This window comes from Rhinoderma darwinii, chromosome 8 (genome assembly GCF_050947455.1).
Source record: "Rhinoderma darwinii isolate aRhiDar2 chromosome 8, aRhiDar2.hap1, whole genome shotgun sequence".
Lineage (NCBI taxonomy): Eukaryota > Metazoa > Chordata > Amphibia > Anura > Rhinodermatidae > Rhinoderma > Rhinoderma darwinii.
The window spans coordinates 114,106,138-114,178,226 of NC_134694.1; the positions used below are offsets into that span (position 1 = coordinate 114,106,138).

General features: G+C 45.3%; 3 protein-coding genes across 7 annotated transcripts in view; 1 reads left to right on the plus strand and 2 right to left on the minus strand.

Moving 5' to 3' along the window:
* Nucleotides 1–705: 705 nt before the first annotated feature.
* On the minus strand, nucleotides 706–23,846 carry AGPAT1 (1-acylglycerol-3-phosphate O-acyltransferase 1). Of its 3 annotated transcripts, XM_075836464.1 has the most exons (10): nucleotides 20,852–20,871; nucleotides 20,432–20,501; nucleotides 19,902–19,957; nucleotides 11,274–11,347; nucleotides 7,880–8,069; nucleotides 5,852–5,985; nucleotides 5,247–5,422; nucleotides 3,583–3,678; nucleotides 3,206–3,278; nucleotides 706–1,097 (listed from the first exon to the last, which is right to left on the minus strand). In XM_075836464.1, the coding sequence occupies exons 4-10, from the start codon at nucleotides 11,323–11,325 to the stop codon at nucleotides 940–942; spliced, it is 879 nt and encodes a 292-aa protein (XP_075692579.1). In that variant the 5' UTR covers nucleotides 11,326–11,347; nucleotides 19,902–19,957; nucleotides 20,432–20,501; nucleotides 20,852–20,871; the 3' UTR covers nucleotides 706–939. The 3 variants fall into 3 exon arrangements, with proteins under 3 accessions (XP_075692579.1, XP_075692580.1, XP_075692581.1); XM_075836465.1 differs by lacking the exons at nucleotides 20,432–20,501; nucleotides 20,852–20,871 and adding an exon at nucleotides 23,773–23,846; XM_075836466.1 differs by lacking the exons at nucleotides 20,432–20,501; nucleotides 20,852–20,871 and adding an exon at nucleotides 20,281–20,305.
* Nucleotides 23,847–26,317: 2,471 nt separating this feature from the next.
* Nucleotides 26,318–37,830, plus strand: RNF5 (ring finger protein 5). The gene is made up of 6 exons (XM_075836469.1): nucleotides 26,318–26,553; nucleotides 28,268–28,286; nucleotides 32,580–32,692; nucleotides 33,401–33,461; nucleotides 34,007–34,124; nucleotides 35,899–37,830. The coding sequence occupies exons 1-6, from the start codon at nucleotides 26,357–26,359 to the stop codon at nucleotides 35,991–35,993; spliced, it is 603 nt and encodes a 200-aa protein (XP_075692584.1). The 5' UTR covers nucleotides 26,318–26,356; the 3' UTR covers nucleotides 35,994–37,830.
* A 14,625-nt stretch (nucleotides 37,831–52,455) lies between these two features.
* The window catches only part of PBX2 (PBX homeobox 2), a 28,380-nt gene continuing 8,746 nt past the window's right edge, over nucleotides 52,456–72,089 (minus strand). The window contains exons 2-9 of one of the 3 annotated variants that reach the window (XM_075836462.1): nucleotides 71,420–71,493; nucleotides 58,117–58,361; nucleotides 57,835–58,025; nucleotides 57,586–57,721; nucleotides 57,214–57,367; nucleotides 56,415–56,474; nucleotides 56,069–56,096; nucleotides 52,456–55,788 (exon numbers count right to left, since the gene is read on the minus strand). In XM_075836462.1, coding sequence (XP_075692577.1) covers nucleotides 55,632–55,788; nucleotides 56,069–56,096; nucleotides 56,415–56,474; nucleotides 57,214–57,367; nucleotides 57,586–57,721; nucleotides 57,835–58,025; nucleotides 58,117–58,361; nucleotides 71,420–71,493 — 1,045 coding nt within the window. In that variant the 3' untranslated portion in view covers nucleotides 52,456–55,631. Of the gene's footprint in view, nucleotides 55,789–56,068; nucleotides 56,153–56,385; nucleotides 56,475–57,213; nucleotides 57,368–57,585; nucleotides 57,722–57,834; nucleotides 58,026–58,116; nucleotides 58,362–71,419; nucleotides 71,494–72,089 lie in introns of all 3 variants that reach the window. The other 2 variants (XM_075836459.1, XM_075836461.1) reach the window with 2 other exon arrangements.

Consider the following 72,089-nt stretch of genomic DNA (forward strand, 5'->3'; position numbering starts at 1 on the left):
AGATGGAAGGCTGAAGAAGGCAGTTGAATAGGGCAATGCTCGACATCCTCTACCCTATAGAACTGGCCTACCCCATTCCTGGAAAATGGTTCCTGAACAGAGAGCCGAGGAGAGAGAAGAGAGGGGAGCCGGTGAGGACAGGAGAGGTGGCGGGCGCAGCACCGGCCTCACAAATAAATATAAATACAGTTAAGGCACCCCCTCATAAATATCACCATCGAGCGGCTCCTCGTACTGACAAACCCATCTCCCCCCCAGTAATGGAAGGTCATACGATCCTCTCTCCTAAGACTACCCAACCGGCCGCGTTCCCTTCATTTAACCCCTTACTGTCTGGATGGCCGCAGACATAGCTGTCATATTTTATATACATTTTCCTACAGTCTAGGGCAAGGCATGAACCCAACGATGGAGCGCTCTACTGGGTCTATTAAGTCAACCACTAATCATCTGCATGAACCCCACCGCTCCATTTCTCGGACAGTCCCTATCCCCCGGGTACTGTCCATACATGCGGCCAAACCCACAATCCACTCTCAGTATCTTTGCGAACCTTCTGCCAATATAACGTCATCCTCTTCCGTCTTGCAGGTAACAACTCGGTTTGAAGGGAATGTTGATCGTTTAAAAAAAAAAAAACATTGGCTACAAAGCTTCTCTCCTTTCCCCAAAAAAAAAACAAAAAACACAAAACAAAAAAAAACACGCAAAAAAAAACAAAACGTAGGTTCCTCCCGGTTTCTCACGTAGATGTTAACCCTATCAGAACTCATCTATGATTGAAGCATCGGTCTTTGTTTTGTGGTTTGATAGGCTCCTTGGATGGTGATCTTGCTCTCTCCTCTCTCTCTAATGGAACTCTTTTGGATTTCTCCTGAATAGGGGGTGGGGAGGTGGTACCCTGGCCAAGGATGACAATGAAGGGTGGTGGAAGAGGGATCAATGTCCACCCCCAGGCTCTTTTCCTGGGCGTTCATTTGAAATTTGAGTGAATGCCTCAATCATCAACCCCCGGACTTTATCAGCAAGATCAGGGACGTCGTCAGCACACAGCCCCCTAGTGGACACGCCTGGGAGAATCTGCACAGCACACTTTCCTGAAAGAGAGAGGGCGGCATGTTAACTGCAGAGAAGGTAAGAATTAGTATAGAAAAGCATATTAGCAGAGCTGCAGCCCAAATATCTTCTCCTGTAAACAGACACGGTCAAGTGTTAAAGTAAATCTGCCAGGTCTCCTATCAGAGCGCAGCATAAGAGAGGGGGAGAGGGAGCGCTCGGGTATATATCATTTTATATGGCTTCATTCACTATTTCCAAGTAAAAAAACTGTATTTATGCAGCCAGGACTCTAACAGAAAGCCTGCGAGTCCCACCCACTCAGAGAAAGCCTGCGAGTCCCACCCACTCAGAGAAAGCCTGCGAGTCCCACCCACTCAGAGAAAGCCTGCGAGTCCCACCCACTCAGAGAAAGCCTGCGAGTCCCACCCACTCAGAGAAAGCCTGCGAGTCCCACCCACTCAGAGAAAGCCTGCGAGTCCCACCCACTCAGAGAAAGCCTGCGAGTCCCACCCACTCAGAGAAAGCCTGCGAGTCCCACCCACTCAGAGAAAGCCTGCGAGTCCCACCCACTCAGAGAAAGCCTGCGAGTCCCACCCACTCAGAGAAAGCCTGCGAGTCCCACCCACTCAGAGAAAGCCTGCGAGTCCCACCCACTCAGAGAAAGCCTGCGAGTCCCACCCACTCAGAGAAAGCCTGCGAGTCCCACCCACTCAGAGAAAGCCTGCGAGTCCCACCCACTCAGAGAAAGCCTGCGAGTCCTGCTTCCCCAACCCACTCAGAGAAAGTCTGTGAGTCCTGCTTCCACAATGATTTAAAGATCTTCCATGAATGGGTGTGTACACAGGGAGAGTAATCAATTAGGCCCCATGCACACGACCGTAAAAACTCCCGTAATTACGGGCCCATAGACTTCTATTGGCCACTGGTACCTCCCCATATGGTTACGGGAAGGTGCCCGGGCTGTTGAAAAAGATAGAACATGTCCTATTTCAGGCCGTAATTACGGCACGGGCAGCACATAGAAGTCTATGGGGCTCCCGCAATTACGGGTGGCTACGTGTGCGCACCCGTAATTACGGGAGCGTTGCTAGGCGACCTCAGTAAATAGTCACTGTCCAGGGTGCTGAAAGTTAAACGATCGGCAGTAACTATTTCAGCATCCTGGACAGCGACTACCGATCATAATATAGGCCATACACTAGAGATAGCGGTCGGCCAAACAATCGTTCAGCCGACAGACATTCCTCCGGAATCCTCCATACACACGCATGTTCGGCATTCATGAACGAACAAAAGTAATGGGCATGCTGAAATTCAACATGCCCGGTCCTTCACTGCCCCGACATCTGCCATACACATTAGATGGTCGGCTGATCCTGCCAAAATCAATGGGTTCAGTGGCATACAGCTACGGGTATGTTCACAGGCAGCGTTTTCAGGCGTATTTCAGGGTGTAAACGACCTCGAAACATGCATGGAAAAACGCTGGTGTAACGCCTACAAATATCTGACCATTGAATTCAATGGGAAAAACGGCGTTATGTGCAGACAGGGCGTATTTGTACGCCAGTGTTAAAAAACAAAAACGCGCATAAAAAAGGAGCCGGTCACTTCTTGAGCCATTTTTTTGGACTGGTTTTTCATAGTATCAAAAGAAAAACAAAACTTCTAGAAAGAAAAAAAGTTTTCAGCTTCAAAAATGGCTGAAAAAGAAGTAAGTTTCAGCTGTTTTTACTTGTGCGTGTGGTCGTACCCCAACGTGTATGGCTAGCTTAGGCTATGTTCACACCGAGTTCTTTGATTAGTTTTTTGACGTGGAAACCGCGCCAAAAAACGGCTTGAAAATGCCTCCCATTGATTTCAATGGGAGGCGGAGGCGTCTTTTTCCCGCACTCACAGCTGGTATCAGATTGTTTTTGGCAACATTACTGGTATTTTTACACCACCCCGGAAAAAATGTTGCCCTCAACTATATTAAAATTTCTCATCTCTCTTGCGCCATTGCTGTCCAGGCCCATTGCCAGCTCTCGGTGTACACACTGCAACGTGCGGTCCTCATCCCTGCGGGCAGCAATTGGTCACAGCTGTCACTATGACGGACACACGACCATGTTCCTGTCAAACGTTTCGATTCACGGTATCTCACCTGTAGTGAACTTTTTGTCTTTCTTGCTGTAGAAATCCTTATAGGAAGACATGACAACTGGAATTACTGGGACCTAAAAAACAAAAAAAAAAAAACAGACAAAAAAGGTAAAAATAGAGTGTGATGCAACGCCACGGTCTGTGCAAGTGCCGGAGGTCACGTGACAGACCACGATTGCCCATAGGGACTAGAGCTGCGGGGTTAGTAGACCAGATCAACTCTATAGTGTGTGGGTAGAGGCTTCAGGCAATGTAAAAAAAAATCATGTAAGGTTAAAAAATCCCCCAAATGTCTCTGATCAGTCCAGACACCCCAATATAAAGGCACATGAACAGCTTCAGCCATCTTTACACTCCTATTGATCAAGTTCTTCTTACCTGTGCCTGCACAGCCAGGTGAAAGGCCCCCCGTTTGAATGGCAGAAGTGACCCGCTGTGATTTCGAGTGCCCTCTGGGAATACCCAAACACGCACCTAGGATCGGGAGGTACAGAGAACGCGGCTTCAGAGAACCTATCAAGTAGCTTCCAGGCATCACACCCTTCCAGACGTCCCATCACTTCCCTCCATGTTCTACTATTACCGGCTCATCAGACTAAACTTTCAGCCTTCCTCATAGTTTACCAGTAAAAAACCCACAACGGTAACGCAAGTGCAAGATCGAGTCTCCATATTAATATGTCATTATACGGCTTCCTGGTCATGGTTTCCATATAGGCTTTTGCTTTATTCACACTATTTAGAATTGGTCCGCTATCTCAACCATAGTCACAGGTTTAACATGAAGCCTCTGGGCCCCAATACAAAATCTGCAACCGTGTCCCCCTACCGTGTGCCAGTTATATACTGACGTCTTATGCGGTAGAGGGGCCTCTAAGCTACTGTGGGCACCAGGTACAACTACTACCACTTCTCTCCTCATTCCTATATCCCTGCCAGGGACTTAACTTGGAGTGCCCGGTCACAGATTTTGCATTTGGGCCGAGAAACTTCAACTCGTGTAATTTAAATGATTGGACTCCTCTTATGCACAGAACAGTGAGTACAGCTCTGGAGTATAATACAGGATGTAACTCTGAAGAATCAGTACAAGATAAGTAATGTTTGAGCTGCACTCACTATTCTGCTGCTGGAGTCACTGTACATACATTGCATTACTTATCCTGCACTGATCCTGAGTTACATCCTGTATTATACTCCAGAGCTGTACTCACTATTCTGCTGGTGGAGTCACTGTGTATATACATTACATTACTTATCCTGTACTGATCCTGAGTTACATCCTGTATTATACTCCAGAGCTGCACTCACTATTCTGCTGGTGGAGTCACTGTGTACATACATTGCATTACTTATCCTGTACTGATCCTGAGTTACAGCCTGTATTATACTCCAGAGCTGCACTCACTATTCTGCTGCTGGAGTCACTGTACATACATTGCATTACTTATCCTGTACTGATCCTGAGTTACATCCTGTATTATACTCCAGAGCTGCACTCACTATTCTGCTGCTGGAGTCACTGTACATACATTACATTACTTATCCTGTACTGATCCTGAGTTACATCCTGTATTATACTCCAGAGCTGCACTCACTATTCTGCTGCTGGAGTCACTGTACATACATTGCATTACTTATCCTGTACTGATCCTGAGTTACAGCGTATATTATACTCCAGAGCTGCACTCACTATTCTGCTGGTGGCGTCACTATGTACATACAGGATATAACTCAGGATCAGTAATGTAATGTATTATACTCCAGAGCTGCACTCACTATTCTGCTGGTGGCGTCACGGTGTACATACATTACTTATCCTGTACTGAATGTAAGTGGTGAGTGAGTTCTATACTAAGGAATGTTAATAATGTGACTCCCTAATTAACGTTGCTGTATGTAGAACTCTAGACCCTTCCATATTGCCCAGTATATATTAATCTGTGGCAATAATCTGGAGACTTCTTGAGCTCCGTCTGAACCACACGCCCGCTGCCGGCATCTGGAATTAAATCCCCAGTCACACTGGTTTCCCTGCTCACGTCTTCCTTCAGCATGGTCTCCGCCGCCTCGGTCATCACGCTGATGGCGTCATCTGTCTTTTTACGGTTGATGAAGATTACACCGGCCAGCCAGCACGCCAGCCCGGCAGTGCCAGCATACATCAGCTCACGCTTGGCAATGGGCACACAGCGACCAGGCAGGATCTCCATCATCCCTGGAGTGTGTGCAGAAAACAAGACAATAACTTAACCATTTCTGGACTCTCCAATATTTACACCCATCACTGGTGATTACAGTAATCCTCATGTACAGTTACCCACAGATATGGGCTTCGGACCCCCAGCTTTTGGCCCAATTGCCCACCCACGCATTAACCCCTGCATTGCACATAGCATAGCCTGAATGTCTTTACCCTATGACAGAGCGTTTGGGGTAAAAAGTGACTCCAGTCAGGAGATGTATTACTATAAGGGCTCCATGTCATGCAGATTGTTGGCCACCTAACACTCATGATTCCGCAGACAAGACCTTGTGATCCCCAGAATGACCAAAAACCATACTATGACCCCACAGTAAATCCTATCTTGTCACCTCTGTCCTCTTTGCGCTGCTTTCAGTTCGCCCTGACCTCTGTACTTCTTACCCAGCAGATCCAATGAACTCTGGTGATTTGACACGACGACATATGGCTCCTTAATGTTGAAGTTTTCCCAGCCACGGACCTCGATCTTAATTCCATAGAGATATTTAATATGCAGGAGCATGAATCGGAGAACTCTGCAACCGAAAGAAAGATGCATATCAGAATGTCACCATATCAGAATTTGGACTTCGATACAGATACTTCGTGTTAGGGATGAATCGAAACTTCGATACGGTTTCAATACCGTGCACCCTCAGACGGTGAGATACCGCTATTTCATGTATTTCAATACTAAGCTGTGTGGTCATACAGCTTAGCATTGTAACACATGAATGTATGAGAGCGGTGCTGCGTCTGTGTGATACAAGTGCGCACGCGGTCAGCATGAGGTGATACGACCAGCGCTGCACTGAGTGGCGGCAATTAAGACAGAACATGGCGGACGCACTGCAAACCACCCCCATGTTCTGTCTTCAGTGCCTGCGCCGCCGCTCAACGCCATTCAGGGGAAAAGCTTCGGAGATGAGGTTTCTCTGATCTCCGCCGTTAGAGCAGGGCTGCGGTTGCGTAATACAGCCATTACCCCGCTCCCGACAAGTGCGCGCGCTACCTGCATGAGGTGATGCGGCAGGCACTGAACGAATGAGCAGCGGAGCCGGTACTGAGGACAGAACATGGGGGTGTTTTGCAGTGCGCCCGCCACGTTCTCGGTCTTCAGTGCTGGCGTTAATTAATGCAGCGCCAGACGCATCATGCTGACCGCGCGCGCGCACACTTGTCTGGAGCCGCAGCACAGCTTATTATCGAAATACATGAATTAACGGTATTAAACTGTTTGAGGGTGCACGCTATCGAAATAGTATAGATATATCATGAAACCCTAATAAGTATAAAGTCAAACTCCATGGGAAGAACAAGCGAATGCATAATCTAGTCAACAGATGGGCTAAAAAATGGTCAGAACCCTGGGAGGAGTTAGAAACACGGTAGCGAGGACTAATGGAATAATGAAAGTTGAGATAACGGTGCGTTCTATAACAAGTGTCATTTATAAAATCTACGAGCGCTCATATGTGCGTGCGTGTGTATATATATATCTGTGCTGAAAACAAGTGCTGGGACCCTCTCAGACAACAATGGTGAAGACCCCGGGATCTGACGATATGACTGATCTAAGAAAACCTTGGAGCAGAATCAGCCAGCCTGCGGCCTGCAGATGGCTCTCCTCGGCCCGTTTCGCTGTGGCCCTCACCTCTCGAGCCGCATATGACGTATCTCCTTTTTTTTCCCCCTCGTGAGCAAGTTTATTAGAAATAACACTCTATAGAGAAACACCGGTACAGCACGCAACGTTCCCCTCAGCCCACTTTAGACAGACTTAGAGCATCTGGAGTTGCTGAGAGGGTCTCAACACGATCCATGACCCTGCATCAGCCACACAATCAGAACTTCAATGGCTTCTATAGCACAAGCTAGACTGGTATTGGGAAATCCACCCGATGCCCTACTCTAAATATTATGTGCCGCCTTTTAAAAGACAAATTTCTGTGTTAAATAAAGATATATTAAGAAATTCTCGCAGAGTTTTTCTGATTCAGAGCTAAGAATCCCCGGCATAGACATAGTGTTATATAAAGTTCTCAATGCCTTGGCTATATACGGTTCTGTTTTTGAGCATGTACTGTAAGGTGGCACGGGCAACACGTTTTGTTCTTATTGTTAATACTGGTTTATAACTGTAAACATCTTTGGAAATGTTGTTATTGCACTTCAAATATTTCTGATGTCTATGCTCTGTTATATCGTCTGGTTTGTGCATTGATAACCTATGTTAATATATCCTGTTTGCAACACTTTAAATAAAATGAAATAAAAAAATAAAAAAAGTTCTCAATGCCTCCAGCCACCACTAGGGGGAGCTCACTGAATACTGTGTTATGAAGTTCAATGTATAAACAGTATACAGTAAGCTCCCCCTACTGGTGGCTGGATGACAGAGCATAGGAGGGCCAGGCTGCCATCACTTACTTCATGTTCTCCACATTGCGCCCCCTCACCGCACATATAGGAATGGCTAGGATGGCCAGCGTCAGGATCCAGCTATTGTAAAACGCCATCTTGCAGAAGTACTTGAAGGAGATGCTCCATTCGTAGAGGAGCGGGAATGCCACCAGACAGACCACGAGAAGCCACTGCGCCACAGACAGCTCCATCGCACCTGCACAAAAAGAGGGAGAGACAGCTGACAGATGGAGGCGCGAAGACAGGAGACCTCTACAAGGAGCCCCCATACGAGTCACCCAGATAATCAGAGGGGCAGAGGTCACGGGACGTCTCAGGGTCTTTGGGCACTCTGCACCGCTCCGCTGTCTCTTACCTTTCTACACATTTTTAATGTTCCGATATTTTTCCCCTTTATACAGAGTTTGGTTCTTCTCTATAAATAAAAATCTTCTCTTCCCTATAAATGACCCTGCAGATCAGTGGCCATCAACCTGCAGCCCTCCAACTGTGAAACTACAACTCCCAGCATGCTGACAGATGCAAGTAACCCGTGCCTCTCTGGCTAGAGTAAAAACCAAACACTCCCTGCATGCACGGACCGCTGCATGCACTGACCGCTGCATGCACCCTGTGCCGCTGCATGCACCCTGTGCCGCTGCATGCACCCTGTGCCGCTCTGGCTATTGCACAACTACAACTCCCAGCATGCCCTGACAACCACGGACAACCTTGATCTACGTCCTCCAGTTTTTTACTTCTCTTATAAGTTCTCTTCAGCTGTTTCCTCTACTACAGGGAGACTGACACATCTTTTCCAGACTGCTGAACTGAAAGTCGACCTACAGATCTATCCCCTGCTTCTGTCTAAATAGCAAGATTTGACATTCAGGAGTCTGGGAAAGTTGGGTGACATCCCCCTTGGGAGCTGGGCAGACCGGCTGTCACACATCTTTCCCAGAAACAGAAAACTTGCAATAGAAGACGACAACTCCAGGACTTCTATGACCTGATCTACTATCCCTAGTCTGCTGCAGTCAGGGCATACTGGGAGTTGTAGTTCTGCGGCTCGCTGCTGTACAAAATATGACTGAATTCAGCAGAAAACCCACCAAGTAGAACATTTTTAGGTGCGTGAGAAGCCTTGACCCAGCACGGAGTACACAGCGGCCATGTTATAGGTCAGCGTGTACTGCAGTATATACATACAGATCATGATGTCATCACCTGTCAGGATATACTGTAATAAGAACTCACCTTGCTGAGACCTTAGGAGCAAATCTAGTTACGCTGCAGCGGAGGGTGAATCCGCGCACACCCCCCGCAGGGTAACCACGCCTGGGCTGCAAATAACTCCCCTTATCTCGCCAAGAAGTAACGAGGCCGTATCTCGTCATCTCACCTGTTCTCCATGTCTCACCCCCCACAGAAGTGACATCACACCTGACCTGGTCCATGGCATTGCTATATTACTGCAGAGAAATCCCCGACACCATTATAACCCCCTCCCCCCAAACTCTGCCACCCGGGGACCTCCGTCAATCCCTCTTTTGTGCTCGTGTGTTAGTCCTTTGTCTGACATTTTCTGCTGCCGCTCCTGGTGCCCGGACTGCACCGGGTCACGTGAATGCCAGCCGGGTCCTAGCCAAATCTCCCCCCTGAAATGCTCACCCCGGGGGTCTCCTGCTGAATATAAAGCTCAAATAAGGTCTCTCCATTTTTTTTTTTTATACCTCCTAACAGAGGAGCCAGAAAGTATCCCAGCTCTCCACTGCTGCAGTTAACCCTTCAGACTCTGGTCAATAGATATTTCAAGGAGTTTTCCAGTTTTGCGTTTATAAAGTTTAGAGGTTTTCCTCCCCGTCGCTAGGATATACCATCACCTCCTGATCAGTGGGGGTGCAACGTCTGGGACCCTTCACGATCCTGAGAATTTAGGGGCTTCAGCACTTATTTAGTGATATGTCCCCTTTAACGCGCCCAGTCACCAGGACTTCAGTATGACCCCATTAACATGAACTGGACCATTCTCTGCACAGCGAGTGCCTGGGGCGCCGCTGTGCAGACAAAACAGTGAAGGGGCTGCAGTATTAAACCAGCGCTGCTGCCCCTTTATCGGCCGGACCCGCACCAATCAGTGATGGCATATCCTAGCGCCAGGATGTCAAAAACCCCTAAATCATTGCATCAAGTTCTGCAACTGTCTAATATACTTTGCATCTCAATTCTTCACCATTTTTCAAGATCCTTGCTTGTTGTCATTGAATGGGAATATCCTTGCTTACATCCAGAGGCTGAAAACCTGTACATATCTAAAGTCTCACAGCTGCGGGTTTGCTACACTTGTATGCGATCTATTACAATGAATCAGTGAAGGTAAAATGTTACAATGCTGATGCATTTATTGGGTACAATGTAATGGGGACAGTCAGGGGGGCAATGACACAAGGTGCCCCCATTGCAATCTGGCAGGTGTCGGACGTTGCCTAGACTATAGGTTTTAATAATCCTATTTAAAGGGGTTGTCCCAAAGACCAGCCCTGTCTATATGTCCTACTAGGCCCTATGGACATCAGAGAGGAGAGGTCTCAGCTACGTGGGAGTGCATAAACGAACCCAGCCTAATCTCCAGGGGCCGACCCCGGGTTCATTTAAAGGGTTAACTTCAAGTTTTTCCAAATCTAGGGCACCCGATGCCACTGACCGGGCACTGCCCTGCTTCTACTCTTGTTAAAATAATCCTTCCTGCCAGATCCCACAGCAGCGATCAGCCTGGTATATCTGAGTGATAACAGCTGCCCGTCTGCCAAGCTATTCTGTAATAAGTGAGTCAGCGGCCGGACGCAGCGAGGGGACGGAGCAAAGCTCCAACAAATCCTTGTAAATTCACTTGATAAGATACGAACCGGAAACAGACGGGGGTATGAACAATAATGGCCGCTACGAATATGGGCCTTGTGGCTGATCTCCGGGGCCGCGGCTGACAGGCATGTAAGAAGCAGCACATAAAAAGGAAGTGTATATAGATCTCTAGAGATTATTCAACACTGCTGACCCCGGAGACACCACACAATTATTTTTGTTGCTGTTTCACGTAAGTTTATTCACAACAGTCAACATGAAGAAGCGAAGCTGCAGTGTAAAGCATGCCTGCACCTCTGATTGGACAGGAGGTGAATTCTAGACTACCGCACGCTCCTACCGACAATGCAGCAGAGCGAGAAAGCAGCCAACACTGAACAGTCAGTACCAGGTTAGAATCTACCCCAGATGTGACAACTTTATCACCGATTCGGTTTGGCATTGGGGACAAGGATTGGACAGGTTGGTTTCTCAACTGTTTAACCCTTTCAGCGATCCGAGCGTTAACGAGTCGAGGTTAAGGGAGACAACACCCTACCACCCCTACTAATATGCTTACCTGTCACAGCGCTAGCCAATGGAGAAGCAGCTTTGACGACATTTGATGACATCACACGGAGCTTGTCAGAATACCTGCAGAGAACATAACGACAGGTCAGCCCAGCACCAGATTCTTCAGGATTCTCTCCAGAAAAAGCGGATTAATATCGCAGCTTTGGATTGGCATTTTATAACTACTGCCAGAGCACCCTCTCCTGCTCCGCACAGCGCCAACCCAGCGGCTGCCGCCAGCGATGGCATTTATATGGGTGGTCAGGAAGCAAAGCACAAGCTTGGAGGCACGCGGGTATCCAGACCAAGGGTTTGTTTCTCCGTGTCATATTAATCAGATCTTTGTGTTAAAAAAAACAAAAAAACAGATATAGGTGGAAAATGCCAATATACTATATATATATGCGCTAAAGTTACTCATAATAAAAAGTAAAGAAATAATTTTCACACTAGTCACACGGAAAGCCCTCGTTCCCCCGTTCACTATATACCACCAATAAAAATCTATGTAAAAAGTACAAAAACTTGAGTCATCTTCTGAGGTTGTTAAACTTCTATCAAACCGTTTAATTAGAGAAATATCGTTTTTGTTTCGCAGACTGATAAACGGCAAGTTGATCTAATTATTCTGATACACCCCCGGTTGTATAATTAGGCAGATTAGTCTTTCAGGAGTCTGGGAAAGCTGAGTGTTGGCTCCTGTCAGGACTGACCATATTGGCTGTAACTATCCAGCTGTGGTGGAAGCACAACTCTCAACATGCTGGGAGCTCATGCTTCGCCACAGGCTGCCGACGCCTGAAGACCAGTAAAGCGCTGGACATGCTGAGACTCTTAGTTCCACAGCTACCGGGGTCTGCGGTGCATTAGGCGAGGGTTGTTATACAGACATGATAGGTCACGGCCTGGCACACAGGCTGTCAGGGTACAGCATGGCGGGTGTCACGGGACAAACAGCTGTAGGACTGTCCATGCTCCTCCGCCGCTGACTGCACAGAACAGGTGCGATCCTCACGGGACCTTCTCGTGGAGAATCTCCTCTAGGATAATATCGGCCCCAGAACGTCTGAACCTCCTCATTTTTCCCCTCATCACTGATCGCTTTGTCGTCCCCCCGCATTCTCCTCCATTGCCATCATTGACAGAGGCCTTTTCTCCTCACACCCCCGTCTCCCTCCTCGCTGTCGCAGCTGCTGACGTCTTTCCCAGCCCAGATCATCGTCCTATTTACTGGATAACTCGCCACAAAATCCCAGGAAGCCTTCATCGCCCGCTCAGCCTCCCCCCGGCGTGCAGCAAATGACTAATACACAGGCCCGGCTTCATCTTCCTCCAGGACACCACATGCGGACGTCAAGCAGCAGCGGGGACAGAGGTTTTTGTATAAATAAAGTTTATAGAGAGGACAGAAATAAACGCTGCAATGGTCCCTCAGATCAGATCTAGGACCGACTATTACGGCCGCAGACCAGATTTCCCAGCCGTTGGTGAAGAGTCTGACAGGCCCGGCGATACCAGTCCTGCCATGCAGCGCGGCACCTCTCAATGCAATGGAACAGAGATGCAATACCAGACAGCCCATGGACAGGACAGCCGCCATTTTTTCCTGGACAACCCCTTTAACAAAAACTGCCCAGGGTCCGTCCGTGTCTTAGTGGGTACAATAAACGGCTGTATTCATTTGTTAACAATCTCATCTTAGACGGAGTCCTCACCTGCGTCATTTCCGTTTCTCTGTTCCGTCATATGAGCAGAAAAAATGACGGAGTGCCACATCCATCGAACGAGAGTCACCAACGGTGCACGAAGGACCCCAATGACTTATAATGGGGTCCAACGTGTTTTATTGTGGTGTCCGCTGTTGGACTATTGTTCTTGTCAATTATGTCAGAAGCTCCAATGCAGAGGTTGACTGTATTATTTTGCATATAGGCATTCCTAAGACTAGGAGAAGCTAGCTACTTCCTTCCTTCCTGACGTGACTATTGGATTACACTCCTCAGCATATTTGACATGTTACTACAGGTACAAATTCAAATCGAGCATTGCATAGCAAAACGGAAGAGTTATCCCGCTAACATAACTGCCAGGAAGAACTGAGTGGGGTCAAGCCTCTATATGACCAGGTGACAGAAAAGCAGCCTTCATGAAAGCCAATATGGCTGATGGTGGTGGCTGTCAAACACCTACCTGTTCTACAGATGTAGTATAACCAGGCACCCAATCAAAAGGAACAAAGTATTTATTACATGGTGCATTGAGAGGAGGATCGGCCCTTTGCAGCTAACCACGTTTCAACGGGGACAACCAAATTCGACGGCCACCAACTAAAAACTTCCAAAAAAAACAAAAAACTTTTTGAACTTCACAAGTTAAACTCGTGGTGTCTTAAGTTTCGGTCACAGGCCGTCAAATTATCAACCATTTTTCTGCCAAACCAACCACAGCCTTGAGGAAGGTACTAAGGTGGCCACCGTCTTTTTGACCCCTTCCTCAGATATGTGAGCGCTCTAGATCTTGTCTTTTTTCCCCATTTCGTTGGAAACGTGTCAAAATATTTGCCGCTGATAACCTTAGTATGTTCCCCAGGGCCTGAAACATGACTCCAACTATCCAAACACCACCGTCCATGACTTCATTCAGCTCAAAACTTCACTCCACAATAGGAGATTCCAGAAGGGGGGGGGGGGGGTGACGTCTACAAGAGTGACTTGGCTGCACATACATTATTTCCAGGGGTAGCTGCACAAAAATGGGGGCACAAGGGAGGGACACACTGTGGAGGCCCCATGCAACTAACCCAGAGATACATCATGAAGGAGAGACAGTATACAATGCCAACTCATCAATGAATGGAGATAAAAAGGACACCAACAGCGCCCGACGGACCAAACTGACTTATAGTAGGTTTTGTCGTTGTGTTGATTAATATTTTGGCAAAAGTGACAGAATTTGCAACAGAGGCTTCGAACAGAGTCTCCAACACAGATGTGAACAGATCCAGGACTGCGTTCATAATTACTGGTCATCATTGGAAACCGTCAGAAGGCTGGTCGACAGATCTATTCTTTGCAGAGTTCCTGTAGTGCAGTTTAATTTTCCTACATCAGAAAACTATACAGGACACAGCGAGAAGACAGCACTGCACATTATGCAAACACTGAAAAACCAGGGGATGCTGGGAGATTTCAGCCAAGTAGCCTGCAGAATAGTGAGTGCAGCTCTGGAGTATAATACAGGATGTAACTCCGGATCAGTACAGGATAAGTAATGTATGTACACAGTGACTCCACCAGCAGAATAGTGAGTGCAGCTCTGGCGTATAATACAGCATGTAACTCGGGATATGTACAGGATAAGTAATGTAATGTATATACACAGTGACTCCAGCAGAATAGTAAGTGCAGCTCTGGAGTATAATACAGGATGTAACTCAGGATCAGTATAGGATAAGTAATGTAATAAATGTACACAGTGACTCCTCCAGCAGAATAGTGAGTGCAGCTCTGGGGTATAATACAGGATATAACTCAGGATCAGTACAGGATAAGTAATGTATGTACGCAGTGACTCCACCAGCAGAATAGTGAGTGCAGCTCTTGAGTATAATACAGGATATAACTCCGGATCAGTACAGGATAAGTAATGTAATGTATATACACAGATACTCCAGAGCTGCACTCACTATTCTGCTGGTGGAGTCACTGTGTACATTTATTACATTACTTATCCTATACTGATCCTGAGTTACATCCTGTATTATACTCCAGAGCTGCACTTACTATTCTGCTGGAGTCAAATACAGGATGTAACTCAGGATCAGTATAGGATAAGTAATGTAATGTATATACACAGTGACTCCACCAGCAGAATAGTAAGTGCAGCTCTGGAGTATAATACAGGATGTAACTCAGGATCAGTACAGGATAAGTAATGTATGTACGCAGTGACTCCACCAGCAGAATAGTGAGTGCAGCTCTGGAGTATAATACAGGATATAACTCTGGATCAGTACAGGATAAGTAATGTAATGTATATACACAGTGACTCCACCAGCAGAATAGTGAGTGCAGCTCTGGAGTATAATACAGGATATAACTCTGGATCAGTACAGGATAAGTAATGTAATGTATATACACAGTGACTCCAGCAGAATAGTGAGTGCAGCTCTGGAGTATAATACAGGATGTAACTCAGGATCAGTATAGGATAAGTAATGTAATGTATGTACACAGTGACTCCACCAGCAGAATAGTGAGTGCAGCTCTGGAGTATAATACAGGATGTAACTCAGGATTAGTAACGTATTTACAAAGTCACTCCGCTTTTTATGTAGATTGATGGTATGTTCACACGCACTGTTTGCAGACGTAATTCGTGCGTTTTACACCTCGAATTACGCCTGAAAAAACGGCTCCATTACGCCTACAAACATCTGCCCATTGCTTTCAATGGATTTTACGGTGTTTTGTTCCCACATGGCGTAATTTTACGAGTCGCTGTCAAAATACGGCGCGTAAAAAGAGAAGTGCATGTCACTTCTTGGGCCGTTTTTCATTGACTCCATTGAAAAACAGCTCCAATAACGTACGTAAAATACGCCGCGAAAAACGCGAGTTGCTACAAAAACGTCTGAAAATCAGGAGGTTTTCGCCTGAAAACAGCTCCGTATTTTCAGACGTATTTTGCTAAGCCGTGTGAACATAGCCTAATTCTATACATAAACTGTAAGCTACGCAGTTATCGGTCCTCAAAGGCTTTGACATTCAGATACGAAGCTTCATTTCTTTTTGTGACTTCCTACATGGTAAACACCACACGTGTCCTATAGCGCTTGTTGCTTTAAAGAAACGAGGGGCCTCTGGTGATTGCGAAACCGCAGGTCACGCTGGGACTGAACGGCAAGATGAGACGGTGACAGTGTCAGGACAACGTATATTTATAACTATATGAAGAAACATTATTCCAGGACTATTTAAAGGGCCACAAACTCAAATCTATGTTTATCGCTATTTGCTGGGAAATAGAATGTAATCTATTGCTCCCCGTTATCAGCCACTTTGGATCAGGGAGAGGTAGACTGTAGTATTTGTTGATGGGACGACTAGAAGAGTCTCTGCCACACGTGTGACTGATATCAGATGCTCCTATATAGAGTAATGGATAATATGACAGATTTTAGGTTTGGGGTCCCTTTAAGTAGGACCGTTTCCCGTGTAGCAGGTCATTGCTGCCACTCGTCATTTATTCCATTGAGTTATATGTAGATGGAAAAAGTCAGATCTCAGGTCCCTGGGGTAATTCAGTGTGTAGTGGAGGGAGCACGTGTGCCCAGAGATCCTCTATGATGGTGCCTGGCATCACCGACTGATGGGGAATAATGGCAGCCGGTTGTTTATACCCGGTTTAGCTCTAAATATCGCAAGTAAACATGTCCCGTACTAATTTTACGATGGGCCTTGTGTATCAAAACTGCCACAGGGGCCTTGTCACCCATATCAGCCAATCACAGATCAGCTTTCATTTCTGAAACAGCACTGGAAAATTGAACTGTGGATTCCGATTGGTTGCTATGGGCAACAATTCCATGATTTGTCTGAGACAGCACTGATCTGTAAGGCCAAGGTACTTGGCACACGTTACTGACCCACTTCAGGCGCAGAAAACTGACAAATATGTTGATAAATTAGGTTTGTGCCCCATTGGAGAACATTTATTCAAAAAATGAACCTGTACGAGATCAAAAGACGGGTTTCCCTTAGGCCCCATGCACACGACCGTGCCCGCAATCACGGCCCGCGATTGCGGGCACGGCCGGCCGCTGACTGACAGCCGCATTTTCGGGCCGTGCTCCCATACAAAGTATGGGAGCACGGCCCGCAAAATGCAAAAGAACGGACATGTTCCATAATTCCCGGAACATTTCCACGGCACTGACACCCTTCCGTAGTGCTACGGAATGGTGTCAGTGTTCAATTAAAGTGAATGGCTCCGTTTTTGCGGACCGCAGTTGCGGTTCGCAAAAACGGAGGTTTTTTGCTGTCGTGTGCATGGGGCCTTAGTAAAATATTGACTTGACACTGGGGAAGACAGTGGAGCAGGTTCCCATAACAACCAATCAGAATTCTTCTTTTATTTTCAAAAGGGCCTCTGAAAAATGAGCTGAAATTGGATTGGTTGCAGTTTATATAATCCTCCCCCGCTGTTGATAAATATTCCCTATTTTTTCTAACGCAATTATGTCAGATAAGTGCCCCATTGTGCCATCAAAACAGACGTCAAGTGGAGGAGTTGCCCATAGCAACCAGATTACCACTTTACTTTAGAAACCAAGCTAGAATAAAAATAAAAAAAATCTGGAATCTGAATGGTTGCTATGGGCAACTGCTCCGCTTTCTATACATAAGGGTATGTTCACACAGCGGTTTTCAAAACCGTTTTTGAGGCAGATTTGGCAAATCCTTAAAGTGTTTCTGCAAAGAGTTTATAAAAAATTGTCCATAAAAAATTATCAAAATCTGCCTCAAACGCCTGGAGAAGTGGAATGCACTTTTTCCGAGGCCTAATTTTCCGACAATTAATGTGTATATTTTTTTTTTTAATAGAACAGCAGCGTAAAATGACGCCTCGTACGCACTACCCAACTTTTAACCATTCAAGACATTGGTAAGCGGTTTGACATATTTCAGACCATAATGCAACAGTTTTATGCATTTCATGTTATGCGGTCACCATCCAAGTTTTTTCCGTTGCCATATTGGCCCCATTGTTCCTTAAAGCTAGCCATTGAGGTTCTCACCATGCCAGCTTCACGTACCCCCCATTATAGCTACACAGATACCCCCGCAACAGCGTCTGCCAGCCGCAAATGTCCCCACAACAGTATATGCCGACCACAACTGCTCCATTAAGTCGGACGGGCCCCTCAAAAACTGTAACTTGCTATGGTAACGTGTATCATGTGCGATTCTCCGGGGGGGGGGGGGGGGGATTTGGCTTATTCCTGGAAGGGACCCATCACATCTGTAACGGATCGTCACCGCACATTAAACAGATGGACAACACAGCTTTCATTAGGAACAGAGATTCAAGATGTTTCCACCCACAAAGCTCCGTTCACACCGCGGATCCGAACAGCGACCAACAGACTCCATTGATTTATAATGAGGTTCATTCTGGTTCCATCAAGAATAGCGCTGCCATCAGTCGATAATGGCGGAGGATGGACTAATCCAAAGTTCGGGGTTTTGCTTAAGTGAAAACCATTTTCTAATATTTGGTTTCTATGCGGCGATCTGATCATCTAAAGTTACAGGCCCAAAGCCTGAGGCTGCACTACTGAGATTCTGATAAGAACATGTCCTGTTCTGACTCTGCTCAGCCTCCGAATTATCAGAAAGTTCAGTGCAGAAAACTAGTGCCGGATTATCAGACTGTCCAGACCATAAGATGCCGTATAAAAGGAGTTCACAGCTATTTTTTCCCCCAGTCTGTTGCGTGACACACATTCTAGCCACAAAAAAGGCTGAAATTACAAAGGCGATGGATACTGGTTACATGGGGACTCGTATCTAAAAATTGGCGCACACCTAAAGAGGAGAAGCACAGAGCAGCCAATCAGGTTACAGCTCTCATTTTTGTAATGCAACTTGGTAAATAAAAGCAGTGATCTGATTGGTTGTTCTGGGCAGCTGCTCCCCTCTGCACCAGTTCTACATGAGGCCTAGCTTATGGCCGCACGGCTGCATTTAAAGGTGCCCAGGATTAGAAAAACTTGACGGATGTCTTCCAAAATCAGCGCCACGTCTGTCCAAGGGTTGTGTGTGGTATTGCAGCTCAGCGTCATTCGCTTAAATGGACAAGAGCTGCAATACCACACAATGTTCATGGACTGGTGTGGCGCTGTTTTTGGGAAGAAAGCAGCCAGGTGTTTTTCTAATTCTGTACAACCACTTTAATATTTGATCCGAAAACCTAAAACGCTCCGAATGCGGTCAAGATTGTCCCAAAAAATGCAAAATAGAAAAAATGCTATTCTACAGTGAACGAGATAAAATCACCAAATCCAGCTCTACAACCGGCCCCACGATACCGAAAACGTATTGATTCTTCTTGGTCTACAGAGGAGATCAGACACGCCAATGGACATGATACCGTCACCCCTCCCCCTCTATAGATTATTAATACGCCTATTAGCGTCACCGGCCGCAGTGCACAGGCGGACACAAGACATCTGGAATTTCTCAACATTTTTTACATTCTTTCATTTTTTTCAGACACAACCCGAAATTGCTCACGTACAGACTGACGGCGCGGCGGATTCCTGCAATACACAATGCACATGTGCGGCTGGACAACATCCATGTCAGAGGGCAGCAGGTCTGGAAACTGACGGTCTCCAGCGGTGGGAAGACTACAACTCCCAGAATGCCCTGATAGAATGATGGGAGTTGTAGTCTCACCACTGCTGGACAGTCACAGATTGCAGACTAGTTCAGTAATACACATGTACATCACGGTGGCGATATAAAAAGATTGGCGTCTGTGTGTTATAGACCCCCCCCATTATACAGATTACTACAGGAGTCATATACACTGTATCCACATTATATACATTGTATCCAGCATGACTGACCTGTACACAGAGGGTCCCTGGCAGGCTCCCGGCTTTCTGGATCGCTTCAGCAGTCCCTGGGATGAAAGCAGAGAGAGGGTTGGAGCCCCTGGCACATGGTACCCTCCTCTTCCTGCCCTGGCACACACTATGCCTATTCCACTATCTCCTACACTTCCTCCTATGCCCCCTCCTCCAATTATCTGACCGCTTCCTCCGCTGTGCCAGGCTCTTTAGTATCTCTGCCACCTTCATGTACAGAGTTTCTGACCCCCCTAACTTTCTATACTGCCCCGAATCCACTCCACAACAAACCCTCCACCCATTAAGTTTCCTCTCAAAGTTTAACACTGCACCCCTAATATACTTTCCCCAATTATCTTGCCCCGTCCCCGGTTACCTACTGTACCAATACCCCCATTGGTGGCATCCTCTCCCTGCACAATCAGGTACCATCTGCTTCTCCTCCATCTCTGCCCCCCCCCCCCCCTCCAGATGCTGATGTAACGGTCCACTGCTATTGTAAAAGTAACAAAACGGCCAGTACTAACTGTCTAGGGGGGTGATGCACCCCAAGACCGGAAATCTGGGGAGATGCCAAGTCCACCAGCTGCTGCAGTTCTGAGGAAAGAGACGGGAGAGGAGGAGATGGAGAGGGAGCGGAGGATTTATAAGACAGCAGAGCAAGAAATAAAGAGGGGAGGCAGGAAACACACAGGAAAATAACGGGGGGACAATGGACGCGCAGAGTGTATATAGACGAGGAGACAGCACGAGATGCAGTGACAGGAGAGGAGACAGCGGGGGAAAAGGAGGGAAAGGGGCAGTGGAGGAAGACAGAGGGGAGGGGGCAGGGGGAGGGGCACACAGGACGTGCGGATGGGAAACGCAAAAGCCAAATAGCGTCAGATGAGGGGACAGGAGGCCGCAAAGGAGGCAGCGCAGGATAAGGACGGAGCCCCGATGCCCACTTCTATCTGCAGATGGAGAGTCACTGAGACAGAGGGAGGAGCCAGGGCAAGGCATTATGGGCAGTGTAGTTCTCAGCCCTGAATCCTGCAAAGCATTGTGGGTCCTCCATCCCTGATCTCTGCACTGTGATCTAAGGAGTCCTGATCCCCGCAGCTGCCCGGCTTCCGCATTAACCCTTCCTGCACCGTAGGCCCTCCATTAACCCTTCCTGCACCACAGACCCTCCATTAACCCTTCCTGCACCACAGACCCTCCATTAACCCTTCCTGCACCACAGACCCTCCATTAACCCTTCCTGCACCACAGACCCCCATTAACCCTTCCTGCACCACAGACCCCCATTAACCCTTCCTGCACCACAGACCCCCATTAACCCTTCCTGCACCACAGACCCCCATTAACCCTTCCTGCACCACAGACCCTCCATTAACCCTTCCTGCACCACAGACCCCCATTAACCCTTCCTGCACCACAGACCCCCATTAACCCTTCCTGCACCACAGACCCCCATTAACCCTTCCTGCAACACAACATTAACGCTTCCAGCACCACAGACCCCTATTAACCCTCCCTGCACCACAGATCCCCTATTAACCCTTCCTGCACCACAGACTCCACATTAACCCTTTCCTGCACCCCAATTAACCCTTCCTGAACCACATTAACCCTTCATACACCACAGACCCTCCATTAACCCTTCCTGTACCCCAAACCCCCCTATTAACCCTTCCGGCACCACAGACCCCCCTATTAACCCTTCCTGCACCACAGACCCCCCTATTAACCCTTCCTGCACCACAGACCCCCCTATTAACCCTTCCTGCACCACAGACCCTCCATTAACCCTTCCTGCACCACAGACCCCCATTAACCCTTCCTGCACCACAGACCCTCCATTAACCCTTCCTGCACCACAGACCCTCCATTAACCCTTCCTGCACCACAGACCCCCATTAACCCTTCCTGCACCACAGACCCTCCATTAACCCTTCCTGCACCACAGACCCTCCATTAACCCTTCCTGCACCACAGACCCCCATTAACCCTTCCTGCACCACAGACCCCCATTAACCCTTCCTGCACCACAGACCCTCCATTAACCCTTCCTGCACCACAGACCCTCCATTAACCCTTCCTGCACCACAGACCCCATTAACCCTTCCTGCACCACAGACCCCCATTAACCCTTCCTGCACCACAGACCCCCATTAACCCTTCCTGCACCACAGACCCCCATTAACCCTTCCTGCACCACAGACCCCCATTAACCCTTCCTGCACCACAGACCCTCCATTAACCCTTCCTGCACCACAGACCCCCATTAACCCTTCCTGCACCACAGACCCCCATTAACCCTTCCTGCACCACAGACCCCCATTAACCCTTCCTGCACCACAGACCCCCATTAACCCTTCCTGCACCACAGACCCCCATTAACCCTTCCTGCACCACAGACCCTCCATTAACCCTTCCTGCACCACAGACACCCCCATTAACCCTTCCTGCAACACAACATTAACCCTTCCAGCACCACAGACCCCTATTAACCCTCCCTGCACCACAGATCCCCTATTAACCCTTCCTGCACCACAGACTCCACATTAACCCTTTCCTGCACCCCAATTAACCCTTCCTGAACCACATTAACCCTTCATACACCACAGACCCTCCATTAACCCTTCCTGTACCCCAAACCCCCCTATTAACCCTTCCGGCACCACAGACCCCCCTATTAACCCTTCCTGCACCACAGACCCCCCTATTAACCCTTCCTGCACCACAGACCCCCCTATTAACCCTTCCTGCACCACATATCCCCCTATTAACCCTTCCTGCACGACAGCATTAACTCTTCCTGAAGCACAGACTCCACATTAACCCTTTCCTGCACCATAGACCCTCATTAACCCTTCCTGCACCACATTAACCCTTCCTACACCACAGACCCCTCATTAACACTTTCTGCATCCCAGACCTCCATTAACCCTTACTGCACCAGACCCCCATTAACCCTTACTGCACCACAGACAACAACCCCCCGCCCCCACATTAACCCTTACTGCACCACACTTTTTGGTATTTCCCTATGGGATTTTTGTGATATGACTTTTTCCCCTTTTTTTACTATTCAATTAATAAATTATTTATTCTTATTACATGCCCATGTGAGTGCTTGATATATCCTGGATGGTTTTTGTTTTCAGCTTTAATTACTAGGATAGCAGGGTGTGGCATTCGGTCCACAAAATTTCTTGGGTTATTGGATATCAAACCTTCCTTTTTTTCTTCAGACCCCCCATTAACCCTTACTGCACCAGACCCACATTAACCTTTACTGCACCACAGACCCCCCCATTAACCCTTACCGCACCACAGACCCCCCCCCATTAACCCTTACCGCACCACAGACCCCCCATTAACCCTTTCCTGCACCACAGACCCCCCCAATTAACCCTTCCTGCACCACAGACCCCCCATTAACCCTTCCTGTACCACAGCATTAACCCTTCCTGCATCACAGACCCCCATTAACCCTTCCTGCACCAAAGACCCCACATTAACCCTTTCCTGCACCATAAACCCCCAATAACCCTTCCTGCACCACATTAACCCTTCCTACACCACAGACCCTGCATAACCCTTCCTGCACCATAGATCCTCATTAACCCTTCTTGCACCACAACATTAACCTTTCCTGAACCACAGATCCCTATTAACCCATCTTGCACCACAGACCCCCTATTAAAACGTCCTGCACCACATACCCCCATTAACCCTACCAGCACCTGTTAGAAGAATTTTCCATACTTAGCAATTATGATTCAAGTTTTCATCCCAATCTCCACAGACCCCTATAGTGCTGTAACTGCTCAGCCTCAGTCCATTAACCCTTCATCTGCAGTCCATTCATTATACTCACCGTAGTACTGATTTTGTTGCATTTCCATCTTCGGGGTTCAGGATCACGTTAACCCTTTACCCCCTCGCTGTGATCTTCTCTGATCTTTCATTATATGAGTGAACGCTTCCAGTATGAAGTGTGAGGGACTGCGGTCTGTAACAGGAATAAAACTTCACAAAGGTTGTATCATTGGAGCTATCAATCAAAGGTCATTTTTAATAATCACATGTCCACTTCCCGCCAATAGAAAGTCATTACACGGAGCAACTGGTTTATTTGTGGAGTCTGTGAGTGAGAACCAGGTTTTTTTTAACCCAATAATGACCATACTGGGTTTGGGGGGCATTAACTTTTTATTCTGTTGGGCGCTCTGAGCCTCTTTTTAGGTCTTTCAGTTAGAGGGGTACACCAGCTCCGCACTGGAGAATTGATACATTTTTACACCATTAAGTTGGCTAAAGGCACTTGGCTTGGTGGGTAAACGTGCTCAATACTTGTCAATCTGAGGGTGGGGTAGACATGGGGCACAGAGTGTTGCTCAAGGGCCCACATAACCCTGAGATGAAGGGTCTGATCATGTGATCACCGGGGACCCGGCCCCTCAAAATGACGTCTTTGACTGCTGAAATCATGAACACATACAGAATTCAGGCAATTAAAATGTTATAGCTGCCGGCCAAAAATACACACCCAGTATAAAGCTGCTCCATATCTGAGGTAACACCCCGGCCGCCGTGTGTGACTAGATGTGCAGATATATCATTAGTAGGAGAATAGTAATTATATCTATTCTTCATGCCGGCTTTGTTAACTAGAATGGTATAAATCCGCATGTAGAAATGATTTTTAGGCGCGGACACATTCGCCATGTACAGTTTTCGAGAACGTCAGTCCCATAATGACACTTTTGTAAAGTTGGAGTTTTGCAGCTTTCTTTCTGTAGAAGTCAGTGACCTTTTACTAGAAGAGAGGGGGCCCCACAGCAAAGATAAAAATGAACCGTTCACTGTGGTGACGGGTTTTTGCCGCCCAGGACAGACGGGCGTGGTGTTAATTCCCCCCTCCGCCCCCTTTACATGACCAATGGGCCACTTTTGCCCTTGTTTGCTAACAATGTAGTTTCTCTGGGAAGGGGAGTCCAGCACTGGTTCTCACCACCCAGTAGCAAAGGGGACGGGACCACCCGGTACTGGGCCCTCTCTTTCCAAGGGCCCTATAGTAGCTGTATGGGCTGCCTCTATAGTTTGTATGCCCCCTGGTCTGGGCTACCCAGCAGTCTGTTACAAGCTGTAGTAGCCCAGAAAGTGCCACTATGTACCAACATATGCTGGGAGTTGTAGTCTCTCAGCAGATGGACATTTTCAAATCTAACACGCTCGATCCTTTTCCCAAATATCTGCCGTTCGGACAATCATTATGAAATCTAATTTGGGGTGCTGCACTGTAGGGCATTTACTCCAGTCGTTTTTTAAGTAATTGCATTGAAAAAATAGTATTCGCCATTTATGTATCCTGACTGACACTTTTTCCGAAATTCTCATTAGCGGCAGGAAACAGAGGACGCGGCCTACAAGATTTGTTTGACTCCCATTTTCTTATAAGAACAGTCTGCTCTGAGTTTCGGCTCTAGCGGCAAATCAGGAGACCACTAGAACCGTCATTTAGAGGGGCGGGGCTTACAGCGTACTGTGCAGGAGCCCTTGAACATCAAGCCGGATCGGGGAAATACCGTATTCTTGGTCATGCAACTTGCATGACCAAGAAAAAGGGTAAGTTTAAAATTAATGTTGCTGTTGAGGTGCAGTTAGAACCGCATCGAAAAACAGCATCCGAAAACCGCACGTGGTTTTACACCGATTTGGTGAGTCTTTCGATGCGGTTGCTTATTTTACATCAACCACATTTTAAAAATGCATCAATGGCGGTAAAAATGCGTGCGTTTTTCAGATGCTGTTTTTCTATGCGGTTATATTCGCACCGCAACTGGAACGGGTGCATGGACCCTTAGGCTATGTTCACGGGGTGGAATTTTCAAGTGGAAAAATCCAATGAGGATGTGCAAGATTTGCATGTTCAAGACTATACAAAAATAGAGCAGTTTTGACACGATAACTTCAGTCGTGACGAAAACCGTGAAATAAAAGCAACTCATGTAAATGTACCCTAAACGATGCCTCATACAGCAGCTCTGTGGACCCAAATAGTTATGACTGGAAGAATGTAAAGAGGCAAAATGTTAAAATTCTTCAGGTTCCCAACTTCGTCAAAATGGTCTCAATCCTCAAAGAGTTAATATTAGGCTTTGTTTACAAACAAGATTTGTTCATTGTAACTTTTAATCTGTGTCCATAAAGTTATTCGAATAAAAAAAACATATTTCGTCACGTCTGTAAGCCATGTGATTATGTAATACACATAAACTGGGCGCGACTCGCTTTTGACAGACAGCTGTCCCGCCCACTTATTGCCGTTAGTTACTCCCTCCAACCAATCAGCGCTTTCTTTCAGAGCTTATACCCGATTGCATCAAACAACCGAGGCGGTGCAAAGCCTGTCCAATGAATGTTTGCGATGATGATGTGAAGTAATTTTGACCAATCAGATGTCAGGTTGGGTTATAGTCTTCTACAATCAGCTGCTCGACCTCTCCCGTTATGCTCCGCCTTTGCACCGGCTAGGTTCCGGTCTCTCGGTTGCCATGGCGGCGGCTGCTGGCAGCCCCGGTGTGGCCTATGAATGTAATATCTGCTTGGAGACTGCTCGGGAGCCGGTGGTCAGTGTGTGTGGACATTTATACTGGTGAGTGTCAGTCAGGTCACACTCGCCCTTACTGACAGGGATTATCGTGCTGTACGCGGTTCTCCAGCAATATCGTGTCTCCCCTGTAAATTATACAATGCTGGAATTAGGGGTCGCCCTTAAAGGAGAACTCCAGGAACCTAAATTCCTCTGCCCCGCCTCCATTAACCCCTCGTCAGCTGTGCAGTCTGACATCCCCTCCCTAGTGTCAGTCATGTGACCGTGTTATCCAATGGCTGCCACTATGGACGAAACTAAACCATTCGACAAACTTGAAAGTCCTTTAAGTGAAACTCCGCCGAGCAATCGCGACCAATGTAGTGGCAGTCATCCGGGACACGGGACCAAAGATGCGGGGCTTGGGGGCCCCGGAGGTCCGGTGCTAGTGACGCCTCTGCCCTACTCTATACATTCTATATATAACCCCCTATATATATATATATATATATATATATATATATATATATATATAACCCGCCTACTTTATCTATTCTATATATAACCCCCTACTCTGTGTTCTATATATATCCCCCTACTCTGTATATACTTATATATAACCCCCTACTCTGTGTTCTATATATATCCCACTACTCTGTATATACTTATATATAACCCCCTACTCTGTATATACTTATATATAACCCCCTACTCTGTACATATTTATATATAACCCCCTACTCTGTGTATATACTTATATATAACCCCCTACTCTGTGTATATACTTATATATAACCCCCTACTCTGTGTATATACTTATATATAACCCCCTACTCTGTGTATATACTTATATATAACCCCCTACTCTGTGTATATACTTATATATAACCCCCTACTCTGTGTATATACTTATATATAACCCCCTACTCTGTGTATATACTTATATATAACCCCCTACTCTGTATATACTTATATATAACCCCCTACTCTGTATATACTTCTATATAACCACCTACTCTATGTATATACTTGTATATAACCCCCTACTCTGTGTATATACTTATATATAACCCCCTACTCTGTGTATATTTATATATAACCCCCTACTCTGTATATATTTATATATAACCCCCTACTCTGTATATTCTATATATAACCCCCTACTCTGTATATTCTATATATAACCCCCTACTCTGTATATTCTATACATAACCCCCTACTCTGTATATTCTATATATAACCCCCTTCTCTGTATATTCTATATATAACCCCCTTCTCTGTATATTCTATATATAACCCCCTACTCTGTATATTCTATATATAACCCCCTTCTCTGTATATTCTATATATAACCCCCTTCTCTGTATATTCTATATATAACCCCCTTCTCTGTATATTCTATATATAACCCCCTTCTCTGTATATTCTATATATAACCCCCTACTCTGTATATTCTATACATAACCCCCTTCTCTGTATATTCTATATATAACCCCCTTCTCTGTATATTCTATATATAACCCCCTTCTCTGTATATTCTATATATAACCCCCTACTCTGTATATTCTATATATAACCCCCTTCTCTGTATATTCTATATATAACCCCCTTCTCTGTATATTCTATATATAACCATGAACAGTATTTTATTCCAGAGTTATCTGGGAGCTGATAGGTGCCGGATTATCAGATGTTCTGGATTATAGGACGCTCCTCACACAGATGTCTGGTAGAGATGTAGACGCCGTTACTGATCATGTTTGTTTTTCTTCTACAGCTGGCCTTGTCTCCATCAGGTAAGTGTCTTTATATCCATGTTTGTCATTACATCACACGTGTGTCTTTCGTATGTAGCGTGTATATAAGGGAATGATGTTCATTGACTGCGTTGTGCGTATTATTATTAGGATTTACTCTACAGGGCAGACACGGGGAATGTGCGGCCATCAGCAGAACATTCATGACATGACACCTTTATTAACAGTGTATGTAGAGGCTGCTGCCTGGAAACCATCAACAAGCTGCTGTTGACATACCTGTTATTTTGTCATGTGCTTTTGTGTAGTATTTTGAGATCTTTGTACTGTTCTTCTATGTTTGGGCCGTGGGTCGCACTAAAAAAACAAAGATGCCGCGGAGGACCCTGGTACAGGCCAAGCAGGAACATTGCCCAATTGAATTGGTAAGACTGAGATTCATGGGTATATTGCGCTGTCCTGAGTATCCAGCCAAGCCATAAGATCGGTCAGTTGCTGTCTTCCTGCTTGTTGATGGTTTCCAGAACAAACTGCAAAATCCAATACCAAAAAGGTAATGACCGGATTTTCCATGTGCCGACTATATCAGAGGTGGAAGTTCAGCAGCCGATCCGTACAAAGTACATAAAGTTACTGGAGACGCGCTGCCCAACAGGAAGGAGAAGTGGCATCCGCACTCCAGGGATATGGAGGAAAAGAATACATTTTATTACTAGAAGTCACTTTGTTTTATTAAGGTCATTTCTAATAATAATTTTAGCAGCGGCCGGACTTCATGCCAAGCGGGATCTACTCTGCCAACTCTGGTGTGTGCGTCGTGCCAAGGCAGCAGTGAAAGTGCAGAGACTCCTGATAATTCAGATAAATTCTCATTTCTGTGCACACACGACTTCTCGTCATTCATCCACTCAGGTCACTGTTATCAGCCTAACCTGGCTGATAACAGAGAGCGAATGGGTCACAGCTGATATTCTGTGTATCAATAAGGGTGTGAATGCAAATGGGTAGCGCCTTTATTTTTTAAGAGTTTTTTTTTTTCTGGGAAAAAACATGAGACCACAAAATACATGTTTTAATTACTTGAAGTAATTTCTCCATTCAGGCCCCGCTGATCCCTGCCGCCAGCTGTTTACTGCACACCGTGATGTGTCGTCAATGCTGACCCCCCCCCCCCCACACGGTGCTGGGTTGTCCATAGTGACGCCGCCGATGCGGTAATTAGCCGGAGGCGGGGATTAGCAGGTCACAGCGACTTATAAAATGGAGAAGAATCCCGTAAGGTAAGAATTGAGACCACGTTGTCAATGTATAAACGGAAAATCTCTTAAGGGGGTTTTACACTGGGCGATTATCCGGCAGACAAGCGTATGTAGAATGTGTAAACAAGGCAGCGATCAGCAGGTGATTGAGAAAACGCTCGTTCATCTGCCGATCGTATCGTTTTAAAAAAGTAAAATATGGTTGTCGGCAGCACATCCTGGTGTGTAAACTGAGACGCACTGTCGACATGATAATAATGTATGGGGATGAGCGATCGGAGTAACGACCTCTCGTCCCCATCCGTAGCTCCATGCGACAAGAGCAAACGAGCGCCGATCAATGATGTCTCACTGCATCGGCCAATTATCAGCCGGTGTAATAGGGCCTTTATTCTATGTACAGACTTGTAACCAATTACTTTTATTGCTCCAATACATATAAAATAACAAAAATGAAGCAACTTCACAAATAGCCTTGATTAAATATCTCCGACTGTTTTCTGTATGCAGCTTCTATGCAGACCTATGTGTCCCTATGGTAACAGACTACAAACAAACCCTGTGTAGTCTGGCCCGGCAGTCTTGTTTCCCTACAGACCGTAGACGTTCCCTTCTCTGATCAGCACTTCAGGAAGACGTTTTCAGTGGATGTTGTTGCTCCAACTAGTTCAACTTTGACAGCAATCTCTACTGATACTCAAAATATAAAGGGAAGACATGGTAGTCTAGTCATATCTATGTTTACAGCTTTTAGATGCAGTGTATTGTTCCCTGTTATCGGCCTTTTCATGCTGAGGAGACGCTGACTGTGTGGTTTGTCAATGAGATGAGCAAAAGGCACATGTTCAACCAATGGATGGGAGAAATTATAGAACGTAGTTTTACCCCGTTATTGGAGTTCCCATTCCAAAACCATGGAGGGGGTTTGTGGGAATTTTTGCCCAGTCATCCAGAAGATCATTTGTGAGGTCAGACACTGATGTTGGGGGAGGGGGCCTGGCTTGCAATCTCCGTTCCAGTTCATCCCAAAGGTGTTGGATGGGGTTGAGGTCAGGACTGTGTGCGGCCCGTCAAGTTCTTCCACACCAAAATCCCCCCCCCAACAAACCAGACAACCAAACAACCAGCCCACCAACATGTCTTTATAGACCTTGTGTAGTGGGGCGCGGTCATGTTGGAACAGAAAAGGGCCGAACCCCAAACTGTTCCCACAAGTTGGAAGCTACAGTTGTGTCAAATCTCTGTATTCTGTAACTGTAATATTACCCTTCACTGGAAATAAGGAACCAAACCATGAAATACAGCCCCAGTCCATTATCCCTCCTCTACCAAATATTACAGTAGGCACTACACCTTTCGGTAGGTAGCGTTCTCTTGGCATTCACCAAACCCCGATTCCTCCATCAGCCCGCCAGATAGTGAGACCGTAGTGATTCATCACTCCAGAGAACACGCTGCTCCACAGACCAGTGGCTGCTTTGCACCACTCCAGCAGCCGCTTGGCATTGTACATGGTCATCTCAGGCTTATGTGCAGCGACCATGGAAACCCATTTCATGAAGCTCTGGACTCACAGTTCTGGTGTTGATGTTAGTCAGTGTGGATCTCTGTAGTGACTGATACAACAATTTTTAGATGCCATGTTCTTCAGCACTTGGCAGCAGCGGTTTGTGAGTTTGCGTGGTCTACTGTTTTGAGCCTGAGCTGTTGTTACTCCTAAAGACTTTTGCAATAATAACACTTACAGGTGACTGGGGAAGATCTAGCAGATAATAATAAAACGTACAGGTGACCGGGGCAGATCTAGCAGATAATAATAACTTACGGGTGACCGGAGAAGATCTAGCAGATAATAACACTTACAGGTGACCAGGGCAGATCTTGCAGATAATAATAACTTACAGGTGACCGGGGAAGATCTAGCAGATAATAACACTTACAGGTAACCAGGGCAGATCTTGCAGATAATAATAACTTACAGGTGACTGGGGCAGATCTAGCAGATAATAACACTTACAGGTGACCGGGGCAGATCTAGCAGATAATAATAACTTACCGGTGACCGGGGCAGATCTAGCCGATAATAATAACTTGCAGGTGACCGGGGCAGAACAGAATTTCACAAACTCATTTGTTGCAAAAGGTGGCAGCCTATATCCGTGCCACGTGTAAAGTCAGTGAGCTCTTTAGTTTGACCTATGCCATTAGCAATGTTTGTCTATGGAGATTACACGGCTGTATGTTTAATTTTTTGCACCTGTTTGCAATGGGTGTGGCGGACACACCTGAACTCCATTTATAGGGTGTCCAAATACTTTTGGCCTTTTATAGAGTATTTTTAGGTTTTGAGAGCTCTGCATGATCAAGTTATCAAAATCAGCATTAAACTTAGGACCCCTCCCCCGTGAGTTACAGAATATTATGTGGCCTCCGCCTGGAGCTCAGCGTAACATTTCACAATCCCTCTCATGATGTCACCTGCAGCCATTAGTCACGAGACAGGAGACGTCACACAGACATGAAATAATATCGAAATCACATGAATTCTGGGTCATTATAGGAGCGGGTTTTATTCCGCAGCGTGTCAACTGTATTTGCATAAACGCTGCTTATTAGTTGCGGGATTTCCCCATTGAATTCAGTAGGGAGGGAAAACCTGCAATAAATGGAAGATGTCGGTCACATTGGATGAAACGTCACCCTAGGGCTGCAGAGCGTCATGTCAGGACGTCGGAGGGACGGGTCGCCGTGGTAAGTATCCATTTTTTTTTTTTTTTCTTGTACTTTTCCGCAGTGGTTATTTCGGCCAGAAAACTGTACCACAGTTTGGTGCGGCTTTCCAGGTCGTAATTCCCTGCGGCACACGTGGCGGATACAATGTGTACTTTTACGCAGCGTATCTGCCCTGTGTGAACATGGCCTAATAATGAGAAGGCCATGATCCAGTCCCGGTCTCCTGGACGACCATATAATATTCTTCTTGATTATATTTGGCTTTTTATGGCTGCGCTACAAGTTTCTTGATACAGCTGCTCGTTCTTTTTTGCGTACTCCTCATATTTGTTCTTTTCAGTGGTTGGAGACTCGTCCCGAGCGTCAGGAGTGTCCTGTGTGTAAGGCGAGGATCAGCTGCGAGAATGTGATCCCAATCTATGGCAGAGGGGACTCTAATCAGCAGGACCCCAGGTGAAGATTCATGAGGAGCCCGACTCTCTTTAGGGCCACAATATTTCACATTCTAAATCTATATAAAAAAGTAAAATAACTTTGAAAATTGCTTTGTTTTCCTGTTTTATTCTGATTTTGACTTATTTCATGTTTTCTCCATTCGTATACATTGCTGCTTTCAAAATTCTGCCGGTTGCCCTTGGTAACGGACAGTAGTTTAGCTCCACCCAGCTGTCAGACATGTGATCTAACAGCTCAGCCCCACAATGCACTTCTCTCTGGTAACAGGAAACCAATCTGAGTTTAAACTTAAATTTAAAAAACCTGTAAAGCAAGAAAATGGCAAAGTTACTCAATGTTTTCTGTGGATTGTAACTCTGGAGAGCTGTAAATTGTGCAGAAGTAGCCGTTTCCTTGAAATGTACCCCCGCCTGTAGGGGGCAGCATTACTGGCCTGTAAGGGTGTAGGTCACTTATGTTGCATACATTTCTGCGACTGAAAATCGTTTTTATTCACCTGATTGCAGCAATCCCGGCCCCTGCAGCAGAAACGACCACATCTAGATGAACGGAACCGATTTTCAGCCGTAGAAACTTCTGCAACTAAATCTGCCGCGTGTGAACTGACCCTAAACCTTACACAGACCCACATCAGAGAGGATCAGTAATAATATTCCGACCTTCACCGGCGTCATCTTTCATTTTCCCATTATTTTTTTTTTTCAGGTTGAAGACTCCGCCAAGACCTCCGGGACAGAGGCCAGAACCAGAGGACAGAGCAGGAGGGGTAGGTCGTTCACATGATGCGGAGCACTCGCCAAGTCCGCCACATCTAAACCTGCATGCGCTCTGATAGATGTGGCTGTCACGTGACCTCATGGGCTGCCATTTAGCTTAGACGTGCCCCGGGCACAGATTTGTATGATGGGTATAAACCATGTGAGTTTCTAGGTCGTATCTGCATGCGGATGAGCACGGCTTTAGCGCCAGAGTTTTGTGAAGTCTTACATGGGGTCATTCTCTATATAGAACAATTCAGGGAAATGTAAAATCACAAGGAAGTTCTTTACAGATCTGTAGTGTAATTGTACTGTCAACAGGTAGAGGGCGCTGCGGCGGCGACGATATGGACGTTACTTGCACCAGTGTTCGTTGTTTTTCTCGCTCTATAGCGGACGGCCCAGTAAAGCTCTTCCCTCCATTATGGAAATCGGGTTTATTCTTGGAGGGGTTAGGACGTTTCCCGTTTATTTCTTCGTAGGTTTTATATGGGGCTCTGTCGTTGCCTCTCGGATGTGAAGTTTATTAATTGCACATTTGTCCGTGTTGCAGGGAGTCCCGGGGTTCACAGATACCGGCTTCCATATGTCTTTCGGCATCGGAGCTTTCCCTTTTGGCTTTTTTACTACAGTCTTTAACACTAATGATTTCCAGTCAGCGCCTCGTGCAGGTAAGTTCTCCATCTGGAGGGATCGACTTCACCTCCGTAATCCCGGTAAATAACCTACAGGGCACTTACTATTCTGAGAAGACACGGAGGGGAAGCCACGCGTGGCCAAAACTACGCCCACATGCCATAGTGAATGGCCATATCATTGTGATTGTAACACCTGTAAAATCGTGCTGCCATTCACCACCACACGTGGACGCGTTTTGGGCCACTTGCGGCTGATGCTCCGTCTCTTCTAACCCGAACTTCTCCTTACGGTTCATTTACAGACCCTTAAATCCCACACACGACCATAATTGTGATCCGCAAATACTGATCCATTCATTTTTATGTCCCACGGACTTGTGTCTGAGCCGTAGAAATTACCCACACCGAGCTCCCATACTTTATAATGTGAGCACGGCCCACAAATGCGGGTGACAGTCCACGGCTGTCTGTGTCCGTTTTTTTCGTCAGAGTGCTATCCGTTTTTTTTAACTGATAGCACCCTGATACATTCATTTCAATGGCGCCATGCACACCTCTGTTGTTTTAACGGAACCGTGCGACCGTTCCGTCAAAAGTAGTGCAGGTCCTACTCCTGCTCGTTGTTGACGGAACAGTCTCGGCCTTTGCATTGATTTGGTCCGTGAAACAACGGGCTGCACACGGAAGCCACCCGTGTGCGGTCCGTGATTCACGGAACCGTCATTAGCGGCCGTTCAACGGCGCCCGGAAGTGCGCATGAGGCCTTAGACATCGGCCCCTTTATAGCACCGTCAAGGTCATAAGAAACTTTCTTCACCAGTGTGATGTGGCCACTTGGTGGCGCCGGTGTGTAATGTGACACATTGTGCATTTGTTTAGTTATACTTCTCATTGCTTATATAGCACTGACCTATACCACAGCGCTGTACGTCCGTGGCTGCATCCATAGATCGATCATATGTTAAAATCCAGTGTTAAGGAGAAATGGCGGAGCAGATACTTTCAGAACGATCGCATTTAATTAGTTCTGCCTTGACCATTAATGTGTATGCACTTTGATAATGCCATAAAATGGTTAATTTAATTCCGGCCTTAAAGAGTCTCTGTCACCACATTATAAGTGCCCTGTCTCCTATATAAGGAGATCGGCGCTGTAATGTAGGTGACAGTAATGCTTTTTATTTCGAAAAACGATCTATTTTAAACCACTTTATGAGCGATTTTTAACTTTATGCTAATGAGTTTCTTAATGACCAACTGGGCGTGTTTTTACTTTAGACCAAGTGGGCGTTGTACAGAGGAATGTATGACGCTGACCAATCAGTGACCAATCAGCGTCATACACTTCTCTCCATTCATTTACACTGCAGATAGCGATATAGCTATATCACTATGTGCAGCCACATAAACACACTATAACATTACTGCAGTGTCCGGACAGTGAATATACATTACCTCCAGCCAGGACGAGATGTGTATTCAGAATCCTGTCACTTCTGAATCTTTTCTGTGAGATTCCAGCAAGGCAAGTGTAATCTCGCGAGATTACGATGTAACCTGTCATTTCAAACTAGATTACGCTTGCCTTGCTGGAATCTCACAGAAAAGATTAAGACGTGTCAGAAAATGTAGAAATAATTTGTATATGATCCTGAAATGTGTCCTGGGTCAGGTTGGCTCTGGACTCCTATGTGGGGGCAGGGAAGTGTTTGTTGTGGTCACTTGGATAGGATTTTTGGGTGTGATCATTCACTGGTCGCCTTCAGACCCGCTTAGATTTATTCTCTTCTTTCTGTTCATCTTGTAGACACTGGACTCCCCCAGGGAAGGATGTTCGGACTGCCTGACTCTCTCTTCCTCATCATTGCTGCATTCTTTTTCCTCTGGCTGATCAGCGTGTGAGGCTGCAGTTCATGTCGCTCGCCAGCAGGGGGCCTTAGCCATGTATCACACTCCAGGCTCTGCCATATGAGCCGCTCTTCACTCCTCGACCCTCCAGACGGTTTTATACGTTTACCCCCCCCCCCCCCCCCCCCACCACACACTCCCCCAAATTTCATCCAATCATATCTTTTTCTATGGGCACTTGATGTATTTCCTCCCCGAGTCACATCTGTAACTGTTAAAACTTTATACATTTGTAAGTATTTGCACCCTGGTTTTTTGGGGAAATTTGTTTTTTTTTGATGCTGGATATATGAATACAATCTGTCAGATTCCGGGACATGTCGGCTCCTTGTACTGATACTGAATGTTTTCTCTCATCTTCTGTGAAATGTCTTAAATCTTCTGAGGTGGTTGCAGAATTTTCCACTGGACGATGACACAATGACAGCGCAGCGGCTCCGTGATGTATCGGGAGACGGTCCTATAATCTGGCATTAATGGTGACCGCTGGATTATCAAAAGTATAGAAAACGTAAAGGGGTCCTCCGGGCATTTCATATTGATGGACTTCACTTAGGATAGCTCATCAAGATCAGGTTGGTGGGGGTCAAACTTTTGGGACCCTCGACAATTAGTTTAATGATGGGGTCACTGTGTTCGTCGCCGCGGCCTCTTCACAGTTTACAGGCACGGCTCCGTATACTTCTGATGGGGCTGAGAAAAGGCTGTGGCAATGAATGCTGCGGCCTCATCAATCAGCTGATCGGTGGTGGTCCTGGGAGTCGGCCTCCCACCTAAGGACAGGCCATCAATATGAAATGCCCGGAGAACCCCTTTAACTCTAAGACCTTGTTCACACAGCAGAATTTTCACGCTGACTCCAGCGCAAGTAATAAGCCTCCCAATGTTTTCGATAGGAAAACTTTTATATGGGGTGTCATTTTTTCTGGGCGGAATTTTTAACGGACGTTTGACTTTTTGGTGTGGTTTCCTCGGCAAGCGTCGGGAAACCGCAGGCTGATACGTGCTAGTCCTACGTTCAGTAAGGCTATGTTCACACGCTAAAGAAAAAAATGGCGGTAAAATACGGAGCTGTGTTCAAGGGAAAGCAGCCTCTGATTTTCAGCCGTTTTTAAAACATCAAACGTTTTTGGAGCTGTTTTTTCTATTGACACAATGAAAAACGGCTCAAGAAGTGACATGCACTTCTTTTTACGGGGCGGTTTTTTAAATGCCGTCATTTCGGTCAAAATGCCCTGTATGAACGAAACGCCGTTTTTCCCATTGAAATCAATGGGCAGTTTGGAGGCGTTCAGCTTCCATTTTTAAGGTGTTTTTAAACGCTCCGAAAAACATCTGAAAACACAGCGTGTGAACACACCCGAACGCTGCCGCTTTTACTGCAAAACCAGGGCAGAGATCTGAGGGTCAGGCGCTGATTTCTGCCTCCGATTCTCTGCCATTTGCCGTGTGAACACAGCCGAAGGGTAGATAACATGTAGGAAGCTCCTTACTGGATGTCTCGGCTCAGCCGTCTCTCTAGTTTTGGGAAGTTCTTCTTCCAGTCCTTTGCCAGACTATTGAATGCCGGATTAGAGGAACTTTTACTATAGTATGTTTGTGTGTCCAGAGCGGCAGTCGCTTTCTTTACTCCACCGCAGGCCGGCTATATACTGACTTTTTGTAACTCCGCCCGGCCCCCTGTGGGATAGATTTCAAAATGGCCGTCAAGGGCAAATATAAATGCGGTATTCCTGATTGTATCATTCTCCGATCTGCCGTTCCGTAATGAATGTAACCTCGTGATGTCTGGGATCCAGTTTCTCAACCATAAAGATGTGTATAGAAGGTTCCTCTGGTTTATACGGCCCCCTAGAGGCCAACAGTGTAACTGGATTCTGCAAGTCTTAGCTGGATTCTGTGATCTAGAGATTGCTCCATGTGACCTCGGTCAGAGAAATGAATACTAACAATATTGTATCTGCAACCACTGTAGGAACTACAACTCCCAGCATGCACTGGCAGACCACAGTCCTGAGCCTTGGATGGTCACATCCAGCATGTGGACCACCCATCAGGCTGTATTACAGTTCTCTGTTAATTTTGGGAAAGTTTTGCCTTCTTTCCCATGACTGGATCTAATCCTGTTTTTGGTGCAAAAAAAATCGACGTCCCCCACATTTGGGGGAAGGGAACCTTAGACATGAGGATATCGCTCCACAGTAAGTGGCGGCTCCAAACGGCCATAGGGTTGAGGTATACGTATCCTTCTTCCCGTGGACCATGTAGAAACCTATGAGAAGGTTTACAGGACAGGGTTGTTACCTTATATATTGATGTACAGCTGTATACATCAGATCCATGCCCCAAACATGGGGTGAGCGGAGCCCCGGCACGCCTGGCAGTCAAATGGCATCTAAGGATTAACATTTTACTTCTTGGGGCGCGGGCATTGGTTCCTCATCAGGCAGGACGACGGGCTCCATGGTTCTCGCGTGCCTTTTACTCACCGGTCAGATATTGAGGGTTTTCCAACCCCCAGGACAACTACAGATCCAGCGACACTAATAAAATAATCTCTACAATAGAAAGGAAATCCTCAATACATGACCTGGTGACTACATCTCCCAGAACCTACAGATCTCCAGCTGATTCAAAACTACAACTCTCAGCATGCCGTGGTTTATAGTATTGTATCCGTAATGTAGACTGTCATAACATGCTGGGAGGAGTAGTTACACCACAGATGGGGAGCCTGATGACCCCTGATCTTTAGGGTGCAGAGTAAATATCCTGGGTCCCTGACACATTACAGGGGTTTCCGGGACTAGAAAAACATGGCCGCGTTCATCCCAAAAAAAAAGTGCCGCACCTGTCCACAGGTTGTGCTTGGTATTGCAGCTTGACTATTGCGGTGAATGGGGCAGAGCTGCAATACCACATACAACCTGTGGACAGGTGTGGCACTGGTTTTGTGTCCCTATTCACACCATCTTAGGCCTTGTTCACATCTTGTTTGTGATGTACGCTGGGAGAAGCTTCGCATATCTATAGGGCTCCATTCGCTCGACTGAGGCCAAAATATTGTCCTTCTGCCCGCAGTCCGGACTCCGCATAATAAGGTACGGACAAGCACATTAGACTATATACAGTAGAGTCTACCACGCGGTATTGTTTACAATTGGAGCCTATAGATGACTATTCCCTCTGGGCACATATACAGTGGGGTACGTCGCAGCTTTACGTAAAACAGGGCGATAGTTTGATGTGAACACGGCCTTAACCCTTTTTTGCACAGAATCCTTCGCGGGGGCAGATATTTTCTACAAAGCGTTCACCACCTAACGTCAAAGTAGAAGAACATTTAGATTTGTCCGTTCTTCAATTGTAAATATTGCTGAAGGCACGAAGTATTGTACAGTCGCCCCGTTACCCGTCATTAAAATGAATCTAAATCGATCACGCGTCTGGTGACCTGTTTTTGTGTATACCGGGGTGTTGGGGGTTCCGCTGCCGCCTCCATGTTGTTCTGTTTTCCGCTTTCTGGACCTGCGGCTTCTTATTTTCTTCTACTTTGTTGCATTGTTGAAGTTGTTGTCCGGTTCAGACGTCGTCTCGGCTTCGGTTGTCCGTTTTGGCTACGAGGGACGGGTCGTCCGTACACGCCATCGCCTGGAGGGCGGATACAAGGCGGACAATGGGTAGAGGATGGCTCCCTAAGCTTTAACGAGGGGAGATTATATTAGTACTGACCCCGCTTCACGGGAAAGAGCAAATGCACACAGGTTCGGACAGCAATAGTACAGCCGGTGGTCCGCTTCATGTATGTAGCAGAGCTGTGTGCGCGGACGCTGACCTGTATGGGGCCGCACACTCCTCCCATATGGCACTATATTACAGGAGTGATCTAACCTAGTAGCAATACAGCTAGGAGCACTCCGTAACAATCTCCGGCTCCGTTCACATCTGTCTCATGGCTTTCGTTTATCACAGAAGTTCCAGTCTCGCGATACAACGGTACCAGGTGGACCCCATTGACTTACAATTGGTTCCGTTGTCGTGTCTGATTTTTATTTATTTTTTTACGTTTTTATTTATGCATTTAAACTACATATAAGGCCTGATTTCACATGAACGTGTCCATTTTGCGTCCGCAAAAAACGCAGCGTTTTTCCTGCGTTCGTTCCGTGTGGCATCAGTTTTTTATGTCCGTGTTGGTGCACAGTTTTTAAAAAAAAAAAAAAATTCTCTACAGGTCTTTAGCGACTAGCATCACGGACAGCACACGGATGATGTCCATGTGCTGGCCGTGATTTTCACGCACCCATTGACTTCAATGGGTGCGTGATCCCCAAAAACGCACCAAAATAGGACATGCAGTGAGTTTCACGCAACGGAAACCGGCTGCGTGAAAAATCACGCATGTCTAAATAGCCCCATTGACTTGCATAGGTCCCTGTGCTGTCTGTTGTTTTCACTGACCGCACACGGACGTGTACAGCGTTCGTGTGAATCTCCTTACAAAATTACATACAGGTTTGTTGACCGTTATTGGCCAAATTATATCACCCCATTCTCCAAGGAGTCCGAGACAAAGATGAATGAGCCTGTCAGATGAATAGAGGAGAGAACCATAGGTGTGATTTGAACAGGCATTTTACATTCATACACACCCAATCACACCAGCAGAATAGTGAGTGCAGCTCTGGAGTATAATGCAGGATGTAACTCAGGATCAGTACAGGATAAGTAATGTATGTACACAGTGACTCCACCAGCAGAATAGTGAGTGCAGCTCTGGAGTATAATGCAGGATGTAACTCAGGATCAGTACAGGATAAGTAATGTATGTACACAGTGACTCCACCAGCAGAATAGTGAGTGCAGCTCTGGAGTATAATACAGGATGTAACTCCGGATCAGTACAGGATAAGTAATCTAATGTATGTACACAGTGACTCCACCAGCAGAATAGTGAGTGCAGCTCTGGAGGATAATACAGGATGTAACTCAGGATCAGTACAGGATAAGTAATGTAATGTATGTACACAGTGACTCCACCTGCAGAATAGTGAGTGCAGCTCTGGAGGATAATACAGGATGTAACTCAGGATCAGTACAGGATAAGTAATGTAATGTATGTACACAGTGACTCCACCAGCAGAATAGTGACTGCAGCTCTGGAGTATAATACAGGATGTAACTCAGGATCAGTACAGGATAAGTAATGTAATGTATGTACACAGTGACTCCACCAGCAGAATAGTGAGTACAGCTCTGGAGTATAATACAGGATGTAACTCAGGATCAGTACAGGATAAGTAATGTAATGTATGTACACAGTGACTCCACCAGCAGAATAGTGAGTACAGCTCTGGAGTATAATACAGGATGTAACTCAGGATCAGTACAGGATAAGTAATGTAATGTATGTACACAGTGACTCCACCAGCAGAATAGTGAGTACAGCTCTGGAGTATAATACAGGATGTAACTCCGGATCAGTACAGGATAAGTAATGTAATGTATGTACACAGTGACTCCACCAGCAGAATAGTGAGTGCAGCTCTGGAGTATAATACAGGATGTAACTCAGGATCAGTACAGGATAAGTAATGTAATGTATGTACACAGTGACTCCACCAGCAGAATAGTGAGTACAGCTCTGGAGTATAATACAGGATGTAACTCCGGATCAGTACAGGTCAAGTAATTAAATGTATTTACAACCGGATATTTTTGTAGTTTTATTGTTCTACATAATCTATAAAATAGTGCTTAGAAATGGAAATGCCCTTTAAGGTATTTTAGGCAACATCTCCTGAGCCCTGTAATTATTATTATTATGAGGGGTTTCAGTGAGGCACGGCTGAGTGTAGAGATCTGGTGCTGTGCAGCGCTGACACAGCAGAGCTGCACTGACCTATTTACTATACATAACTGGTTGTGTGTTGTCTAATAGTGAACAACGTGACCCAATATAAACCGGAGACTTTTTTTTTTCTAGTGGTGTATTTTCTTATATGGATTGAAGTAATCCGGACATAAATTAAGTGCGATAGAGGCTCCGACGCAGATGTGAACAGAGCCCTATTTACTGTGAGGAGGTTCAGAAAGCACGAGCTCAGGGTGGTGCACGGATAGGGCACAACCCAATTCTGAATCAGAAAAAAGTATCCGGCACACAAACTGGAGTTTGAGATTTTGTTATTATTTATCTTCATGCCAGTGGCGGAGTGCTACGTTTCGGTCTTAAAGAGGCTCTGTCACCAGATTTTGCAACCCCTATCTGCTATTGCAGCAGATCGGCGCTGCAATGTAGATTACAGTAACGTTTTTATTTTTAAAAAACGAGCATTTTTGGCCAAGTTATGACCATTTTTGTAGTTATGCAAATGAGGCTTGCAAAAGTACAACTGGGCGTGTTGAAAAGTAAAAGTCCAACTGGGCGTGTATTAGGTGCGTACATCGGGGCGTTTTTACTACTTTTACTAGCTGGGCGCTCTGATGAGAAGTATCATCCACTTCTCTTCAGAACGCCCAGCTTCTGGCAGTGCAGACACAGCCGTGTTCTCGAGAGATCACGCTGTGACGTCACTCACAGGTCCTGCATCGTGTCAGACGAGCGAGGACACCGGCACCAGAGGCTACAGTTGATTCTGCAGCAGCATCAGCGTTTGCAGGTAAGTAGCTACATCGACTTACCTGCTAACGCCGATGCTGCTGCAGAATCAACTGAAGCCTCTGGTGCCGATGTGGCCTCGCTCGTCTGACACGATGCAGGACCTGTGAGTGACGTCACAGATCTGCACTGCCAGATGCTGGGCGTTCTGAAGAGAAGTGGATGATACTTCTCATCAGAACGCCCAGCTAGTGAAAGTAGTAAACACGCCCCGATGTAACACACATAATACACGCCCAGTTGGACTTTTACTTTTAAACACACCCACTTGGACTTTTGCAAGCCTCATTTGCATAACTACAAAAATGGTCATAACTTGGCCAAAAATGCTCGTTTTTTAAAAATAAAAACGTTACTGTAATCTACATTGCAGCGCCGATCTGCTGCAATAGCAGATAGGGGCTGCAAAATCTGGTGACAGAGCCTCTTTAATGACCTTCTTCAGGCATTTGAATTTTTTTATTTTTTTTTTTTAAAAGAACAATCAAAATAAATACATATCAAGGTTTCTCCTTATACAAGTGTCATAAGAATTAAATGTGCATTGTAACATGGTCAGCGGATATCTACAATTAGATACGATTTAGCCTTTTAGAACATGCATATTCTATCACCTTGAATGCACCCCCTACCCATGGATAAATTCCACATGGTATTAATCTCGCCATGTGATTTACACTGCCACCACTACTCCTATATATATATATATATACACTACCTTGATGTTGCGCCTGCGATTGATGTATCAATCAGTTTTTTTCTTTTCCTCTCCTTTTTGTTCCATTTTTAATTCAATACCTTTTTAATTTTATTTTTATATTCATTTCTATTGAGCACCTTGTAGATATCCGCTGACCATGTTACAATGTACATTTCATTCTTATGACACTTGTATATGGAGAAACCTTGATAAGTATTTATTTTGTTTTTTTCTTTTCAAAAAAATTATTTCCAGTTCCTGAAGAAGGTAATTAAGACCGAAACGTAGCACTCCGGCACTGGCATTAAGATAAATAATAACAAAATCTCAAACTCCAGTTTGTGTGCCGATACTTTTTTCAGAGCCCTGTTTACTATTCCATTGGCCATGAAGCTGCAGATGACCGGTAGAGTGGACTCTTCTGTGCCTGGGAATCGAGTGTCTTCTCTGCTTGGTAGAATACATTCTGGAGCCACATTATAGTGTCATATGGAGTAATAGAGACCATTAGGACCTCCGCGAGGGGCCATGCAGGGTCTGTGCTTGCGGCTATGGACCCCTGGACTAGGGCTACGCGGTGACTTTGGCCGCAGCGCAGGTTGCACGGCCAAGGTTGACTTTCTCGCTGCCTGCGTCGGAGTTTAGAAGTGCCCGCGTTGCGTCCCGCATGTTGCTACGTCATGACAGTCGCGCGAAAGCGAAACCTGCTGGATTTCTAACGAATGTCGTGTCGCCGCAACCTGCAGGTCTCAACGCGGCCGCATTTATTGTCATTACTGCGATGCAGGCTGCACGAAACGGCGATCTTTGGCCATGCCACCGGTCGCCGTGTAACCCTACTAGAAAATACACAAATAAACAATATTCCTAAAAATAAGAACAACTAATCCTGCAGGCGAAAAGTATCCAGACTTTCACGACGTCCGCCCGGGTTGTAATAGTGAAAATATATGAACCTTGGTCAGATCGGGGGGCAGTTAACCCATGTATGTCCGTCTGTGATTGTAGGACACTTTATGACATGTCCTAAATGTATCGCTTATGTCTGATTTGTTTCACCAGGGGGCAGCACTGAGCCGGTCTCCTGTGATGATCTCATAACGTAGTGTTGGGGGAGGGAGGCGGCAGTGCGTGTGACGTGTGTATGTGTAGGTGTAGGAAGACTTCCTGTGTGTTATACTCTGCCCTCCCCTCCTCAGTCATAGACCTGCAGGAAACACAATCTATAGGTTTCCCTTCTTCATCCTGACAGTCCTGGTGTTATTATATAGAATTTTACATTAAAATGACGGAATTGATGTTGGTCTAGAGCCCTTCCTCCCTCAGTATGATGAGTAGTGGCTGGTTTTAGGATCACTGTACAGTGTGTGTGTGTGTGTGTGTGTGTGTGTGTGTGTGTGTGTGTGTGTGTGTGTGTGTGTGTGTGTGTGTGTGTGTGTGTGTGTATATGTATATATATATATGTGTATGTATATATGTTATACATACAGCCGGCATTGTATACAGAGCCATGAAGCCGTATTGTTCAGGTTGTTTTTTTTGTCTTCTATTAAAAGTTTTGTCTGAAACTATAAGGCTGGATTCACACGAGCATGTTTGGTCCGTAAAGGACGGAACGTATTTCGGCCGCAAGTCCCGGACCGAACACAGTGCAGGGAGCCGGGCTCCTAGCATCATACTTATGTACAACACTAGGAGTCCCTGCCTCGCTGCGGGACAACTGTCCCGTACTGTAATCATGTTTTCAGTACGGGACAGTAGTTCCACGGAGAGGCAGGGACTCCTAGCGTCGTACATAACTATGATGCTAGGAGCCCGGCTCCCTGCACTGTGTTCAGTCCGGGACTTGCGGCCGAAATACGTTCCGTCCTTTACGGACCGAACATTCTCGTGTGAATCCAGCCTGAAGTGTGCAGAGAATAGAAGGGGTCAAATACTTTTTCATAGCGCTCAATATTCTTACTGGTTATTTAGATCCAGTGCACTTCACGTTTTTGCAGCTTTTTCAGACCCATAGGTCAACACTTGGGCTTTTTTCGGAGCTCGTGTGTGTATATATAGACCGACCTCAGGCCTTGTCCACACTGACTTTTTTGCAGGCTGATTCCGAGTCTTTTTCACTTGGTTCAGGGTCGAAACGCGTAGCTTTTATTCCAATTTTATGCCATAGCATGTATGTCTTTTCAAAAAATAAAAACATTTTTACCCTTATTTGACATCTTGTCCCGACTGGGATTTTAGTTGAATTTAATCTACAAGTGCAGGAGCGCCTTCCATCAGGGGTGATATTTTTTTTTTTTCACTATTTGGACCATTAAAGCCAGTAAGGGCTCTCATGTATCAGCCATATTTCATTGTATTAGGTCGGGGTTTTTTTAGTCACACATTTTGACATGTGTTTTGGAACATGCGTTTTTTCCCCTTTATGGAGAATATTAAAAAACGGCACAAAAAGAAGTGAAACCGACTCCATGCTGCGATTTAAAAACAACGCCACTGAACGCAAGAGGAAAGGGGAAAAAAGTGCGTCTAATAATTCCCTATTCTCAGCTGACAACCGGCTGCAGCGGTTTTTTGGCTGCGTTTTTCCCATATTACCACGGGGTGAATTCGGTTTTAGGATTTATAAAGCGTGGGAATAGAAAAAACAGAAGTCGTCACCTACAGTGGGGGGTAGGGGGGGGGCGGACGACTAAAAACTGGATTTATCACCTCCACATAATGGAGACGCCGTTTATGGAATCTGCGTAGTCATGCATCCTAATCCCTAGCAACCAACAAATATACAATGTTTGATATCCGGTTGCCACGATCGGCAGATAATCGCCGTAGAGATGTTGGGCTTTGGCCTGTCCTGTAGATTTCGAATTTATTATACTATGTGCATGTGGCTGACTTAAAGGGCAAATCCAGTCCGAGCGATCTGATTGGTGACAGATACATATAAGAAAAGGACATTGGAGAAGTCTGAGATGTGAGACCACCGCTGATATCCCTCGGAAATGTGAGAGATCAAACTTTGGTTCCAGATATCAGCGGTGGTCTCACATCTCCAATGTCCTCGTATATGTATCTGTGACCAATCAGGACTTCGCTACGACTGGTTTTCCCCTTTAAATTTCTGAATTTTGCCATAAAATAGAAAAAAGTCCTCGAGTTGTCCCTTTCTAAAAAGTCATTTCTTCGTTGTGTCTTTAATATGGAAGAGCTGAGGGACAACCAATATGGCTGCATTTTGGCTCACACAGAGGTGTTCACTCAGCTCTCCAGGACTCCTGACTGGCAAATGTCCACTGATGCATTGGATGACAACCCCTGTGGTTGTTGTGTAATTACAGAGATATTAGTTGTCACCCATCTCTACTAGACTCCTGAACCGCAAATGTACATCCTGTATTGCTGCATATCTAGACAGATTTACCATTCAGGACTCTAGGAAAGCTGGGTGACCATCCCTGTGGGATCTGTGTAATGACAGACATATTAGTTGTCACTCAGCTCTTCTGGACTTCTGAACGGCAAATGTACTGCTGCATAACTAAGCAAATTTACCATTCAGGGCTCTAGGAAAGCTGGGTAATTCCAGAATGGCAAATGTACATCCTGCATTGAGTGTCAACGCCTGTAGGACCGGTATATTGACAGATTTCAGTTGTCACCCATCTCTACTAGACTCCTGAATGGCAAATGTACATCCTGCATTGCTGCAGAACTAGTCAGATTTGTCTTTCAGGGCCCTAGGAAAGCTTTGTGACCACCCTGGTGTTAGCTGTGTAATGGCGGACATATTGGTTGTCACCCAGCTCTCCTAGACTCCTGAAAAGGTGGTGGAGTGTCTCTTTAAATCCTGTTCTCATTACATTTGAGTTTAATCCTCTTTATATGATATGACAGATTTCATACGGCGCACACATTACCCATGTATGTATGGAAATATATGGATCGTAGTTAAAATAGGAGCGCACGTTTATAAATATATTTGGCGAAATGTAAATTTTACAGCAGAGCCGTGCGGGCAAATTGTAATTTATGTTAATAAACAGTGTTAAATATGCAGCGCTGTATACAAAGATGAGGAACTTACAGCATCTATATATAAAGAGGAGGAGCCTATAGCATCTATATATAAAGTGGAGGAGCCTATAGCATCTATATATAAATATGAAGAACCTACAAAATCTATATATAAAGAGGAGCCTATAGCATCTATATATAAAGTGGAGGAGCCTATAGCATCTATATATAAATATGAAGAACCCACAAAATCTATATATATAAAGAGGAGGAGCCTATAGCATCTATATATAAAGTGGAGGAGCCTATAGCATCTATATATAAATATGAAGAACCTACAAAATCTATATATAAAGAGGAGGAGCCTATAGCATCTATATATAAAGAGGAGGAGCCTATAGCATCTATATATAAATATGAAGAACCTACAAAATCTATATATATAAAGAGGAGGAGCCTATAGCATCTACATAAAGAGGAGGAGCCTATAGCATCTATAGATAAATATGAAGAACCTACAAAATCTATGTATATAAAGAGAAGGAGCCTATAGCATCTATATATAAAGTGGAGGAACCTATAGCATCTATATATAAAGTGGAGGAGCCTATAGCATCTATATATAAATATGAAGAACCTACAAAATCTATATATAAAGAGGAGGAACCTATAGCATCTATATATAAAGTGGAGGAGCCTATAGCATCTATATATAAATATGAAGAACCTACAAAATCTATATATAAAGAGGAGGAGCCTATAGCATCTATATATAAAGAGGAGGAGCCTATAGCATCTATATATAAATATGAAGAACCTACAAAATCTATATATATAAAGAGGAGGAGCCTATAGCATCTACATAAAGAGGAGGAGCCTATAGCATCTATAGATAAATATAAAGAACCTACAAAATCTATGTATATAAAGAGAAGGAGCCTATAGCATCTATATATAAAGTGGAGGAACCTATAGCATCTATATATAAAGTGGAGGAGCCTATAGCATCTATATATAAATATGAAGAACCTACAAAATCTATATATAAAGAGGAGGAGCCTATAGCATCTATATATAAAGAGGAGGAACCTATAGCATCTATATATAAATATGAAGAACCTACAAAATCTATATATAAAGAGGAGGAGCCTATAGCATCTGCATCAGTGGCCTGCAACCTCAAGCTCTCCTGTTGTTGAGAAACTACAACTCCCAGCATGCACTTACAAGCAAAGACTCCACTAGTTTTGGAACAAGTGGCAGGCTGCCAACCTATCCATTAGTGACTAGTAGATACCTACTATATGTGACTATAGAAAATACTGCCTTGTATAAGACGCTGTATAATATAATCACTACACATGCCGCTCATCACTTCCTGCTCCCGCCATGTCACCGCTATCTGCTGCTAATTAGACTAATTAACATGCCTAATTAAGATGCAATTAGAGGACCAGTGATGACGAATTCCTGCAATAATTAGTATTCATTACAAAGCTGTTTGGTGCCAGAAAAGAGAGGTCCCCTTAGAGCTATAGCGAGGAGAGGTCCCAGGTGTCTCATCCAGAGACGTCTCCTATGTGTTATATATATATGTGAGAGAGAGAATACCCCTGTCATATATAATGCTCCGTATACAGGGGGGACATGAAATGGATATGCATTTTTTCCCAATTGATGGGCCGCAAGGGGTTCACAAACTTATGGAAATGGATTAGATTTTGTACATTCTGCCACAAATCATGAGCCACAATAAGAGGCCTTGTCCTGGAGATCCCTGCCTGATATCTTCTTAAAGGGGTTTTCTTGCGATGACTACCACTTTCCATATACACATACATCATCGAGGAGGGGGAGGTACCAAGGTGTATGGCCAACTGCAACATCCCCCCCCGCCCCCACCCAGAGGTTTCAGCAGCAAAACTTCAATGGAACAAAAATTTGACACAAGAGGTCAGACTGTATTAGCCCTAATGCACACGACCGTGCGTGTCGTCCGAGTCCCGTCCATGATCCGTGGAAAGATAGGACATGTTCTATCCACGGATCAGAGAGTCGGGTCCGTTTTCACGGACCCGATTCACCCACTAAAATCAATGGGTCAGTAAAACTATTGGGGGCCACTTGGATACCGTGAAAAACAGCCCGGTCAACACTCGGTAATGTGCAACTGGGCTAAAAGAAAACCAGTCACGTCTCCATCATTTATTAGTACTCTACATTGTGCCGTTCCTCAGTTATTCCTGCTGATAATTTCTGAATAAATTGACAGGTGGGTGTTACCAGTTGGGGGTGTGTCCCTACACAGTCTGACACTGTCCAATCAGTGCTGACAGAGAGACTGTAGGGACTCCCCTTTGACAAGGCGAATGGTAACACCCAGTTGTCAATTTCTTTATGAATTTCTAGGAGGAATAACAGAGGAACGGTACAACACAGAGTTCTAAGAAAATATGCTCCAGAATTCTAATTTTACGGGGAATACAAGTATTTACTAAATCAGACGTGTCAGGAGAGGGGACGGATCCTCTTTAAGACGGCAATAGTGGATCTCTGAAATAGTCGTCAATGAGGTCAGTATAGAAGAGTTGGGGGACGTTTGCATAAGGATAGGATCTGACTACTTATGGGATGTGACTATTGTAGGAAATACGAGTTGTATGACTAGAATAACGTGTCTGTTTTTTATTCCCCCAGAAACTGCGCCACTCTTTTCCATGGACTGCGTCTGGTATGGCATTCACTTGGATGGGGCTGAGCTGTAATACCAGACAGTCCATTGGCAAGATTGGCAACTAGATTCTAAAGGAGGGAAAACCAGACTTCTACATAGCGGCACCTTTCGGTCTGGCTTATATGGTGTCACTTGTCACACCTAATGCTATCCCGAGGTGTCACTGCGGAAGTTAATAATATGCGTGGTCTCTAACGTGACTGCTGAAGCACTGACCAGTGGTATAGTTATAGAGGGTGCCATCTAAACCAGGCCCCTGTGCAAGGGGGGCACTCTAGTCACAAACTGGGAACTCATTTTAGACTCTGACGATTCTTAGTCCTAGCATGCTGTTACAAAGGACAAATGGATTTTGGACTGTTCCGGTCCTTGGTCCTAGCATGCTGTGATAAAGGACTGGTGAGTTTAGGACTGTGCTGGTCCTTAGTCTTCGCATGCTGTGATAAGGGACTGATGGGTTTTGGACTGTGCTGGTCCTTAGTCTTAGCATGCTGTGATAAGGATGGGTTTAGGACTGCGCTGGTCCTTAGTCTTAGCATGCTGTGATAAAGAACTTGTGGGTTTTGGACTGTAAATGGAATGGCTGGCTTATCCTTCTATCTGCCCAGTGGGCCATCCTCTGGAAGTAAATAATAGAGGTACTCATTTAATCACGGAAAGCAGAGATCTTGGAAGCAACGAGGAATTGATAGACAAACTGTATCCGAAAATCGCAATACTTCTCATTACACGTTGAATGAGCTTTATTTGCTGACGCCGGAATACCCCTTTAAGGCAAGTGTAGTGCTTTCTTATGTTTTCTTTCTTCTTTATTCATGAAGTCCTGGAGAAGCCCCTCCCTTGACTCCTAAGCCCCACCCTTGAGGAACACTAAGCTACGTTCAGAACTTATCTGTTGCTTTTTCTCTTTCTCGAATCCACGTGTAAGGCCTCATTCAGACGACTGTAATGCCCTATCAGGCTGTTTGTTGGGGGGTCATTAGAACCCTTGTTGGGCTGGGACGTGTGGGCGTAATGTCAGAATGAGGCCTAGCTTTCGTATTTCGCTGCCGATTTCACCCTTCGTATTGCGTCCGCAACAGACATGAGTGAATCGGGTTTTCCGCACCGAAAATCCACAACAAATCCGCCACGTCTGTGATTATGGGGGAACTGGGCCTTTTCGAGATTTCCTGTCAGTCATCCTCTGCTCAGTCCCTAATGGCTGATAACAGAGAACAATAAATAGAAATGCTCTGATAAGAGGGTTCAGGGGATCTCTACATCTGTGGTCACACGACGCTCCACAGCAGAATTACATTGCATCCCTGAATGGCCAGAATATGAATAGTCACAAGTTATAAGATCATAGTTTGTCCTCACACATACGAAGAGGACAATATGCGGACAGTAGCCGGCCATCTTCTGACCTCTCAGGGGCTTTGTGGTACAAACACAGGCCAGCGTCGGCCGTCTTCATCCATCTTTCAGCAGCAATTACTATCCTGTCTGCCGAGTTCTGATCAATTTCAGTAGCCGCCATCTGTGGTCAATATTAAAGCGGCAATCACCAATATGTCTAATATTGATCGCATTGATTTTAATCAAATTTACTGGAGGGCACGGGGAAAGTCCCATTGGGCCGCAGTCAGATATCGCTGCAGTATGTGACCAGAATAAAACTATTTATTGTGTAAATTCGGCTCATTGTCCTGCAAAACCCCAGACGGCGGATTGGCAGGTTTTGGGAAACGATACCCTAGTGCGAAATTTCTAACTGACCGCACTAACCCCTCACTTTAGCCACAGTTTTTTTGGGCAAAATCATCTCGATCCTGGACTCGTTGTTAACACTTATTAATATTAACACATCAGGCTCCCATTGTGCGATATAAATGAATAGACAGGTCGAGCTATAGGGACTTATGCAGCATTCTAGTCTATGGCTCTGAAGGGGTTAATAGGAGGGGAGGGGGCGCTTTTATACAAAGGAATCTAAAGACAGTGACAGTTGCCATGGAAACCAGGGAGGCAATTTCTAAAATCATTAGAAGATACAGGGAGGAGGGGGGGGGGTACGGGAGAAGAATAAACAGAGGGACTGACAGAGATGGAGAAAATAGGAGCAGGGAAGCGAGGGGGGTGAAAAATAGACAGAGGAAAAGAAATAAAATAATAAAAAATTATCTCGTGAGATACGTTGTGACAAAGTTAAAATAAAAACAACAAGAACCCCGAGTCCAGGGGCCACAGACTGGAACAGCCCTTGAAATAACCGGAGACAAGGACGCGGCTTCTTAGTGATTCCTTTTAATAAATGTGAAAGAAAAAAAAATCTGATTCTAAACCCCCCCCCCCCCAAAAAAATAACAATTGAAAGAAACCAAGAAGAGACCCCCAACATAAACGGGGAGGAGCAGAAAGTAACAATGATAATACACTCAACACAATGTCTCCCCTAAACATATCATTCTACAGGGGAGAGGGGGCCGTGTGTGCGTACACTCTCAACCTACAAAACACGCACTCACGTATACCACCGTATAGACCTACACACACATCCATACACTTATACCAAGTGTCCCTCTAAATGGACCGGTCACCTATACAGTAATGGAGGCCGCTATCGTGACCATCATACATGAGAACACCGTGGAATTCACTAGCAGCAAGGACCTCGTGAGTAGAAGATGGGTCTCATAAATATTTGTATCTCACCCTCACTGGTTTCTAGTAAATCGACGTTGTATGGCCGACCCAACGGATGCCATCCTTGCAGGAGGTGCCAGGTACAGTTAACTAATAGCATGAGCAGAATGTTTTTAATCCGAGTGAACATTTTTGGAAGGCCTACCGTATACCTTGTCCTTTCCTAGTGCTAAAGCCGTGTACATTCAGTGGATATGCGTGATATTAGACCAATATAGAAACCTGCAAAGTAACATAACTGATCACCCTGGTCAAAACCTAAAAAGGATCAGATAGTCGTAGGCTGGCCGTACACAATAGGGTATCTACTCATCTCTACAAACCATCAGGGCCAATTGAATAAAGAGTAGCCTTTGTTTCATCAAATGGTGATGGATATGACGTCCTTCAGACAATGGAAGTACTCATTATTTGGCCCTTGGGAAACATAGATGACCAAATTCTCTCCAGGCCAGGTTGACCATGCATGGTCACCTAAAGGTTTACAAGCAGTTTGGACCCATGGTCATATTGGGTTCAACCGAACTGCTGGCTGTCCACTTGAACTACTTCACTAGCCACATTAGTCCTCCGGTACTCTAATGGAAATAACGGAAAACCCCAATAGGGCTTCTGACCTCAACGACATGTCTTACGCATAGTAAACAGATGGGAGGCAAAATTACAAGCTGAATCTTAATAGTTTATTAGGCCTCATACTTGCATAATTTGGTCAGTAGTTATAGGCCGAAACTAGGAGTAGAACACCGAGAAAAACTATAATGGAAATACTTGCACCCACTCCTGGTCTGGTTCACAAATATTGATGCAATATACTGACCAAAAAAACGGTCGTGTGAATGAGGACTTCACTAAAGTGGCCACATCAGGTCAAAAATACCTTGAGTAACATGTCTTAATGTCTCGAATGCCATCGGTATGGACAAGCAGATGTTGTAGAACTACACCTACCATCAACCTTAAGATGCCAACCTACATATTGATAGAAAATGTGATATACTTGTCTGTTCAGGGAGTTGGATAAAAAGTTGGGATGTCTTCACATGTACGAGTTATAGCTACATGGCCTCTACTGGTTGCGCCAATCGTTGTAGCTGCCCAGAAGATGAAAGTCACAACTAGAAGTAAAGATGACCATAGATATGAGCTTTTTATTGGTGAACACCAACTATTTGGACGAGCCAAAGACAAATCTAATGTCTATGGGGGATATAAACGTGTCCGACTCTTTGTTTCCCCTCCCGAGGGTCTGGATGCCTTATCACCCTCCATAGAATAAGCATGACCATTCAACCAAGCACGTTATTAGCGGAAGGTCGCTCTCAGATGTCCATGGCAAGTTCAGAAATACTGCAAGATCTCCCTGAGAAGAATAATATGCTGATGTTTGGATTAACAAGGTATTTGTAAGCCACCAAAGAGGGCGAGTTATGAAAAGTGGTGTCCAAAAAGTGCCATCATTTCACAGGTCCCAGCTCTTCTGTCCCACTCCGTAGTTTCCATAAATGCGCTTCTGGTTTCTATTAGGTCAAGTACCAATAGTCATCTCGTCCCCGTGTGTATATTTGGAGTGTAATATACAGTTGTGTCTATACAAGTACACACCCATTCCTGAGCATTCATTCACACACCTATTCATACACATGAATGTAGTTTAATATATATGTACATCAACACACATGTATCCCCCTCTCCAGTTCTGTAACTTTTTCTCCAAAATCAATATGAAAATAAAAGACATCCCTCCCCAAAAACACAAATTGTCTAAAAACCAACCATATTCATAACCCAGCACCCCGAAAAATAGAAAAAAAAATTTAAGGGGAGTGAAGGGGATTAGAGGGAGACAAAATTCTCACACACCTCACTGCCACCCCCCGTGCAGAAGTGAGAGATATATATAATTTTATTTTTCCCTTTGGAGGTAGTCAAACTTGCGAACGCGTGAACAAAAAGAAAACTCAGAAAAAATAAAAAGAAAAAAGTCTTCTCTATTGGTTATGTGAGCCGCTATGAGGTAATAACGCTGTTCTTTGATTGGCTGAGCCTCAAAGGATTCTGGGTAGATTCTGGAGGGAAGGAGTGAGGAGAATTAAAGTCTTGTTTACTTTCTCTCCTCTTTGTAGCTCTTGTGTTTTCAGGATTTTTTTGTATTTTTGTGATGCCTGTATTCATGTTGCTCCTCCTCGTTTTGCTTCTCCGCACCATCTCCTTCCCTCATTTTTGTCTCTTAGGTTTGCCACCTTATGTAACCGGTGTCATTTTCCCTCTTAAATCCACTCTTTTCCTTTGTTTGACCCCCTACAAGCAACTCCCCTCTTCCACCTCCTCTTGACTTGGACTGGATGTCCCCACCACCTACAATTTTTTATTTTTTTACATATTTTTTTCCAGCCCATGAAGATATGGTTATGTAATACATTCATATTGTTCCACCCGACCGTTTAAGTGGTGGATGCCTTGTAAGCAGAATAATATTTAGATGTCCACTTCCTTTTGGAAACAAGTAGTCATCATCTTCTATTAGTGCGACGATCTTTAATCTTCTTGTTTCTCTGAATTTCTGTTAAAATGGTCAATGAGCCAACACCTTTTGGGTTTGTGTTTGGAGACCATAGTACCTTACCATTAAAGGTATACTTCCTGCTTCGGCACTCCATTCACAAGCATATAACCTCGGGGAGGGTTGTCCAGCCAGCTCTTTACCGAATCACACTTGTAGAACTGTTGCCCCTTTTTTAACAAAGTGGTACGAGGACGCTTGAGTCAAAGTAGGAAGGGACTGAAAGAGAGGTCCTACGCTCTGTTCCGTTTAGACCCAAGTTAGAGTTCAGCTCATAGACAAACCAAAGTTTGCTTGAGGGGTGATAGGGGAGAAGCATACAGAGGAGGAGAGGGCTCAGTTAGAGGTGTCGGAGTGTACACTGCCTGGTCCTTCTGTTGGGGAAGTGACAGAGGAGGGGGTGACAGCCTCTTGCCACCCTCCATTGGCCTGAAATCAAAGAAAAAGAAGAAATTGTTAAAAATATAGCAGTTAAAGGGGTATTCCGGTCGTGAAGAGTTACCAGTTTTCACATTTTCGGGGGTGGGCATGCGCACTGCTGCTCCATTCACAGTCTATGGGACTGACAGAGAAAGTACTCGGTTATCTCCGTCAGTCCCAGAGAGTTGAATAGCGGGAAATCGGGTAGGTGAAAACTGGTAATAACTCATTAAACCCATTTAAGCATGTAAATGATACCATCTTAAAAGATGGGCATCTATAATCTTACCCGAATCTCCCGAGGGCTGTACATTTGATTTGCCGATAAACTTTCACTGTAACCAGGACCCATCGTGTGACGCAAGGACTCCACCTTTTGGGAAAATATACGTTACAGGTTGAGGGCAATTTGAAAGTTGAAAAAAAAAAGTATAAAGGCAAGTAAAATAAGACGTGGAGAAGAAAGAGTGTGATGGGAAAGTACACCTGGATAACAAACAGGAGAAGAAATGTACACATTGGAGAAGATTGAGCAGATTATGTATAGAGCAATGAGAACACATAGAAAAAAAATAATAGTAGCGGTTGAGGGGACCTAAAACTGACCTGTGAGGGGGGGTAAGAATCCCCGTTTAAGCCCTGCATCGCCATGAACATGTCATTAGATCCAGACAAGTTGAATGAGCCACCAGAACCTGAGAGAAGAAGGAGATAGAGGAGAAAATACAGAAGATTGAAGAAGCAATGAAGTGGTGGAGTGTGAAAGACAAAGGATTAAGGAAGGAAACGGGTGGAGATCCAGTGTCAAATGAGAAAGCGTAGTCCAAGGTTGAGAGCAATGAAGATATTAGGAGGTGTAGACCAAGGTTTGGGAGCATGGGAACAGATTTGTAGATGTAGAACAATGGAGATGGAGTAATAGGCAGAAATGTGGATGGTGAGTTAAATGGTGGATGAAGGATGGTAGCATGGAAGGTTCGTATGGATAAAGAGGAATGCAACGTCAATAGGAGGTGAAGGGATGGAGTTCAAGGGTTGAACAATCGAGAAGGTTTTGGTGTAGAGAATTTTGGGGAATTTGTGTTGTGTTTGGAATAAGAGTTACACCATTGGGGATGGGCACAGAATTGGGAGGAAATTCAAGGTTTAGGATCCAAGTGGAAATAGTTTGGAAAGAATTTGCAGACCAGGTGAGGAAGAAGACAAAATTGGATGGAAATGATAGAATGAATAGTAGAGAATTGAGAAGGAACAAAGAACAGTAGTTAGATGGGACTGTAGCCTAAAGTTACGGCTCAGTTAACTATCCACCCAGGTGTAAGATGACTATTTTAAAGAGAGTGTTTTACCTAATACTATTTTACGTGAAGCTCTAAAGTACATCATTATTGAATAGTCCCCATGATTGCCCAAGAGCCCTTGAGGGTGACTTACCGGCAGAAGTGGGTGTTGTTGGAGAATTGGCTCCACTGTGGCCTCCCTGCGTTACAGTAACTGCTGTCTTCACTGCGTAGATGTTGGCCTCTTCTTGGAATTTTCCAATGTTTTTCTTGTATCGAATTCTTTTATTCCCAAACCAATTAGACACCTGTAACATGGAAACATGTTAAACAATGCGTGAATTCTGTGGTCTGAACAGGTGGAACTCCAAATATTCTAGATTGGTCAATGTAATTTACTCAAAATATAGTTTAATAGTGGCACAAATATAATGGAAAAATTATCAAGTTTTCGAGATTTTCCCAAGGAATAGACATTGAATAAAATTTTCCCTTTATGCGACTATTGTACGGTGACAACATTTACCTGTGATACAGTGATTCCACACTTTTTTGCAAGTTCCTCTTTTGCCTCTTCACTGGGGTAGGGGTTGCTGAGGTGTGAGTAGAAGTACTCATTGAGGACTTCCGTCGCCTGTTTACTAAAGTTCCTCCTCTTTCGTCTAAAAGGAAAAAACAGCCATAATTGTATCACCTACTTTTTATGAGCACCCATAAGAACAACCACCCTACAAAGTCTAAATCTTCATGTATCAAAGTCCACCCCCTTCCCTACCTTGCATCTAAGAACCGAGAACGAAGGATCATGACTGCTTCACACGTGGACTGCTTGAGCTGCATTTGGATTGAACTAAACTTTCGATGGATAATCCCAACCATCCTCTCAATCTCTTTGGGAGAGATGGGTCTGGTTCGGCTCTGTTCCCTTAAAAGGTTCATGACGTGGGTGGTAAACTCATTACATGCCTGAGAAATGAGGGGAAAAAAAACATTGAAAACCATCCCAAAAGTATATTCTACACATGTATTACCACCTCCTAGTCTTCATCCACCTCACCTGCTCGTACTTCTCCAACTCTGCATGATAAATTTGCCTGATTTGAGAGAGTTTGTTCCTGTAATCTGAGTGCTCTATAGAGTTATCTGGAGAAACTCCGCCAGAGGCCGCAGCTGCTGCAGCCGCCGCCGCGGACCCTCCTCCCTTTTCGGGTCCTGCTACACCTTCTGCCAGCAACATATTGTCCAAGCGCATCAACTGAGGGTCAACAGGCTCCTCTTCCTGATTGTTTCGGATACTGAGACCTGAGAAGAAAGGGAAAAATACTGGTCAATGTACATGTAGGGTATCAATAGGCCACTACGAAACAAAAAGTGCACGGGGCCTTATAAAAGATGAGGAGCGGGTGTAGTGTGTTCCCGAGGAGCAGCAGGTTAGACAATGAGGGAGTCTGATGGCGTCATGCTTAGGTGATTCCTCACAGAACATAAGAAGAAAAACAATAGTCCGGAATATGCCAAACGCCATGTACATTCCTGATGTCACATTGTGGCTGTATCTAAGTTACGTAGAGGCGTAATTAGGCAAGTTATTACATGAATATACACAACATATATACTGGTGTGTGCGAGATAGAGGACGTTGACATCATCCATACAGTCTCCGGCTCCTGCCCAGACATACGTAGTCCTCAGGATCATATAGAGGGGATTATTGGGATCTACAGTCCGCCCGTACACTGCTGACTGGGCCATTTAAAAACATAAAGTAAAGATCCTCTTGTATTACGATGTGCTGAGGCCCCGCGAATGTTTCTGTAGGAATAATACAAATTTTATTTCAAATACTTAATAAAAACTCGGAATTAAATCATTGGATTAAGTGGTTGGCACAAAACCCAGGAATACAGGAGGTGTGGGTGCCAAGAAACCAATAACGCTAGCCGAGGACGCAAATTCATGGCGCAAGTTTATATTGTAAAGACTCTGAATACACATGAGAAGTAGTGCAAAAAATTGGGGGAAAATTGCGGTCACAATTCTTCTGTATGAGGGAGAAAATGGCAGGGTATCCGGGACGTAGCTACGTGGCTATCGGGGCAGGTGCCGTGGATGCCAACAATCCACTTTTCCTTGGCCATGGTATCTAGATACAGGGCTAGGGCAGCAAACTGAAGCTTTATCCCGGGTGAATGAAAGGTATCGCAAATTTTCGGATATAGTTGGAAGTCCCCCATCAGGCGTGAGGTCGCTCATGGCTTTTTTCCCCATAGGTAATAATCGAGGTGCATTGTGAATAATATTTAGATTCGATTTACGCACAACTTTTAGGCTCATTTACGTTACTCGTTTTACCGCACAATTCATTACAATGCAAGGAAATATAAGGATCGAAGGTGGCGGCGATGACGTTTGACCACCACCTTCTATTGGCAGGGCGAAAAAATCTTCTATTTAAGTTGCCCCGTTGTTGCATGTACTAGACCGGTGGTCCCCACAATGTTGTAGAACTACAACTCCTAGCATTCCTTGATCGCAGACTGCCAGGTCATGTTGGGATTTGTAGTTTCGCAGCAGCCACAAGTTGGAGATCACTGTCCTAGACTATAAAAGCTCTTCCCATGTGTGGCCATAGGGCAAGGCCTGGGTACACCTCCTGCGCCCGTCTATAGGACTCCGTTCTTACCGTCTTCTGCAATTTAATTACACAGCGAAGTGCGAGACTTCACCCTGAACACATTCACTCAATGGATGCAGCGTTTCCTGTCTTTCCAGCCCTTCCCCCCTCTCAGCCAATCCACACTCTCAGACAAGCAGAGGCTCCCAGCCACCGTCGCTGTGGAGACGACCTAGCGACGACCTTTTCTCCCGCCACAGCAACAGCAGAGGAAACATGGCTGCCATAGAAACGGGGGGGGGGGGGGGGTTGTAAGAAAGGCTTTAGAAAATGGGGAGAAATAGGGAAGAAGTGTCTAAGAAAGGGGCAGACAACCGGTGACAGGGACGTGGCCTGGGAAGGGAGTAGAAGATCTGAGGTTTACAGGGAGATGTAGAAATATACACATACTGGGGGTCGTGTACAACCTGAAAACGCGGCATTTGGAAATGTGCCGCAATTTAAACCAAACGGAAGTTTGTACGTCAAGTACGAGAAGCGCTAGGCCTTGATAAAAATGGTTGATGCTTTTGACACTGAGGGTGAAAATGGCATTAATTATAGTGAACGTGCTGGACATTTAACCTCTCGTGTCTTGAGAAAAGTGGCAAATATGTCGCGCGCCAAAACATGCGACTTTCAGAGCCACAACAGTTTTGTAAATTCCCCTCCATATTTCCTGTGTGTTTACGCCATTTTTCATCATATACAGACTGACACATGAGCCCAATGTATGTGCATCTGTCGCTCCCTCTGTAGCGGGTGAAGGCAGGTTTCCAGTTTCGGGTCCTCGACATCTGAATCACAGAACTTTTTAATCCATGACTGAACTTTTTTCCAGACTTTGGCTCGTCTGTTTTTGAATGTCGAATAGTCCGGAAAATCCAGATATTCTTACAACAAGCTATCCCATACAGGCCGAGCTAGTGGAATTTTGCACAACTGTAAGGGTTCTCGTCCACGGCCCGTTTGCTCCTTTCTCAGGGAGCGATGTATGAGCCCAATGATCGTAGCGATCATTACTACGATCACTCGTCCCCATGCATTTCCATCATGTCGGCAGCACGTCTTCACGTTTACACAGGGAGATGCTTTGCAGACAACGATAATATTTTAGGCTGCATAAACGATACAATCAGCCGATGAACGAGCATTTGCTCGTTCATCGGCTGATTGTTGCCGATAATTGGCCCGTGTATAAGGGAGTTCAATGGCGGCAGGATGTTATCGCTATATGATGACTAGATATACATTTATTAAATACAGTAAAATTCCATTAGTCATTGACCTAATCACAGTCGTCTTATAATTGGCCTCAGCCTTCAGAAATTCGAGGTACACCGTGTGCGCTGCAGTGGTCAGTCTCTGGTGAGGGTCTGGGAGCGGCACCCTCCAGTACGGGGTATATTGTGGTATTACATGGTGCATAGCTGGACATAGACAGGAGATTGGTCGTCCGCCTGTGCTTTTAGGCCATGCATACGACGGTATTTTTCATCCGTAATGACAGACTCATTCATTTCTATGGGCTACGGACACCTTTCCGTATTTGTACGGATGGGTGTCCGTGCCGTAGAGATTATAGAACGTCCTTTTTTTGTCCGTAATTACGGCACGGACTCCCAATGGAAGTCTATGGGCGTTTCCATAATTACGGACGGCTACGGATGTGCATCCGTAGCCGTCCATAATTACGGAAGCATTGCTATGCGACGCCAGGGGATTACCCTAGAATCCGCCCTGTCTTTTGGATCCGTAGATACATATGCAGTACGGACCGTATTTATGGAGGGATGATAAATACGGTCGTGTGCATGGGGCCTTAGCCGATATATATGCAATACATATAATATTGTTTGAAAATGATATGCAAACGATCGTTTGCGATGGCCGACTATCGTCTGCCAGAAATGTAATGTGTCAGTTTGAATTGTTTCGGCTGTGGTCGGCTGAAAATACAAACACATGTCACGTTTCCCACTTTGCGCAAACCCACTCCGTGGCCTTACTTTTTTTTTTTTATTAATTCCCTGACCGATCAGTTTAGTCTTGCACGTTGCAACCTACTGAGAATAATCTATGATGACGGGTCTAACAGAATTAATTCCCTGTTTTTATTATTGGTCATTTGCACAAAAGAAAAAAACTTAAAAAATCCAAGTAAAAATCCAGAAACAGTGCCACGTCTGTCCAGGGGCTTCATCTGGTATTCAAGTTAATGGGACTGAACTGCAATTCCAGACACAGCCCATTGACAGACGTGGCATGATTTCTGAGGAAAAGAAAACATTTTCCAAACTCTGGACAACCCCTTGGGCAAAAAATAATAATAAAAAACCAAAAACTAAAAAACTCCAATGTAAAAGTTTTTTACTTTGCAAATGTGAGTCAGGAGTTTTTTCAGGATTTAACATTGAAGGCGTCATCAATGAGTCATTTGCGGGGGTCTGAGCTTCTGGTATCCCCACTGATCAACAGAACAAAGGGGCCACAAACCGAAACCATCTTGTCTATAGGGCTGTGTCTGATACTGAAACTCAGCGAACCTGGGCACATAACTGGGCCCACTGGGCTTCGGGTGCCTATGCTGGTCTAGGTAAACATGTGTCAAACCAAGAGTGCAGTAGACGGGGGCACACCTGGAGCCGGCCCGTGTACCAGACACCGCCACATGAATAAGTGTTGCTGTCTCTGTGAGGGATAGAGGGGTTGGCCCCAACAGATTACAAATTCATCCCCTCATTAAGGCCATATTTATAAACGTCCGTGTGTCGGCCGTTGAAACCACAGCCGTCACACGGACCTATATAATTCAATGTGGCCATTCACATGGCCGCTGTTTCAACGGACCGTGTGAAGGGTCCGTGAGAAAAGAGGACATGTCCTATTTTTTCACGCTTCACGCATCCCTCCATAGACTCTAATCTATGGGGGATGCGTGACATCGCGTCCCGCAGAGCACGAATGCACCTCTGACGGGAAAAACTGCCGTCTTTCACGTCCGAGATGCGCGGCGCTCGTGTAAATCCGGCCTACGGCTAAATCCTATGAAGCTTCTTTAAATCCTTACCTCGGGGTGTAGCTTGTAAGTCATGGTCCACTCTATCTGGCTGTCCACTTAACCGCCCATTCACATGCTACCGTATCTAACTTTGAGATGTTATAAGAAGATTGTGATGGAGCAGATACATTTTTAAGTCGGTTCGAAGCATAATGAATGGGATCGGTCAAGGATCCATTGCATCCCATGTCAGAAAACATGAGTGAAAGGATCCCGGACAGGAGGGATCCACATGGGAAAATGAACATCCCATGGTGGATCCTTTGTGGGTTTTGGCCGGAAGTTTATTACCAAGATTGTCGGCTGTTTCTGCGTCTGGAAACTGCTGGAATTTCGTGGTTGGCCCGCTGGAAGCATTCTTCCCTTTGCCCGGTAACAGCAGGTCATTGGTTTCTAGTTGAACCCATGTGACCCACGTATTCTATTTATATTCAAGTTCAAGGGCTTTCTGGCCCTAGAAGAGGCTATAGAAGGCGCACACGCCCGCCATCCCTGAAATTCTTAGTATTTTATTTATTCGTCACGGCTGCTTTGCTAAAAGTTGGGGTAAAGTCACTCAATAGTTGGGTGGAATCTTTCACTGGTTAAGTTGGGTTCGAGCCTATGTGAACTCCTGTAAGTTTGGTTTATCAAGTTAAAGTCATTATTGAGTAAAGGTTGATGATAGGTTTTACATTAATTTTAATAAAGAAGGCCGGGGCCAATATATTCCACACGGTCATGTGTCTATTTTTTTAGGTAGATGTTCACACAGGGTGGATACGCTGCGTATAAGCACACAGCGTGGTTGCCGCAGGGAATTCCGGCCGAAAAAACTCACAAAATTGTGGTGTCATTTTTCGGCCGCTGGAAGCTGCACGTTAAAAATAACCCCAGGTTCTCCAGCTTCTGTGAGGGTAAAAGGCCCAGCGCAGCCTGGCGGCCATATCTATCCCTACAGTGAACTATTCAGATTGACAAGAACATATATATATATATTATAAATAGGCATGTATATATTTACTTCTTTACACATATTTAATTGAATATAAATCGGACAAAGGACGAGAGTTGCGGCCACGGAAGATGCGTCCGTTTCCCGGAAGGAACGGTGGAGTAGACATGCGCCGGCCACGTAGCAGAGGTTGTGTGTCTATGTGCAGGGGTCTGACCGGCGATTAACAAGACCTGATTAACGAGCCTCCTTGTTTACTCTCCCAGATGAACCAGATTCATAACAGATAATTACACTGCCCCCCCTCACAACCCTGTCACAATTATGTAATTAACACCAAGATATTAATGGGGAGTCTGGGCAGCGGTGTGACACGGATATTATCCCGAGCGCTCACACACGCGGCGGGGGCACAGCTGTGCCTGCAGATATGACACACAACACAGACGGGCACGCCAGGTAATGCCCACTGTAGGCGTCTGCTCATTTCATGCAGCCCTCCGGCCTCTCAGTGAGACATTGATGCTTTTAATTACTCCTACGGTGTAGAGAGTGGCAGTAGACTGCATCTTATTCTATCACAGGAGTAAGAGAATCCAACATTTAAAGCAACACTACACCTAAAGTCGATCTCATCTCCGTTTCGTGTGCAGGCTATTGTTCTACGTTATCGGCCATATGTCTCATCAACGGTGATGGTTCATTACATATTTGCCATTTTTGGCCATAGTGTAGACAGGTGTTTATTTTTTTTCTTATTAACATTATCATACTACCAAAATCTCCCATGTGCAGTCGTACTTTCTAGGAATTTAAAGGGGCTGTCCACATAGGACAATCCCTACTTGTTAAAAGGATCCCCTGACAATCAGCTTCTCACAAAGACCCCCAGCGATCAGCTGTGATCTGTGGGGAAACCTAGCAGTTGGTGTTCAATTTTCCTGCAGCGCCACCACAGGGTAAATTAGGCCTTACACAGTTTCCATTCATATCAATTGGTATGGAATTTCCTGTGACTATGCAGCAAATTTTGCAAACAATGGCATTTGTTGTGGTATTTGTCTTCCCCGTTGAACTCTGCAACAAATGCTGCGGACTTACTGTATAATCTGCACCGCAGGTCAATGTATGCACTCATTCTGTGCGTAATATTTCCGTATCTAGTGGATGAGATTTGTTCAAATTTCTTCCAATTTGCTGAAATTCTAATACGCTGCGGAATTTCCGCATGGAACATTTTGCAGCGTTTACGCTGTGTGTGAACTTATCATAGGGTATATGAAAATGGGATTTCAAAACTTGACAACCCCTTTAACTATAGTCTATGGCAGACCGGCCAGCTAATTTGAGTTCTTTTGGTAACTTGATTGTGATTGCTTGTGTAAGGCCTCATGCACACGGCCGTACCCATAATCACGGCCTGTGATTGCGGGCACGGCCGGCCGCGGGACGCATTTTCGGGCCATGCCCATAAAAAACGAAAAGTAGGACATGCTTCATAATTCCTGGCACGGTTCTACGGCACAGACACCTATCCGTAGCGATACGGAAAGGTGTCCGCGGCCAATAGAACCGGGCAGGTCTGTAATTGCAGACCGTATTACGGTCCGCAATTACGGAGATTTTTTATGGTCGTGTGCATGGGGCCTAATAGTGTAGTCCTTAAAGGGGGTGTCTGGTTTAGAAAACCTATTGCCAATTACCCCATTAGAGGATTCTGAGCTAATAGATGGGGTCTTGTTGGACTCATCTATTAGCCCATGTGGAGAGCAGCTACAAAGAGCGTCTCTTACTCTGGAGGACCCAGCACACCCATACATTACATGTACAGCCCATTGATATCAATGAGAACTGTGTAATGCTTCAATTTTCCTGTGGTGGCGCTGCAGGAGAATTGAACGCTTATTGTTGGGTTCTCACACCGTTCACAGCTGTCACTCTGTGATTAGCTGATTATTCTGCGACCCTTCTTACAAAAAAAAGATTGTTCAAAGTGCACTATCCCCAAAAGAGGTTTTCTACTTGTACATTCTTATGGCACGTCTGTGGTATAGAGGGGTGCGGTGGGATCTTGCCTCCCTACGGGTCCGAGTTCCCATTTCTCGTAGACAAAAAGACAAACTCTTCAATAGAAATAGGAAATTATCATCACAAGTGAACAATACACCGTCTAATGCAAAGCCGTGTACAGAACGCCTACGCTACAGCCGCCCGTAGAAACGACATATCAGCAGATCCACCATTTCCAGGCCAACTTTACCCTCAACATCTCACATTAGAGGATACAAGGATGAGGAAGATTGGATATTACCCATCTAATCCTTTGTTTCCAGAAATATAAGTGGCGCCAGATACATCTGGGAGCCTCTTATCTCCATCCTTCCATAGAAATAACTTGTTTACTAGGTCGAGTTAACTAGACATGGTAATGGGGGGAGATTGAATATCCTCTCAAATTAGATTTTACGAGCAAAACTATTTTTGAAGACCAATTTCATACTAAAAAGAAAACAAAAAAAAAATTGTCTCCGGCACAGGTAAGGCTGTGCGGCGTCTGTGCGGTATGCTCTGCGTATGCACCATGAAAACACCCAGCCCATATGCCAAATGTGTTTATATGGCCCCGTTGACCCAATATATGTCAAAATTATGTCTTTTTGGCATATCTTTGGGTGGTATGCGTCAAAATCCTTATTTTTTTTTTCTAGCATAGAAAATGTAGACTGCGCGGTATACGTTTTTTATAATGGGAGATAATAGTCGGAGTCTTCTGTCGGATGTATACTTAGAAGGCCACACAAACAGAACCTAACAGATGTTGGGTGACAACCACTAATAGACGCAATAATAGTGGCCATAATCCCGGCCAGAGACATTAGATGACTAGTGAATGCACATTGTTTCACTAGAGGAGAAGGAGAGATAAGCTGCTCAAAGACATCTCTGGCACCGCTTATCTCAGGTAAAAATTCTATCTGATAATTTCTGCTGACATTTTTTTTTGGGTCATCAACTAGTTTTCCACAGACCCTGATTGGCATATGAACCTTTTTTTGTTAAGAGTACAGTCGTCTTTTTTTCAACCAATTCAACAGATTTTTGTTGCCCAGAAACCCTTGTTTGTAATCGCTCATTACACAGATACACTAGAAATTATTCCAAGAACCGCTCGGATTATTGCCCTATCAACCGGGAAACTAATTGTGTTTACGCCCATTATAACAGCGCTCTCTGCTGCCTGCCAAGTTCTATTTTAGCAGATAGGGATGAGTAGGAGCCCCCACTATATCTCCTCACATTATATTCAGGCGCTAAATATTTCACATCTTCTTATAGGGGCACTAGGGTAGCGCCTGACAGAACAGCGGCAGAGGGGGACTCATGTCTGACCCACACAAATGACAGCACCCGGTGGTCGACCCACCGCTTCCCTATTTGTTAGGATACATTCACACGAGCGTGACAGATTTACGCGCATACAAAACGCGTGTAAATCTGTCCGTGCGTGTTGCGTTTGGCAAGTGTTTTTCACGCACTTGCAAGCACTTTTTTTTTCAACCTAATTGATGCGTGACACACGGACAGCACACGGATGTGCGTCCATGTGCTGTCCGTGGTTTTCACGCACTTATTGACTTCAATGGGCGACTAGGTGCGTGAAAATGCACCAATATAGGACATGCAGTGTGAAAAACAACGCATGTATGAATGGTCCCATTGAAATCAATGGGTCCGTGTGCAGTCCGTTGTTTCAACGCACAGCACACAGGCGAGTATCACGCATGTCTGGATGAGCCCTTGGTAGAGAGGACTGGATGAGTGTTTTCAGATTAAGTGACATCACTTCACCCAGTGTGGTGATGTCACTACCTCTCGGTCCACCCCACATGCTTATCTTCTCCCAGAAGGCAACTGAGCTACAGTGCACTAGTGCTGCGGTGTGACACTACACCCTGATGCGGGTCATGTCCTAAGTATTGTGTCCGCCGATGCAGTGAGTCCATGATATGATGGTAACAGCAGCCACCAGTACCTCAGAGCAGACATCCCTGGCAGCACTGCATCGGGTATTAAGGGAATTATAAAACAGCTACTTAAAGGCTTTGTACACGTTTGAAATCAGTGTTTTGTGCACCTTTCTAAATACTTTTTATTAATACTTATTTTTACTTTTTGAGATACAGCTGCTTTGTATCCTGTATACAGAGTAGCTGTATCGTTCGCTGAGACCTGAATCCGTCGGGTCAGTGGCACTGACGGGTTGAGTGTCAGCGGGTCGAACCACCTGTTATCGATCACATCTAAATTATAAGATTAGATTTGATCGGCAACAGCTCGATCCTGCGTGTCAGAAATACACACTGAAACCGTCAGTGCCGCTGACCTGATGGATACAGGTTTCAGTGCATGATACAGCTGCTCTGTATACAGGATACAAATCAGCTGTATCTCAAAAAGTAAAAATAATTTTTAATGAAAAGTAATTAGAAAGTTGCACCAAACACATGTAGGGCGGATTTACACAAACGTGTAATACGTCCGTGCAACGCGCGTGTTTTTCACGCGCGTCGCACAGACCTATGCTAGCCTATGGGGCAGTGCAGACTATCAGTGATTTTTGCGCAGCGTGAGTCCACTGCGTAAAACTCACGACAGGTCCTATATTTCTGCGTTTTTCACGCATCACGCACCCATTGAAGTCAATAGGTGCGTGAAAATCACGTGCACCCCACGGAAGCACTTCCGTGGGACGCGCGTGATTCGCGCAACAGCAGTCAAAAGTATGTTTGGAAACAGAAAAGCACCACATGCTTTTCTGTTTACAAACATCCAAACGGAGTGTCATAATGATGGCGGCTGCGCGAAAATCACGCAGCCGCACATCCTATGTGATGACACACGGAGCTATTAAGTGCCTTTTGCGCACGCAAAATGCCACGTTTTTTCCGTGCGCAAAATGCACACGCTCGTGTAAATCCCCCCTCACTGACATGACATTTTTATTTAAAAAAAACATGCTATTATTGTATAATATACAAGCCGGGGGAATGAGATAATGGTGACCAAGACTGTATGTGCCACAGAGGTAGGCCCTGAAAATACGGGGCCCAGGCCAGAAAAAAAAAAGTATATTATGGGCCTCATTTATCAAAACCAATCAGAGTTAGGCTTTCATTTTTCCACAGCAGTTTAAGAAATTAAAGCTGAGCTCTGATTGGTTGCTATGCGCAACTAGGAGAGTTTTACTTTTAGACAGTTTTGGTAAATGAGGCCTAGGAGTGCTGTGAACCCTTTGGTTATATATAATAGTCATTTACCAGTGATGACATTTGGGAATATTCTCATTACAGTATTCCACTAAAGTTGACAGAAAAGAAACTAGATCATTTACCAATAGATATTTTTTATATGGCTGTATATAATAACGAGAGTATAATATATATATATATATATATATAACTGCATATGAGAAAGTGAGGGAACCACAGACATAACGGTGGCGAGAGCAGCTGAGGAGGCAGCCAGGGATATGGAGGCCGCACGCGATTATATGTGTGTGCACTGTCAGACATTTGATCTGTACTTGCCCTCCCCCGCTCCATTACCAACTGCACAGTGGGGGGGGGGGACTCATTAAATAGGAGAAGAGGAGGAGGAGGAGGAGGAGGGGAGATCTGGAGTCCATGATCCTCTATTGTTATACAAATTATAAACCGCCCCCCTGTTCACCATCAGCGGCCTCCTGTACATATGTAAACAGTCCTGGACCGAACATGTGCGGAGGGGAACACACCGAGTGGGGGATAGATAATATATAATTATTATCACTGGGACCCCCTTAATGAGCCGTTATCACCAGGGTTACCGCAAATGATTTTCGAATCATTACATGACGCCTATTGAAATCAGCGGCCATTATTACATATCAATGGACGCCGGCAATCAAGGGTTGGAAATTACAACTGGCGTCAGAGAGGTTGAAGTTTAAGCCATCTGAATTTTACCAGGGAGATAAGCGGCATCTCCTTACTGAAATAATATACACGCTTGTCTGGGCTGAATGCGCAAAGTTATGGAGGACCTGAGGAAGATACAGGAACGATCATTAAGTCAATTGTGATCTTATGTGTACGGCTATCTTAGTACAGGGCTTCCCCCGCCATTACTTATAACTATAATATCAGGGAACAGGACACAATGGATGAGACCCCAAGATCTTGGAGAAAACCTTGGTGTTTAGTTGGGACATCGGCCATCTCTAGGGACTACGGACGCAACGTTCAGCTCTTGAACTACATGACAGGGGGCAGGCCCGTCATTTCAGTTGCCATAGCAGCCAGCATGAGAGGGCAGAGAGCAGCGGCTCGCACCTCAAGTCCCCTGTCATGGAGCATGCAGCTGAAGAAGGAACACCCCCCCCGCTGAGCAAATGCAAATAACCGGGAGGTGAACGATCAAGAGAAGAGGAGCTCAGTCCCTCCTAGAATCACAATGTACGACCAGTAGAAATAAGCGGACAGAACATTTCTCCCTACTAATATGGTGGCCATTACAGCTGCCACGGCGGTTATCACCCCACTTTCCCAAATTCCTTAGCGGCACACATTTACCTAGTCGTGCAGTGATACATCCTCCACTCGACTTTCACTGAAGTTGCCATTCGGGGTCCAGAAAAGCTGTGTGACTTGCCCCTGGAGTGGAGCTGTAAGGCCTAGTTCACATTCAGTTATTTGCAGGCAGAAAAAATCTGCCTCAGGATTTGAATTGCCAGCGTTTTAATGTTTTGATTTTTCACATTTTTCGCTTCTTTTTTTGTGCCCGTGACAGTTGAATCTAATGCAAACACCGCGGGCAAAAAAATGCTCAGAAACTAGCGCCGCAGGTTTATATGCCTGCCATTAATTTCAATGGGAGGTCAGAGGCGGAAACCACTCAAAGAAAGAGAATGCCACTTTTTTTTCCCCGCAAGCGGCTGACAGCCACCCGGGGGAAAAAACCGCCTCTGCCTCCTATTATAATTAATGGGGGCGATATGGGACGATTTTTTTGTCGCTTATTGTGACACTGTTTCCGCTGCAAAATCGGCGCCAAAAAATTCAGTGTGAACTGACCCTAATGGTATCAATACAGGGCCAGCCTTAGATGCGCAGAACTAACGATAAATGCCCCCCTATTATGAAGTACCAAGATGGGGATGGAGGGAGCATGCTCCAGGTCATCGGGACCAGTGGTGCCCCCTTCAGTAGGGACAGGTAATGGGCCTTGTGTAACTGCACAGAACACACACCTCTAAGGCCGAATTCAGACCACCGTAGTATACGTCCGTGTGACAGCAATTAAAACAACGGCCGTCACACGGACGCATTTATTTCAATTGGGACGTTCACACGGCCGTTGTTTCGACGGACCGTGTGAAGGGTCTGTTGATAAATAGAACCTGTCCTATTTTCTTCCGTTTTCACGAATCCTTCCATAGACTCAAGTCTATGGAGATCCGTGAAAACGGGAACCGCACGGGTGCAACTTGGAGGTTAAAAACAGCCGCTTTTCACATCCGAGTTTGCACTCGTTCGTGTAATCTGGCCTAAGGCCGGCCCTGTGGCCATATCGGTTGTCACTCAGCTTTCCAAACAACAGATAAAACTAAGAAACGAACGGCCGCTGATATTATTGATTTAATACAAGTAAAGGAGCGCGGTCACATGTCTCACCTGTCTTCTCTTTTATCTCACACAGTACACTGAAGAGCGCCGGTTTCATCCGGTGGCAGTTTAAGGCGTGTTTCCTGTACGGGCCGAAAAGACAGAAAAAGTTAATGGAGTAAAATCCAGAGACTCTGATATTATTTAACGGGTGATAGAAGATAATTGGCACTTTGAAATGAAGCGAGCAGAGGGGGGAGGGGAGGTGCTGGGAATAGGAGTCTAAACCATAATATTCCGCACTCTTCAATTTATGATGCAAAAATAAAGTCATTAATAACAACATAATAAATTCTAGACATGAGAAATAATAAAGAAGAGTCAACTCAGCAAATTTATAGAAAGTGATGGTTCCGTATTACAAGCCGTAGCGCAATCTTAGTGTTACAAAGTGCGTGCCCACTCTGTGCGGAGGTCACAAAGCCCCTGTATTTTTTAGCGGTCCCTTTAAGGGCCCTTTACATGTAACTATAGTAGGTCTGGAATGATATTTATTAGAATTGGCACATTTATTCTTGCACATATTGGGGGGGGGGGGGATTTATTAAGATTAGCGTTTCATACGCCAGTCTTAATATAAAGCGCAGTGGAGTAAAATTCCTAATTTATTATTTCATAAATTCCCCCATTGAGTCTTGTAAGGAAACTGCCAGGTGGTTGAAGCCCCATTACTCCTTAT

Coding starts and splice junctions, on each gene's coding strand:
- AGPAT1 (XM_075836465.1), bottom strand. CDS start 11,325: ATGTCATCAAATGTCGTCAAAGCTGCTTCTCCATTGGCTAGCGCTGTG. Junction 8,070..11,273: donor ATTGGCTAGCGCTGTGACAG/GTAAGCATATTA, acceptor CTTTTTGTGCAG/GTGCGATGGAGCTGTCTGTG. Junction 5,423..5,851: donor GAGTTCATTGGATCTGCTGG/GTAAGAAGTACA, acceptor CACACACTCCAG/GGATGATGGAGATCCTGCCT.
- RNF5 (XM_075836469.1), top strand. CDS start 26,357: ATGTCAGGTTGGGTTATAGTCTTCTACAATCAGCTGCTCGACCTCTCC. Junction 32,693..33,400: donor TCTAATCAGCAGGACCCCAG/GTGAAGATTCAT, acceptor TTTTTTTTTCAG/GTTGAAGACTCCGCCAAGAC. Junction 34,125..35,898: donor CCAGTCAGCGCCTCGTGCAG/GTAAGTTCTCCA, acceptor TTCATCTTGTAG/ACACTGGACTCCCCCAGGGA.